At 36.4% G+C, this 72,089-nt stretch overlaps 1 protein-coding gene and 2 long non-coding RNA genes across 5 annotated transcripts; 2 read left to right on the top strand and 1 right to left on the bottom strand.

The window, feature by feature from the left end:
• Nucleotides 1-40,259: 40,259 nt before the first annotated feature.
• Nucleotides 40,260-51,939, bottom strand: NR2F2 (nuclear receptor subfamily 2 group F member 2). Of its 3 annotated transcripts, none has more exons than XM_053464917.1 (3): nt 51,864-51,939; nt 45,173-45,700; nt 40,260-42,968 (listed from the first exon to the last, which is right to left on the bottom strand). In XM_053464917.1, exons 1-3 carry the CDS (start codon nt 51,904-51,906, stop codon nt 42,694-42,696), a joined length of 846 nt encoding a protein of 281 aa, XP_053320892.1. In that variant the 5' UTR covers nt 51,907-51,939; the 3' UTR covers nt 40,260-42,693. The 3 variants fall into 3 exon arrangements, with proteins under 3 accessions (XP_053320892.1, XP_053320889.1, XP_053320891.1); XM_053464914.1 differs by lacking the exon at nt 51,864-51,939 and adding an exon at nt 47,075-47,532 and having other exon boundaries at nt 45,173-45,721; XM_053464916.1 differs by lacking the exon at nt 51,864-51,939 and adding an exon at nt 47,075-47,532.
• Nucleotides 50,909-64,716, top strand: LOC128492386 (uncharacterized). Its single transcript, XR_008354086.1, has 3 exons — nt 50,909-51,413; nt 63,757-63,932; nt 64,598-64,716. It is a non-coding gene; the product is annotated as an uncharacterized LOC128492386 (long non-coding RNA).
• A 2,763-nt stretch (nt 64,717-67,479) lies between these two features.
• Nucleotides 67,480-69,048, top strand: LOC128491991 (uncharacterized). The gene is made up of 3 exons (XR_008354054.1): nt 67,480-67,640; nt 68,082-68,146; nt 68,922-69,048. It is a non-coding gene; the product is annotated as an uncharacterized LOC128491991 (long non-coding RNA).
• Nucleotides 69,049-72,089: the final 3,041 nt, after the last annotated feature.

Genomic DNA, 72,089 nt, shown 5'->3' with positions numbered 1-72,089 from the left:
TTTATTACATATGTATCACTGTTACATTTAGATCACATTACATTTTGAATTTGTAACTGTGAGAACTGTGTGTTGAGAATAACTCTTTTTCACAGAATGTTTGGTACCGTGTAGAACATGTAGCCTCTTTACTAGGAAAATAGCAGGAGGAAAAAATGCATTACCCTCTATCACTTCTATTACTGAGAAGGACTCATATAGACTCCCGTCATGACTTCATCAGGATACCTTTGCTTTCTCATTTCTTATTCTGCTCATTTTAACTTTATATTCAAGATACTCTTTGGCATAATACCAATGAAGATGACAACTCAAAAATTTTAGCTTTTCAATTACCAACCCTCTCTTTTGTAATTTTATCTTTCCATTTCTCAGTGTGGAATATTCGTCATGTCTCTCAGACCAATGTCAGCAGGCCATATGGCAAAATACACCTACTGTAGATAAATATGTAACATACTGCTTTTTAGAACTTTCTGCCCAGGCCTTTTAATAAAAACACACATTATATATTTACCGCTCTTTATGGCATTTTAAAGACATTTTTGTCTTAAACTATAATCCACTACCACTGCGTTATACCATAACAATGCTATGTCATCACACTGAGGACAACTACAGCATTACTCACCATAACAATTGTTTTGATCCAGTATCAACTAGGCCTCTACTTTGTCACAGCAGGGTCATAGCTACCTATAGGCCTAGAATGCAGATCAGTTGGGGGCTCCTCCTCTGCTGCGGACTGGACTACCTATTGCTGGATGAACAGGGCTGGTTAGAGAGATCATAGATCCCCTTCTAACTGGCGGTGCGCCCAACCTCACTGCTGAGAGCCGGGAGATGACATCATAGCCGGTCCCTCAGCATTAATCACAAGCAGCGTAGCGAGGGAATCAGTGAAATCTGAGGCCACTAAGACTTAACATTTCACTGTTCCCTCGCAATGCTGCCGGCAATTAATGTTTCCCTTTGCACCTTTCTGAGTGTGATAACTGTGTATGCTAAATATTAAGCCATCTGAACTTGATCACCTGGGTGCAACCCTTAAATACCTGCTGGCCTGTCAATCTAGACACATTGTGGTGCATTTAGCTCTGTTCTGCCTCTGTGTTTGGTTCCTTTGTCCTGTTGGCATTAAACCTGTTGTGCTCCAGCTTGTTTCTGACTCTGATCTTTGGCTCTTGATTTGGCTTACCGCTTGTGATCTTCTGGTACCAGCCTGAGGGATTCCTGCCTCGTGCCCTGCCAGATGTCTTCAGCCATATTCCTGCCTCATGCCCTGCCAGAGGGCTTTAGCTGTGTTCTTGCCTTGTGCCCTGTCAGGGGACATCAGCCCAGATCATACCCTAGCCGCTCCAAGATTCGTACCCGGCCTGTATCAGGGTTTCTATCTGAAGTCTGTATGAAGTCTGTACCCTGCCTGTACCAAGGCTTCCATCTCAAGTCTGTATGAAGTCTATTAGACTTCTGCCTTTGTCTGTGCATTATATCCTACGTGTAAACCATTTGCCTGAATTTACCTAATCTGCTAGCACACTCCAATATAGACTTGGAATATAGACTATATATCCAGCCTCATGTTTATCTGGAGTTTAGTTGGAAGTGAGTGAAAAAAACCCATGGGAAGGACAAAAAGAGGTAATAGGGAACCAGTGGAGGGTTTGCAAAGGAGAGAGTCAAACCAGAGGAGTGTTGCAATAGTTGCAGTGGGAGATGGTAAGGGAATCAATCAAGGTTATTGTGGCTACTTGAGAAATGGGTGGATACAAGGGTTGTTTTTAGGTGGAAGTGGCAGGATACTTATGCTATTTAACACTACCATGTGCAGTCTTGTATCAATATTACTGCACTGTATAAAAACTTGCCATCCAAATTAAAATGTATCAAGGGGTGGATATAGAAGATAGATACATAGATTTGATTTTTAGCAAACTAAAGTGTGATAGACACATTTCTGCAATCAAGTTTATTTGGGCAATGGAATCTTTCTTCTTAAGAGCTGGCAACAATTCAGATACCATGTGATGATTCATGATCTGCCCTTTGTAGATCAGTTGGGTGGTGTGCTTCATCTCCAAACTCATCCGCTCTGTTTATTTATCTACATCTAGAACTCTTGCACAATATGCAGTTCAAGTGTACAGGAAAAATATTGTAATTTGCTCGTTGTAGCCAAAAAGTAGTATATTTCTTTAATGCCATATATGTTATAATAACATTTTTAATGTCCAGTCTTCCAAAATATAATTTATAAAGCCATGCTTTTGTTTTCTTGTTGATTGTGAAATTCTGTTTACATAGTAGATGCTTTAGACATTGCAAGCCACGGTATGTAAGAAAGTAGAAGTGCTTGCATTTACATCAGAATGTAGAATAATCCAAGAACTCATCACATCACATAAATATTGAAGCTTGATGTTCAACGCTTCTCCCGATGCTTATAATCACTTAGAATTGCTGTGCAGATTACTTAACGTTATTTATATTCATCTAAGACCTTGCCTCCAATAGATTATGATTTATATCATTTACAATGGATTGCTCATTCAGTAAAACAACTTAATTTTCAAACATACTTTTTTGGTTTAGAAAGGGCCAGCTGTTAATTGGTTTAAAATGTCAGGTGTAGCAAAAATAGGCCACTAAAGGAGTGGTGCGGATTTAAACTTCCTGGTATAAGTGAAACCCCAGAAAAAATATGCATACGATCCATATCTAAAAAGGCAACAGATTGCCAGACTCCGCAAAGACTTTGAGCCAGAAACCACTAACTGAACAAATAATTGTGTCTCCACCAAACTGATGCACTCTTCATGTTTCATTTACTTTTTGATTGTAATTGAATGGTTGAAAAGCAAACATGTAGACAATCCTCATCTCTCTTTAGATCTGTTTCTTCTCTTTCTTCTTCTTCTTCTTTTTTGTACCATAGCCGATCATTAGATTAGTTTTGTTCTCTGTGCAGGAGGTCAGAGAGTATAAATATAAATTGCATTTTGCATTACTTCTAGATGAGTGAATCTGTCAAACCAATAATATAAGCTTTCAGTCCCACATTCTACCACTTCTCTCCCATTTTTTTGGCCAGGAGGTCATGCACAAATTAAATATGACAGGCCAGACGGCATGTCCCACAGACCAATATTGTTAGGCTGCCTTGTTGTGTCGCTAATAGTTACGTCACACGCACATTAGTCTCCCAACTTGCTCTCTACCTGATGAAAATGTTATACACATTTTGAAGTGTCCGGAGGGATATCAGATGCTTTTCATAATGTTCTTGGTATTGTTCCATGACAGCAGATATGAATAAGCACATTGCAAATCCATATCCCATGGACACAAATCCATACAGGAAAATGTCCAACACAACCCAAATGTCAACTCCATGTGACATTGGCTAGAACACCTGATACCTCTATTCCTCAGCAATCAATACCAGTTGAAAACTCCATTGGGAAGAGATTCATCGTTCTCTTGAATTTTATATGAATCAAAACATTCACTCCCCTTACAGTGTTTGCCAACCTGGCTCCATGTAATCAGGGGACATCTGTCTCAGGCCTTGTGTTCTGCCCAGTCTGGTAATTCAATGGATAATAGAGAGGGACAGCAGAATCCGGAAGTTGCCAGATTGGAGGTACAGACAATATAGTTATAAAATATACTAATTAATTATGATTTTATTGGAGTGTCATGAAGTACATCAAAACGCCAAAGGAATAGAGGCAACACGAATATTAAATCTTAGAAGGCAATATGTTTGAACTCTAAAACTCTTTGATATCAAATATGCAATTTCCAACACAAATAAATGTGGTTTCCGACATATAAACATTTATAAAATTAAAATAATAATGCAATGTTTGGTCAGTGTATGTTCCTATTTTTAAGTAATGCTTAGGCCAGAATAAATTAATATAAAAGTAACGTGATCCTGAAAAAACAATATAATATTTACACTGAGAGACAATATAGAATACTGTATATATATATATATATATATATATATATACTATCAAGGCCTTTTCTCAAATATTCCTATTTTAGTTATTGGTTTGCAATAATAAGTTATACATTCCTATGTAACTAAGCAGTTACATTTAAAAGAGCACCGAATGATGTCTCAACTATTTAGAACCCTGAAAACCTGAGAAGGGTAGGGGAGATGGCGGCAGGGGAAAATTTACAGACTTTATCTAAGTTAAAATCGGACAAGTGACAAACAAGCCTAAACCTCAGAATTGGTACGTAGCAAAGCAAAAGTGAAACATATAAGGATGTGCATAAATTCCCTTCTCGATACATATTTAGCTATGCAATTAAAAAAATTACAATCCTTGGTTTCTGATATTGGTGTTATGGATACAGATATCCACTATCGTATGTAATTAATTAATTTTTTTAGGTAGATTTGTTAACCCTCAATATTTCAATTGACATTTATTTATGGGATTTAATTAATGAAACACTGTGCTATCCATCTATTTCTACACACACAGAATTATATTCCATTAAATATGTAACAGCCATATAGCAAGTGAACAGAGTTACATAATTGAATAATAATTTTATATTTAAACTATTAACCTGAAAAGGTAACTATTGTCAAGATGCTAAAATGATTTCTATTCCATTACTGAGTGAATTAACAATATAGAATGGGCAGTTAAACAAAATTATATTTGCATATATTTTTCATATATACTCTGTGATTAGAATTTGTAGCCCAATATTAAAAGCAAAACTAAATGTTATGGGCCACATTTATTGCTTGGTTAGGAATATATCTTAGACGTGTAAATGGACCAAAAACAATTTGGACAAATGTTTTGAGGTGTTTAGGACCCATTCATTTTTAGGCAATGAACTTTATTCCCTGCCCATTCGGTTCGGGCGAGAAATTTCTGGGACGTTTTCAATTTGCGAATAAAATCGGTTGCCCGGTGCCCACATTCACTTGTACTCTTTCACACTCTCAGTCACTCTCTCAAACCCTCATTCCGGATGCGCTGCCATATTGCCATGAGTTCAAGGTAGGGCAAAATTAAAGCAATTTCAGTGATCTCCTCTTCCCCAATTGGAGGATCAGGGAGAGGCCATCGCTAGATGTGCCACCATATTGCCCTCATTTCAAGTTAGGGCAAAATTATGGCGGTTTCTGTGATGTTCTCTCCCCCGAATGGAGTATCGGGGAGAGGACATCAACACAAGCACAGCCATTTTGGAGTAAGTTACCACCGGTTATGTCCAGGGAAATGCGGACAAAGATAGATGATAGTAGATTGAAGATAGAAGAGAGAATAGAAGAGAGAAGATAAAATATTGAAGAGGAAGATGATGCAGAAGAAGATGAGGAAGTGGTCAGCAGAAGCGGAAGTGGTCAGCAGAGTAGGTAGGGAAACATTAGGAGAGCGTGACAGAGTTAATGAGACCGTGAGTGTGACAGAATGAGAATATGTCAGAGCGTGTGAGTGAATGTGGGCCCACAAATTTTGGACAAAAAGTCAGAGTTTAGTAATTCAGGTGACCCTTTGGGCTCTCACGCATACTCCTCAGGGGCAATAAGGCTTTAAAGTACTGATTTTAAACTGAACATTGAATGGCCAGCCTATCTATCCACTAACTATAACTCTAATACCTAATGCAGACCCTGCTAAGCCAGACTCTGGGAAACAAAGCACACTTCCGTCCAGGCAGGTAAAGCCTCATAGATCATCTCTTTATGGCTTCTCTTTGCCCTGGCAGCACATGTGAACTTTCTCTCCCTTTAACAGTCCCTTCAATGCCATCACCTGTACCTCATGCAAGAACTGGAGCTTTAATCCCAGGGATTCATACGCTTAATTTGCACCTCATCCGTACACAAAATCTATACAAAACATCTCTCTGGGGCTAATAACTAATGCAATGTGGTGACAAGTCATCGTAACAATTTGCCCTAGAATCAGAGTATCATACTAATTTTGCATGTTTACTAAATAATGGTTGAAATAGACTTCCATTGTATCTAAAGCCAATTTGGCTTACCTGTCTAACACCAAAAGTACCACAAAATATGTATAAAATACACGCGCAATGCCTTAGCTCCATGTAATATTTAACGATTTTAGTTAAATTAAAATACTATTATGTTCCCGTTCTTAAAAAGATTGCATAATACATTCACATATAGGAACAGAGAATACGTGTTTATCAGTATTATTTGTCATATTCTACGTTTTGACATTTCTACAAATATATAAATACGTAAAAATTATGTCGAGCTATAACTGCCAATTCTCAAGAGTAAGTATCAGTTCTCCCTGTCAAATTTAATTAAATTGTGCAAAGAAATAAGACTGTTGTTATGTAACGTTTACATTTCAGAGATTTGCATAGAAGATGGGAAAAATAATTGAATGCCACACATCCAGAAACCACCCACATACTGAACGTGAAAGAGTGGCAATGAAAAAGTGACATATGCTAACAGCTCTCTGGTTTATGGCTACGTTCCTTTAATGAGCCTTTAAATGTAGATATTGAAAGACTGACAGAGGGTATGGATTCCGCAACTGAATTATTAGCTGAGGATAACACAAAGACACTAAGATTTTTTTTTTCACCAAGGCAGTTTTTATGTGCCGCAGCTGCTTCCTTATACAGTAGCATATTAGCAAGGATTTTACATACTTTAAGGGAAGCTTTCATCATTATATCTTTAAGCATAAACGCTTAATCCCATTGTACTGCACCGTGGAATATGAAGACGCTATATAAAACAATTATTAATAATAATCTATGGTGAGATCCTTCGTGTGGCCTCCTGGCATCATGAGGTAGTTATTAAGGTAAGGCTGGTAGGTGCCCTGCTTCACCTACTTCCGGTGGGCCAGCCTGGCCCCTCCACATTGCTTCTCACACACCCCAAAACAGATGTCCTAATTTGGTTGTATCATCTCTTGTCCCCCCCCCTCTTTCACTTACAAAGGTAACTAGAAGCAATTGGCTTCCCCTAATAAGGGACATAAGTTTTGGGGAATAATATTTGAATTCTGTGAACAATAATTTAAAAATGACTGCTACTAATTCATACAGACACAATGGCTTATAATATATATTCTGCAAACACAGTTTTGTCACAGTTTGGCCTGATCATCGTCATTAAGCTAATGAACTGTTGAATAGCAGCCTGGCAAATGGCAGCTATAAAAAAACTCTACCTAGTGTTTCTCTGGCATGATGAGGGCTTTTTCTGTCTAAATTTGGGACCCAAAAATGTAACAGAACTGCACAGCATATGGCAGCAAAAAGTAAGATAGGGTGCAATGCGAAACAAGTGTCTTAAAAGTACTATATAGTAGACCTGTGCATACCAATAGCCCCAAAAGAATCTGGTAGAGGACATCACCGCTAGTGCCCTCATATTGCCCTGAGTTCAAATGAGGGCAAAATGATGCCACTACCACCACCATTTTGGCAGAAGTTCCTGCCAGGTCATGTCCACGGAGATGCGGATGAAGAAGGGAGAAGATAAGAGATTGAAGAAGACGCAGAAGTGGTCAGCAGAGAAGGTATGGAAACATTTAGAGAGTGTGTGAGAGTGAATGAGAGTGTGAAAGAGTGAGTGAGAGAGAGCGAGTGGGCACTGGGCAACAAATTTCATGCCAAACAGAATGGTCAGGGAACAAAAATTTTGGTCCGAAAACAAACGGGCCAAAACCAAACCAAAAAATTTGTCTGAATCATTTTTGGCCCAATTTCACGTCTACTAAATATCATAAAATTTTATTTCAAGCATGCACACTGAAAAAAAAAGAAGTTTGGAACCTAATAGTAAAAATAGTAAAATGGTAAAAATAGTGGTGATATACAACGCTCTAAAGAACATTCTACAATATTTTTTTGGACGCTAATCCCAGAGCTAAGGGATAAGGACAAAACAGCACATACTTAACGAGACACAACCTAAAGAATTGTACTTCTGCTGGCATATAATTCATATTTGTGTGCATTACTTTGTTCCCCAGGATCAGACAGCTATGTTTCAGTTGTTGTCATGTCGAAACTTTTCCCACAAAGGCTGACCCAACAGAGAAATGTATAGGCACCAAGCTGTGACATCAAATCATCAGGTAAAGAAATGGCTTGTTTATGAACTTCTAGAATGCCAAGCATTCTGGGTCTGTTGGAAGATATAAGGCAGAAATGTGAATAGAAAACAATCGTTTTTAAAGGAAAACTATACAATATCAACAGCATGGTAACAATCACTAGGATTTTTTATAGACTTGTGTCAAACATTCCAATGTGTTAACAGTATACCATAAACAGTCGGCAGAATAAGAGGGGGGGGGGATACTGTAAATGTTATATCGAATACACAAACTTTAGCATGTTCTTTTACCTAGTGAGTTGTTATACCTTAGAGTGTGTTCAATTTATTAAATGTGACACAATAAGAATGTGAGATGGAATTAAGGCAGTTATCGGATGGTTTATTTGTATTGTAGGATAGTCTGCTTTTTTGTCACTAATAAGGAAAAAAGGAAGATACTTTTTACAACGTAACATGTTGGAAAGCTGAAAAGCAAGGAAGACAATTAGAAGAACCAAGGGTCTATGGATTTATGACGCTCTTTAGTTGACCAATGTTTGTAGTGTTATGCTATGAATGTTACATAGTTATGTGGAATCGCAAAGGTCTCTTAGTCAGAGGTTTGACAAGCTAAGCGGTTATACATGAAACGAGAAGACATAAAACGAGAAGTCAGTTTGAGTAGATTGGCATAAAGTGTCCACCCTGCCAGAGTCAAACTGGAGATCTTTAGGTGCACTGCTATACTGGATTAGTGAGTAAATGAATAAATGAAAGTATAAGTATTTAGAAGCAGAGATGGCACAGGCAGGCTTTTTAGTGGGTAGATATGGCACAAGCGGGGTGTTTGGTATACAGAGATGGCACAGGCTGCTTAGGAGGCAGAGATAGCACAAGCAGACTGTTTGGCAGATGTGGCACAGGCAGGACAGACTGTTTAGGGGTAGAAATGACAAAGGCAGGCTGTTAAGGACAGAGATGGCACAGGTAGGCTGTTTCGGGGCAGATGTGGCACTGTGGGACATGTTGCTTGTTGCTGTGGTTTCTTGTAACACCCCTCGTGTGTCATGTGGGCACATGAGCTCGACCACACAATAAAATATATGGCCCGGTGTACAAATATGCTCAGGGCTGCTTTCCATTCCCAATCTGGCCCTGATTAAAAAGTGCACAACGTGGACATGGAGCCCCGGGAGATGAGATCAGACATAGCCTTTGACCAAGATACTTCACTAGTTACAGGCCAGTACTATTAGCTAACAAGTCATATTTTTAAGTATACATTTGAGATCCAACAGAAGAGAAGGGCAATCCCTAAATCAGGATAGAGATCTAGTTACCTTAAAATGTATTTTTAACATTTCTGTATATAAAATATCATGGAATACTTGTAAGGTATGGTAACTATTTGCATGAAACATGTCTACAACGCCCCTTTAATACAAATTGAAGGATCTCCATTTGCACAAACATCTCGATTTTTCCTTGGTCTTTTACATGTGTGATAACAAGAACAATACATTCAGTACACATGTATCAATACTAGACAAAATATGTAATAATTTTCCAGGAGAAACAACTGTAATAAAAAATACTGTTCTGTATCGCAATTTGCCAGAGAGTGGTTTCCTATCACTAAATGTTTATGGCTTATTTAACAGTGTTAGAATATTGCATTGATTTCACTTTCGTCATGTTCGCTATTTACCATGATAATTGGCCATTTGCCCAATGTACTAAAATGTTGGAATGTTAAATTCAAAATGTACAGTGAAATGTAAGGTATATTGAGAATGGATTCAGCTAATAGAAAATTAATATATGTGTTCTTATCTAGGACTGGTAATGTTCCCAGAGGTAAATTAGCACATTGTGGATTATTTATAAAGAATATATACAATATGTGTGCAATAAGTTTGGGAAGAGCTCTTAACCCATACCTGGGAACTCTTAGGGTTAGACCCTGAGTCTCAGGGTGAAGGGGCAAAATATCAGGGCCAAACTGTCTGGAGCTGGCTCATTCATATTCTGCATTGATCTGTTGATACCTAAAACGCCTAATTGGTACTGTTGCTGCCAGTATGGCATGGTTGATATCCCTGTTTGATTTTGCATTACTCAATTAAGTGTATCGTTAAATAATGACAAATCCAGGCTTCCATAAAGACAAGTATTTGGTAGAGCCATTTGGTTAACACATTTGATGAGTCACTACATAGATCCTAAATGTCAGATCATTGAAAAAAATGCAGGTATGATATCACCATGGCAATCAAGTGTTCCAGCTTATTCCCCAGGTAAAACTATATGCCATAAAATATTATAACCTAGACCTGGGTACCATATGTTCATGGAGCATGAGTGGGAACGATCTTTGTCTCCTGCTTCTAAGACACAGTAATGTGCTCATGAAGCTGACCTGGAAATGGTACCTGCTTTATCCATATATACAGATCCAATGAAAAGTAGCCTAAAGTATTATTTCTTAATACTAATACTAATAAGAATTTTAGCTTACATGAACATTAAATATGGATTCTGTTTCTAGGACAAATTTAAAATCTAGAACTGTTTTGTTTGAGGTTCAAGGCATCATATGGAAGCCTCCTCTACCTTGTCTATATATCCATGGGAAGTCTATGTGTTAGATCAGCAGATCTGATACCCCATTTTTTGACGTCTAGATTGTATGATACATATGTACCTATTGAAGACTTTCAACAACTAAAAGCCTGCGCCATCTTCTTCTGCCTTGATAGCACATTTTGTGTGATCTAAAAACAAATGTGTCAAATCATCTTGTAAGAATGTTTATAATCAAGTAATAATTATTATTATTAATATTATTGCCTGATTTTTTTGTAGTGTTTCAAAAGGTGGTATAGTTAAAGTTGAAGGGGTGTCTTTCCATTTCCCATTTCTATTTCACCCTCATAATTCATGATTCTAACAGCAGATCGTACAATTGCCTTGCATGTTTAGAGGGTACAATTCCATATCCCATTTTGACCATGCCTGTGGATAACTGACATCTCTATAAAAATGAAAAAAATCCACAATTTAGTCAGAGACGATCAGTCCATATTGTTCAATTAAACAAACGTCATCTATTGTGGTCTCCATTATAATGTCACATAACCAAATTCTTGGTTTTAACATATTATTTACTACCTCAGTTCCTGAATAGACCGGTATATATCAGCTTTCTTCACAATGGAATAACCAACTGGGAATGTAAAGCAAATAATATTACTTGCCTGCCAAAGGTATCCGGGAAACAATTTTAGAGGAAAAGAAACCAATAATTCAAAACCCATAAAATACTCACTGCAGTGTAAAAAAAAGAAAACAACTTGAAAGAAAAACTACTCTCCCAAAATTGGTGAAAATGAGCTGTCAGAAAATAACATTTCGCAGGATATTGAACAAATAAATTCATCGAAATTCATCTATTTTCTGTCAAACAATGGACAGCCCATTCAGAATTCAGCCTGGTTCCGGCACATACTGAGTTAAACTGTTTTTTCTTCTTAATATATTTTTGCTATTAGTAAATTCATTCTTTTCACCTTCAAAATTGCATTCCCCTTTCTCCTGTTTTATTGCTGACAATCCTTCAAAAGTCCTTTTGCATTTTTGGGAAATATTAACAAATGATTGATGAACAGATTCCTGGTTTAGATATAGTTTGAATTTTTTTAAACACATAGGAGAGTTAATTATGTTTTCCGTCAAATCACACTAATACATGCAAATTAAAGGATGAAAATCGTTAAATATGATACAAAATATAAAAGTGTGCTCAGTGCTTAAAGTGCATTAGATCCCAGTTAATGGGACCTAATTGACCTGGTTAAAATGGTTAAGTCTTCTTTTGGTATTGTTTGACCAATAATATGGAAGAAGAAAAACATAATATCATAGTGTACACTGTGTGAAAATATGTATACTCTTAATTTGTTAATTATTGCACTCACAAGCACAGCATAAAGTAGCAGGCACATTAAAGATTATCAAACAGGGAAAAGAAAAAATGTTGGTGCGCTAAGCTAGTCACAGGCTCAAATAATACAAATGTGTAATACGAGGCCTACCAAACAGGTGTAAGCATGCTGCAAAAAACAGTGTATTGGCTGTACAATGTATACAAAAACAAAAACTGTCTGCGCTTCTTACCCTAATAAAGTTGGCAACAAATATATAAACATAATATAAATGAGAGGTTTTGGTTATATGAATTGGCCAAAGCATAATTAAGCTCACCCGCCACGTCAAGGCACACTCACATTAAAGATTATCCCCAGAGGATAGAGTGACAACCGCTCCAAACCTCCAAAATGAGAGAAGACAACTTCTTAAGCGTGTAGAAACAATACATACACTTATTGAGATCTAGTATCTAACACATAGATTTGTAGAGTCCTGCTTCATGACCTGCATGGAGAAAATCCGACAAGTCTCCACAGTAAGCAATTTTGCTCCAATCACCAATACACATTTGTAACATGCTTCACATCCAAATTACTCCAAATTGAATTAATTTACATCCTGTCATTTCACTTAGGATCAGTAAAAATGTATAGTTTTGGAACCTGTTCTTCGCTTGATGCTGTGGGAAGCCATGCAAAACATTTACAACATTTACAAAAGGGCCAACACTAGTAAACTTCTACTGGCCCTGTATTATGCATGATGTAATAGTTAAGGAGATTTTGAAGAAATCTCCCTGTTTGAACTATACAGAGCCAGCCAAGCTCTTCTTTCAGCAGAAACTTACTGGAGCTGGCTCTTAATATTGTATAGTAAAGTAAAATAGATAAAACTCAGCTCTTCTGCAAACTCTCCTGTCAACTCTCCCTTTATTGAATAGACCCAAATGAGCAGGCTCTGCATTTAGTGTGCAATGGTGCTGGATTGCATGTTTTTTTTCTAACACCATAATTAAAAAAAAACAAAAAACAATACAAGCAATTCTTGTCTTCATATGCTATTGCCTATCAATTCTGTTATTAGGGACTTACGAGTGAGTTTTATATATTGGTTGTTTACACAGCTGAACTTCAATAGTTAAATTAAAACATTAAAAGTGTTTTCATATTTGAACAAAGAAAGTCTGCCCTCGCGAAGGACGTGTATTATTCATGAGCTATTGTGTTCTTCTCTCATATCTTTTGTGTATGAACCCATAGGACATCATTTCTTTGAGTGGAGGATGATATCAAAATCAACCCCAATCCAACAGGAACTCGCAAGTTGTGGGCTATATCTTGTTCCCGGATGTTGGTTATACTATTAAAATAACATTTTCCATGAATTTCATTGATATTTAAGATATAACTACAAACTTGATGATGTTCTTTACATTTTTTGAGAATAGAAATGTAGGAGAACTCCAATAAGACCATTCTTTGAAATGCTGAGGTCACCAAATGTCTACAATTCCTTAAATACTTATGCATAAATCAAATATTGTTTAGTGCATTTGATATAAATGGGGCAATGACAATGCTATAAAGAATCCTATTGATTTTATGTGTGAAACATCTCTAAGGAGGTGCCAATTGAATACTTTTGGCATTCAAATACAATTAGTGTGTCACATAATAAGTGTTCTTTTTTAACCAGAGTAGACAGTTGATAACGCATTTTATAAATGAAGACTGAGAAATTGGTGAAGAAAGCGCTATTTGCGGCAGTAAATAGGAACTGTAAGCAGAGTTAATCATATGAAGACCAGTTCAGTGTTAAGGTTAACAGCTGTCACTTTTAATTTTGGGAGTAAATTCTTGAAACCCAGACTATGGTGTTTCCTGGCTTTTACTTTTATAGTTTTACAGATGAGGGTGAAATCGATCACAAGCAGAACTATTTGTAATATAATCTCCCATAGACTGTCTAATAATCTCCCTATACATATTTATTAACATGTCCAAGATTACATGGAATAAAGATATGGAAGCATGCGGAGCCTTATTCTACACCTGCTGATCGACCAGTATAGTGTCATGAGATTGTTATGGGCGATTAAACTGTGGCTTCCCACATTAGGGCTGGATAACAGAAATGTATTGCTTCAAAAATAAGGCTGACTGAGCATGATGGGAATGGAAGCCCCAAAGCTGCTGGAGAGCCATATGTTGTATTTCCTTCTTTTAGGCCCAGCTTTGCCAGCCTTGTACCTGAAGCTGAGCCTCTGCTGTTTCCATCATAAATGACTAGTGTTACCTTCTCTACCCATTGGAGGCCGTACTAATGACTAGACTTGCGCACGGAAGGAAAAATCAGTTCGGATGAAATGTTTGGAGGCCTTTTTTGATTCTGTAATTACATTTGCAAGGATTTTCAAAGGTGGAGGCCCCTAAAGCTTTCCGGACTTACCTTTCGCTTACACCAGCACCATCTCAATGTTTAGGAGATCCAGACTTCATTTTGCACTGCAGAACCACCAGCAACAGTAGCACTACACTAAGAATGCACACATCCAGCAGTGTGCTATGGTACTGAGTTTCTTCAAAAGTTTCTTCATAAGTTTGACCCTTCAGAGTAAGAAAGGTGATAAGACAACATCATCAGTGGTAGTAGTATGGCACTGGGTAGACACTGGTAGATACACACACCCAGCCCCACGGTACAGCCCTGCACCGAGTGCAAAGCAGCAGCACTAGATTCACTGGAGTGTCGGCCATTTCGGCAAAGGCCCTAAAGTGGGTACCAGCCAAGCTCTCCAATGTCAGGCTAGTGCCTCTGAAATTATCAAACCCTACCTTGAAGAACTGCCACTAGCTCCTATTGCTAACCCTCTAAATTATTAGGTTTATCAAACTGTTATTTGGCATGGCCACCCGCCCAGCAGCACTGAACTGGAAATTGGACATGTGGGTGATACTACTAGCTCTGCTGCTGGGAATTTGCATTTCCAACTCCTCTCTCCTTTACTTAACATAACCCTTTTGTGTGACCTCTCATGCACATTACGGACAAGCATGTCCCTCCAATTTTAAAAGGGCCAACGTGCTCTTAACTCTTGGGTCACAGAGGGTGGCCAGCATATACTCTGTGGTGTCCATGGTGGCTTGCATGTGACCTGTGAGCTCCTGGTGATCATTTCATCCTCCATGTGTAATCTGTTGTCAGGAAAGACCTAATTTTGTTTGATGAAGTCATAGTTTTTTGTATAAAATACGTAGATAGGATGACCTGGCCCAAAGTGGCAGTACCCTTGCTTAAATTCTCAGTCACATTCATGAATGGCTTTAGGACCACCACCACCTACCCCATTATTGCCCTCATTCACCTCTGCCCAATGGGCTTCACAACTCCATGTTCTGCTCAGAGGAAATTGAGTAGCCTTCTGCTGCTCTCAGATCCAGCATGTCCAGAGTAGAGTTCCAGTTGGTGACTATGTCCTGACATAGGCAGTGGTGGGCTAGGCCTGTCTTCTCCTGCTCCACCCACAACTGCTGGCCTGCATTCACACTGCTTTGAAAGAGTCTGGCAATCTTACAGCACTTTTCAATCAATTTTAAAAAGCCTATGCTACCCATCAGTTGGAATAGCTGACCTCACCACCACGTGTAGTATATTTGCCGCACAATGTAAACCACAATCTCCTCATCTCTAGCTGCTTTTATCATGTTTGCTGCCCTGTCAGTCACTACCACTAGCATTTTTCTAAGTGCTGCCAAAAATTGCACTGATGTGTGTTGCTCATCTATAACCTCAGCATGGAGTAGAAAAGATCAATAACACTACTGCTTTTCTTTGCCAGTTCTGACCCTCCTTTCACCCTGTGTGCCTGCACCAGCTACAGCGGTACTGTCCTTGAAATGTTTGAGCAGTCACCAGTGTGCCATCAGTTATAGAAAGGCATGCTGTGCACTAGTGGTGTCGGAGGTAAAGTGAATGGTTTAACCAGCTGGTTAAAGGCAGGACACTATAGTCCTGCTGAAGGTGGTGGGAAAGAAGAGGCCATGGTAAGGAGGGCCTCTAGTAGCTGCCTGATGGGCTCCCCCTACTCATGGTGAAGAAAGCACCTCCAACCGCGATAAGCTGACCAAGCAGTCATGTAATTTGTTTTACTGCTGCCTTCATATATACCCCTTGAATGGAAAGCTCCAAAGTGTAGGCTTAGAGAAGGCTTAGACCTCACCACCTCGTTTGCTCTGGCTGCTGCTGGTGGCAGCTGTTGTAAATTTGCTGTTGCCACTAATCCTGCCAGTACCCCCTTGAAGCAAAGCCGCACTTTGGTGTGTACATAAGTATTGGTTCATACTAGAATTGGTAAAATGTCCTAACACCTTCCCCTTTCTCATTTCCTTACAACATAACTTTCACCTTGCAGTGCACCAATCCCCCACACTCTCAAAATGATCCCACACTTTACTTCAGCATTCAACCAACTGGAAAACAGCAATGTGATTGTGATTTAGCTTAAATTTTTATGCATTGTATACATGAATTATACTGTACTTTTAACTGAACTTGCTAAATCCCTGAAAGGTAGGTGAGAAAGAAAAAAAATCCAATTGCATTTTCAGCAAAGGTACATACCTTGATGACCCATGTTCTTGCATTATTAGCTTCCAAGCCTATTCTCTGCAGACCATACACATATTTTGTTTTAGGACAGTGAAATCAATATGTTGGTTTAGATTTAGTCTCTAGTGTACATTAAAAAAACTTGTATTAAATAAGCATGAAAATATACCAAGAAAATAAGAGAACACAATAATGATAAAATAAATCAAGATATGTTCCCATGAGAACTGTAGATGCATATAATACTCAAGCCAATGGAAGTTTGTAAAATGAGTTGCATCTATATATAGGTTTTATACTTTCAGTATGGCTGATCATTATTTTCACAATAACTTGCCCATAAGGAAAGCTGCACAGAGCATCAATATCTCACTCATTAACTGAATTATCTGCCACAGGGGAGTTGAACCTACCATATACCTTCAACTAAGGTCTGCATTACACACTACCCAAAAATTAGTAGTTAGTAGAAACTTTAGAGAAAGTAATTTATATGAACTAGATAAGCTTAGTCTTTATACACTGGGGACCAAAACGAGGTGTGATTTATCCAGGTATTTTTATCTGTCATTTGCACTGATGTAATGTATTTCCTTTTCATTGCTTAACCCTTTTGCTTACAGTCCTAGCTACATTCATCTAGTGCCCACTGGAAGACATATCATCATAGACCCATCTGTTATACCCTATTTGTTGCAATCTGTTAAATAATGTAAATGTAAAATAAGGGAGGCCAACAGAAACCTCAGACAATCATGGTCTTTAGACAGTAAGGACCTTACTGTTGGGACCTCCTGAATTATTGTGCCCTTTTTTTAAAAAAAATGTATAATGTCACTAACTAGGTGTGTATGGTTTTTGTACATTGTACAGAACTGTGTAACCTCTAAATAATCATCATCGGCATCATCATCCTCATAATAACTACAATAAAATATAGTTTTATATATATAAATTATTATTATTACTCTTCCCAAATTTAGTAGGTGTGATGTAAACCATAGTAATGTTGAAAAGAACATTTTTTAATTTATAAATTTAGTTAGTTATATATTTGTATTTATGTATTTATTTATTTATTTATTTTAAATTACCAATTTTCATAAGTTGCTCCAATTTAATGCCATGATTTAGTCTTGGTTTTGAGTGTTTTGCCATTCTGTTCTATTTGTAATTCAAAGTCACTAATTGTCAATGTCATTAAAATGCATACAGACAGAGAAGAGGGTCCTGCTTTTGTGATCTTACAATGTATTTGCCCATTATTAATATAATTGATCATTTTACTTCTTGTTTCTTTATTTTAGCTGAGTTAAAGTGACAAAGGGTCACAAGTGACAAATTTGTTTTAGTGAAAACATAGGAGAAACTCTGTTTCTGAAAGTAAAAAAACTACAAGCATTAATCATGAAACCAAAATACAGTAAGTTACCAGGTATTATATGTACAATCAAATAAAATGAGTACCAATAAAGTTAATAAGGCCATATTTTCACACACTTTAATTTCATGGAATGTTTTTTGCTGTTTCCCTATCTACATAAAAATATTATATTCTAGGGCAGATGAGACAGACTATTTTATATTAAAGTGACACTATCCTGTGTTCTTATAGAAAATTGTGGTGTTTTTATGTGTTAAAATAAGTGCCAAGTACATGTGTGAAAAGTATATGATATATTGATATTTTCCATAACACTTGGTGCTCATAGAAAGAGGATTAAGGGTATTGGATGACCCAGGCATTATATAGTATAGGGCAATATTAGAATTTGAGAAGATTGCATTGAGCTGAGTGCCAGGGAATTCCATTAATATAATAGGCACCAAAGCTTAACATGTCACTAAGGTTGATTTTATTGATTAAGCTTCTTGATCTTTAGCCTGAATGGGATGCTCTAAAATCAATGAAAATCTTAGGAAACCCTTTTCCCATGTCCTTAGCCCAAGATTGTATCATGGCAAAGTGAAATATTTATTAAAAAAAATGGTAAAAACAGCAATAATTCATAGATATGAAAATTAATAGCTGGATATATTTTATGGATGTGGACAAATTACACTTCTAATACTTCGTTTCCCACCTGTCCAGCCCTAAAGATAACGTATGAAATGTAATTCCTTCTTAATAATTTAGGTTTGAAGAAGTAAAGGCAGATTATGAGTGTCACTACTTGAAGACCAAATAGGTTCTATCTGGTGGTGACTGGTGAGGTCTTCAAGATCCCAAAAGGCAATCCTTTTTTTTCTTTGCAGAGCATGGGCTGACTGGAAATAGCTTCATTTTGTCAGAAAAGCAAACCCTGGTTTCTATCTAGGCTGGGAGATATGACTTGTAATCAATAGTTCATAGAAATGACCTGGTCTTTTCTTAGATCATATTCAGAGAAAAGCAGCAGGCAATGCATCTTAAATTAATACCTCTGAAAATGATAAATGAATGAATTCCCCGGTCATTTTATTGAGTTGAATTTTAAGAAGCTCTGTCTAACTGCTTAAGCAGCCTTTGATATTTGCATAGAAATCAAAGACACACTCTCTTACCCAGAGATTGAGGGGCCATTTATCAAAATACCCCTGGAGTAATATATATATACAAAAATCACCTGGTTTATTATTGGAAAAATGAATTAAGCTTAAGTCAATGAGATTTTGTTGGTTAACAGTAGCTCAATTTCTTTCTCATTTATATAGCCATTTATCTCCCTGTATTAGAGTTTTAGCCTCTATCAGTTTTATTGGGGTATTGAAGATTGAACCCTTTCTTGGTCGAAAGAACCTGTTATGCCACCTGTTCCGTGGGGAGGTGTATTTTTTTCCAAAGCTAAAACAAACTTTACCAATTGTAAGTCTTGTTTTCACTTTTTATTGAAAGTTAAGATATTTGGCTTGTTGTGGCGATGTAGTAGTTACTTACAAACTTACAAGGATGCATTTATGAATATAAGGTTGAAAACGTTTAAAATAATAAAGTAATATATTAAAATAATATATATAAGATATTTTTAGGGAAATAATGTGACTAATCATCCAACCTTGTGTATTTGTCGATATAAACTGAATTGACATCTTGCTAAATGATTAAGACTTTTAGTGACTATGAAAAAACGAACTATCTACTGATGGGAATCCACCATGTTTCGGGATGCGATTCTATATATTGCAAATTGTATTATTTTGTTACAAAGGAATTGTTTAATTTCATGGAAACAAGTTTAATTATAAGGACTTTGGCGTTATTATTCAAGAAGTTAGGGAAAGAAGGAAAGAAAGAAAGAAAGAAAGAAAGAAAGAAAGAAAGAAAGAAAGAAAGAAAGAAAGAAAGAAAGAAAGAAAGAAAAAGAAAGAAAGAAAGAAAGAAAGAAAGAAATTCCATCCAACGTATTTCGTTTAAATTGTAGTTATATTTGGCCCCCTTACCCGAACATCATAATAATCATTTTAACATCATTATAGTTAATCCATATATCATATTTTACTATATTTTGCAGTTCATCGATTTAAACAATTCAATGCATCTATGGAAATACAGATTCCCATCACCTGGGAATGAACACATCTTGTATTAATTACTATTTTAATTAAATAATGGTGTTTTTTTATGTTTTAGGTTATTTTTGAATAATTGTATGCTCATACCATACTCCGCGGAGTTTCATGCTTAATTAAGGTAAGTTCAAGTTAATCGGACTCCCTAAACCTTTGACATTGAGCTAATTAAGGAAAAATATCTTCTTGGTGATTAGTGCCCATTTCACCTTTTTTTCGTATCCGAGAGATCATTGCTTTCAAAAAAACGCATAAAAATACAAATCAATCTTAATATACTGGAAATGGCCGCTAAACGAATATGAACTCATTAAAGTTATTAGTCTAGTAAGATTCCAATGTAGGTCTGCTAATCTATATGTGTAGTTTTTTTTGTACAAGGTTCTTGGTCTGCTTCATTCTTTTTGCCGCGTTTAAATGTTCACGCAATTTTTGATTTATAAAATCAACCCCTTGCTGGAAAATCATTATTTTATGTAAGGACACCCGATAAACTCCCAATGTCAAGTATATATTCCCTATTTCGTTAAAAAGTGTGGGATAATTGCAGTCCACTCCAAAAAGTTTTTTTCTTTGTTATCTGCATTAAATCGATTTCGTAAATCTAAGGGATCACAGTCCCTCAGCGGGAAGAATTAAAAGAAAAAAAAACTCTGTATCATAGAAGTGTGAGGAAACCTTCCTTAGAAGATTTGGATGGGAATGTTTAATTATAAAACACATCATTCGTATTGTTTTCTCTTATTTTCTGTTTCTTTCTCTTTTTTATTCTAGCAGAAAAGTCTCCTCCTCCTCTTTGATTGGAAAGTCGCTACAAGACAAGATGCAATTTCCTTTTCTCTTTTTTTTTCTCCAGGACAACTCTTGTCATCTCAGTGATCAGAACTATGTCACTAAAAAAATAAATAAATACATTAAAAAATCCTACAACCCATGACCAACTTTGCATCAAATTTTTCCAGACCTCTATTTCTGATTGTGATCCTACTGATGTAAGCTTCAAATGCTGAACAGAAAAGCCAATACGCCTTCAATCGTGTGAATTTTTCAAAAGATCTGCAAACGCAATCTGAGGCTTTCTGACCCTTGACAGGAGCAGATCCGTCTATTCCTCTCTCTTGCAGCATTTCATTTGTTGAATTTTTTTTTTTGTTCAGCACTAGATGATGTGTCTGTTACTGTGTATCTGGTCATATAGAAGGAGATAATCCAGGCTGTATTACATTGCAAATATGTACTTTTAATTTCAAACCACTTTTTGTTTGCATTTGCCCAGAAAGCAGATCCACGTAGAAATGATCCGATCTCAGTTCCAAATTCACATATTTCTATTCCTACTTCTTAAAATGTTCGATTTTGGGTAAATTTGTAAGAATAAAACAAAATAAAATGAAAGAGAAAAAAAAATACCTTAAAGGTCTGAGATCTCCAAGCAGATGTGGAATTGTGTTGTATTATTTCCTCTAATTCAGCAAATTCCTCACCCCCAGTCTGTGCCTTCTTTGTGGTTTATACAATGGAAAGTGCTCTATTTGAATTTTCACTGTATACACTGGTTCACAAATAACCCATTTGTTTGTGTTTGATCTCCTTTAAGTAATACTGCATTTCTTTGCATTATTTTGCTCTTTCATTTTGCCAGCAGGTGAATCTGCCACCAGCAGTTTTTTTTCTCCCTAAATGTGTATGTGGAGTGTCCTCTGGTTGATTAATGAGGTTTATTACCTTTAAAACAGTTTAATAAAGGAACTAGATTGGAAGGGAAAAAAAGCCAGATCACAAGATATATAGACGTTATCTACTTAAAGCAAATTATGGTACTGAAGGGAAAAAAATGATCTTGAAATTCTGTTCGATTTTTGTAATAAGGTCACATGCACACAGCCTGCATTCTACTCACATGTTACAAGTGTTACTGTCGAAGGATATAACATATGCTTTCCATTATTATGCTCAATATTCAACCTTAAAATCACACCTTGACCTTATATCCATGCTGCTATAAATAAGCCATTCCTTTATGAAAAACATAATTCACATTTAAAGGTGATTAATGCGTTTGCAAATATGTGTGTGTGTGCCTGTACGTGTATGTGTGTGTCTGTTTGGACAACCACCCTCATAAGGCTCAGTCAGCTTTTCAAAATTCGGTTATAGTCCACAGCCACTGTATGTATGTGTGTGTGTGTGTGTGTGTATATATATATATATATGTGTGTGTGTGTGTGTGTGTGTGTGTGTGTGTGTGTTTATGTGTGTGTTGTGTCTCTGCTTTGACCCCTTCCAGTGTGGATTATTGTTACTATCCTTGCATATACTGATTTCTCACTCTCTCTTTTTGCGAAGAGATCGTTAAAAAAGTTATTGGTAAAATGTAACTGAATATAACATTTCATTGTGTGGCGTATATGTGTTTATATTATTGTTTTTGTACTAAAACGAATTAAAATGTTACTTTCTTTTCTGTATGTTTCTGTTTTGGATGGGACCTCCCCTTTTGAAACAGACCTTAGGGACTGTCATTAGATCAGATGGCAAGTCTTTATGGAAAGTGTTTTGCATAATTACATACCAAAGCCAGTATAGTCACCTCCACATTTCATGGATCACATACTGACTACAATTGGCACATTATAGTCCAGAGAACCGCATCCCTTAAAAAAAAAACACTAGCCCGACTAATCTCAATAACATATAAATAATCTAAAAGTAAAAAAAAATAATAATAATACGACGAAATTCATTAATTTATTAGAGTTCAGAGACACAGTGAACATATTCAGATAGGGTGGCCGAGTAGATCAATGTGTACAAATAGTTACTGCAAAGAGATAGGTTGGGGATATCACCCCTGTGCTAATAAAACTATTATTTTTCTACCTTTTTCATTCAGTGACCAAGATATTCTGCTACCTTTTGTTTCTCTAAGTCCAAATTGCTATGTGATGCATTGCATGTTATGTCTGTTCCCATTGTACGGCGCTGCGGAATATGATGCCGCTATATGAATCAATAAATTATAATAATGATACAGATAGTAATAATCTGTGGACAACTCGTTGATAATAAAAAAAAAATCCTGTCCCTTTTCATTTTTCCTGTTCGGCCAGTATTAGGAATCCATTTAACCCTTTCGATGCCACGTGAATTGATAAGGATTAAGGCATGGTACTGTGATCAAGGTAGCCAGTTTAGGTTATGGTTACATGCACCAGGTGGGTTTTGCAATTTAATCCATCCATGGTCATCTTAAAATAAAAAAAAAGTTATTTTGTATTAATTTTGTTGTTTTTACTTCGACTGGTTAGTTCTTGAGACCAATCACAGATCACTTTTACTGTGCTATATGTTCTACAGCACCAGTGGTCCTAACATCATCTGGAGAGCTGTGCTAGGGTTAATGAAACAGGTATCATTCTGATTTCTGTCAAATTAAACTTGAACAAAGTTATCTTAAGTTAACGATCTGTATGTTTACCGCCTTCTAATGAGTTTATCTCTCCGCTTGCTGTGCCTGTTATGTGAAATGACCCTGTGGAGCATCATTCAGTGTTACACATCCATACATGCTTTTGTACTCTGGGGTAACTGATAGTTTGGCTAATAGTGTAACTCTGTATCCGAGTACCATATAGTTAGAATTGGGCTGTGAGGAGTGCTTTCGTTTAACCCTACATGGTTTTGATATTTGGAAGTGAACCAGAGCCTATACACCCTACACCCTATACATCAGAAGTGTAATGGAAAATTAATTTAGCTTTTGTCGCCCAGTTTATGAACATCAGAGACAAATGCTGCTTTAGCTGATTTTGACTCTAATTCACATGATCTCTGGTGAGGTCATTAAAAAAGTTCCGTATACATGCACTTTAACTATTGTAACTCTGGATTGAAATACCGTATATATTATGTGTAATTATGAATCAACATTGTACACATATATCGTTACACATATGTCGTTAAAATTACTGTAAAGCCCCAAAACATAAAGACAGAGCTCACCATAATAAGTCTTTAGTCACTTGCCTTTTTATGTGAAAACCTAACATTCTTTTTTGGGGAAAAAAAAGAAATGTATTATTTCCTCTTCTTCTGACATCCATATAAACACCCACTTTCGGCATTTCAGTAGTTAATGTTCCTGTTAACTTCTTCCTGTGGGTATGTAAAGGGTTACACGCATCATGCCTACATATTACAATATATATAATACATGTGACATATAATATATTTGTTTCCTGGAAGTCATTTGAAACTATGATCATTACTGGATTTTTGCTTGCGTGATGAATTAACTCGCGGGTAGTATTGACAGAGGCTATATGCAACACTATTGTCAATGATATTATTATTACTATTATTATTATTATTATTTATTGATTAACATGAAGCCATCATAGTTGTCAGCGCTGTTTCAATATAAGCCCAAGCTTTGAAATAAAAATCTATTATAATTTAATACAAAAAAAATCAAAATCCAATTATTATAGAAAAATCAATTCATCATAAATTAAGTTTATACGAGAAAGGTGGGTTTCCTTATAAATGAGTTGGTGTTTGGGCTGAAATTATCAGGAATAACTTTTTTAAAGCACATTTGACCATTTCTGTGTCAGTAGAATCAAAGCCACTGTTAAAAGACTTAATGCCTGGACATCTGAAAACAATATATTGCATGTCAATTGGGTTAATTGGCATGGGTTAATTTCGGGTACATTAATAGATAAAATGTAATATTTTGGAAAGATTGGGATCTTGTATGTGTCCTGCATTGACCTCTGTGTGATCATCACTGCAGAAACATTAATATAATTAATATAGTGAGAATATATCATTATTTTTTGCACATACACTGTCGCATACATCCAAGTACAATGTTCCCTTTTTATCAATTTATCCGAAAGATCCTGTTTTTTTTTATTCTCATTTGTTCTGTTTCTTATTAATTTCAGGTTTAGGATCAGATCTCATCCTTTCTCTGGCATACACAATAATGTCTGTACGTTCTGCCTGTATTCACATTCGGAGTAATGAGTACCATCAGAAACTAGACTTTTGTGTTATTATTACTATTTTTTATTATTATTATTATTATTGATTTGTATAGCGCCATTATATTCCACAGCGCTATACACTATATACTGTATATATACTATATATTAAGAGGCAAGTGTTTTTGTGCACTTTTTTTATGTTACTGTCCCGAAAATTTTGCATATACTGAATGTAATCGAATCTAAGTAAACCCCAATGTGTGCACTGGTGCTGTTTAATGCCCCAAAGCTGGGACACTGCGGGGTGAAAGAAACATGCCGGATGGGAGATTTTGTTGAAGACTTAGAGGCTGAGGTAGGTTTTGATCTCCAAGGAGAGAATGTAGAGCCTCTGACAGCCCTGCACGGAGATTGAGACGTCCTGTTAGACAGGCTGGGTAATGAAGCCTGACAGCTCCTTCACACCAGCGGATTGTGGAAGAACACAACGACAAGAAACTCACACTTACCCACACATAATAAGGACAAAGCAATCATACAGCACATCCAGGGGCAGGACAGCTCCTTCCCTCATCACACAAATATGACTGCTAATAAAAGGCACAATGCTATGGGAAACAGCACACAGACAGAGAGCACACATTGCATAGCAGTCAATGGGTTAATGCATCCACGCTAACACATTTACAAGTCGAAGAGTGGGCTCACGTGCCTCATTTTTTATTGATGTGGATAAAATAATTATTTCACTTCCACTGGCTTGAGATGTTAAAACTAATTATGGACAAGTATCAAGAGGCTGGCACAGGTTTATACAAAGAGTTTAGATTTCACTTCCAACAAGGAATCCCCTGCAGTAATTGTCTTTGTGTGTGTGTGATTGTGTTTTTGTGTGTGCGTGTAAATGTGTGTGTATGATTCTACTTGTATATATTTTTCATACCACGAATTATGTAGGTTTTTGCATTTGTACACACACAGTTCTAAAATGTTTATATATATATATATGTGTGTGTGTGTGTGTGTGTGTGCATATTTTTATACACACATAAAGATATATACATATATATAATAAAACCATAGACCTATTAGTAAAAATTTAAATGCATATTTTTTTTCTTAGTAAATAAGCATTTATTTCCACTAGTGATTAATAAAACCCAACTTCCTCAAACAGGTTTTATTAGGTAACTGATTCCGACGAGTACTTTCCTCTGTATCCCACTGCATTGTTCTGCTATTTTCGTCGGATTCTTATCTCCAGAATATAATTTTAACTATAATGGATGAGGAAGAAATGAGACACCAGAAAAGGACTGATACCGTGCACGAAATGACAATGGAAATCGGTGCTAACATAAAGAGACTTCTACTTCTGGAACGCACAATAATATTTTCAGCAATTTCTAGATAAGACATCCTATTATATTCGTTTAATATTAGATTTTGTTCTCTGTGTGCCTATCTCTGGCTGACATTGCCAGCATAGATGAGTGTATTTTTATTTTTTAATTTAATGTACTGAACACTGAGCACCATTGAAAAGTACATAAAATGGTAGCGGCTCTGTTTGTCAACAATTCAAGTCCCTGCCTAAGGAAATCACCTACGACCAAATAAATCACTCAAATTTCACATGGGATTTATACATTACATTAAAGATAAAACAGACTGCGAGACAAAATAACACATTAAAATTATATATATATAGATACATATATATATATATGTATGTGTATATATATATATACATATATATATAATCGAGCCTTAAATTAAAAATAAAAATATAATATTAAGGGCAGCTTACTATCAAATGTATGTTGCACTTTACAAAGTTGGTTATTTTTCAGAGGAGAATTAAAATATTCAACTTTTATAAGGAGCGACAAATTGATGCATAAGACTGAGAAACTTCTGCATTTTACAGGCATCCATCATAATTTAAATCAACCTGCAGGTTAATGTCTGGCTGGCTTGTTAAACTGTTCCCATATCTGCCCTGTCTCTTTTCATAGCCTTTATCCATATACATAATAAATAAATAAATTGATATAAACTTTCAGATCATACCCTTCTTGCGGTATCCGACCTAGAATATGAATTACAGGTCAGACAGTGATAGCACACCCTTACATTTCATTCTTGATTTCGTCGGTTTTACGGAAATCAATTTATTAGTCTGTACTGAAATTGAGATAGCAATATCAGATCTCAAGGTGGACAACAAAAGACAACAAAAAAAGCATGAATTAATGGCTATTCAGTATTGATCATAACATAAATATCGAATTAATCATTGCATTTCATTGAACATTTCAACAAATACAATATCCACTCATGTTCATCAAAAAAGTAATTTTTAAAAAAATAATTCAAATAATTTGTTACAGATATTTACAGATTCCCTATTTGTTAAAACTTTTCTATTACATTAAAATATGCTTTCCCCTCATACGCAACATTTTGGGTGTGAAAAAGTAAAATACGACCATTTATGTTTTAGAACAATATATCAATTAAAGCCCCGTTTAATTAAAATGGTATATTGTGCATCCTAGTTGATATTATCGGTTTTACAATAATCGCTCAGTGTTACAATGGATGGAAACTCATAGTTGTAAATGGAAAAAGACAGACTGTGTCAGGTATTTAGCTTTAAATATTACTTCTAATGCAGCTGACAAGATTAGTTGCGTGTTAAGCTGACTATACTATGTTATTATTTCTTCTCTTTTGCTCATTATAGCTTCTCTATAAAACGCCTGTTTTAATTACTATCTTTTAGAGACCTCTGCGCTTTCACAGATATTGTACTAATGGATTCCCATTTATACCTTGCAGCGCCACCTAGCAGCTGCTCCAGGAATTGCAATACAAAAAAGACCAATTCATGAACACTAGTGAAATTTAAATAAGGTTATTTTTCAAAAATCAAACAACTAATAGATACGGACACCCAGGAGTACTTCTTAACCAAAGCACTTTAGAAAAACATTCTCATTTTAACAGGTAATGCCACCTACAAGCATGAGACTGTATCCCACGAGGTTGTAATAACTCAGTATGCAGTGATTAAATAGAGTTATTGGGTGTCAATATTTCTGTGCAATATAGACTCTGAAATTACATTCCTTTAGCTAATAACCAAATTAAATTACAGGCCAGGATCGATGCAAATAGAAAGGGCAAGGAAGAAAAAGACAACTCCAAATGAAGAATTGAAGGAAGGAAGTGTACTTTGTCATGGAAATGCCAAGATATAAATTTCATATATTTTGTATTATATAATAATTCACTTTCTGTGTACAATGAATCAGACATATAGTTTCTCCTATAACTCAGATAATTAGCCAAAATCCCTTATGCCCTTATTTTTCTTAAAATAGTTTAAAAGTTTGGAAGCTTTAAAATGCAATGATCTTTACAAAACTATGAATTGTTGTGTATTTTATATGTGCCAAAGAGGACTATGTTACAACACTCTAAAAATACTATTTTTCCTGAATTCTCTTAGTTTGTACTATTTCGAAGGGTCCTAACATGAATCCACTTGTATCTAACAAAAAAAGTTATGAACAAAAATGAAACCTCGAATTTTATTAACTATTATTATTATTAGTAGTAGTAGTAGTAATATTTTGTAATAGCATCAAACACGGAAATAAGAAACTCCCCTGCATAAAATTAGACAGATAAGGTTTGGCAAAAGCAAATCATATTTTCATAGCTAAAATGCAAGACCTTTAACGACGTACATTCACTAATATAGTCTTTGATTTTTTTTGATTTAAGAAAGCTGTTGGACTGTGGGAGGGGGGGGTATATCGCTGGTTCCCTGATCTAACTCTTTACAGTGAAATGCAAAGCAAATAGTCAGGGTTTGTAATACAAACTATGTCTTAATGTTTCATTCTTGCAAAACATGTAGCCAGAGGGGATTGCTAATGATTTGTAGGTTTGAAGGCAAAGAAAGAGACAGATATACACACAATGTACTCTGTTTCCGTCTGTGACACTCTTTTTTACCACACATTTAAATCCATATAAAAAATAAAGAAGAGTATTTATTTGATTAATTATGATGATGATTATTATTATTATTAACATGAACATTATGCTGCAAACTGAGATAAAGAATCCATAAATTCGGAATCCCCAATTTAATTATTCAGTTTATACATATAGGTAGTGTTCTTGGTCATCTTATTTAGCCTCCCCTTGTCAGAGTTTTCGGGAAGTGTTATTTTTATCCAATCAATTGTATATTGAGGATTGACACCTATATCACATAGGGGTAATATTGTCATATTGGACAAAGCCAAGACCAGACTTGCAAAGATGAGTGCTGGGTCGCAGTGTTCCACATATTTATTTAGTTATTTATAAAGTATTTTACCAGGAATGATACAATGCGATTTCTCTCGTTATCAAGTATGTCCTGGGTTCACGAACATTGCATTGTTACACTAGGTTAGAATATAAAAATATCTGTGGAACATTTTTTAACGTGGCTGCAATTATGATCTGGTATACTTTATTATTTCCTTTTAATTTGATAGTAAATTTATCTTAATGCCATCAACTAGTCACGACCATCACCTTATTTCACCCCAGTAGAAAATCACAGAAATTCCTCCCATGGTCTCTATATTTATCTATAATTACTATTAACCCTTTAGTATAGCTGTTGTTAACCCCTTTAGTGCCAGGGGCAGCCTTATGAACTACATTACATACTCCCTCTGGCGGTCAAATGGTTAAATATCCTCACCGAAGGGCTCATTGACCTGACCCTTCTGAGAATGTTACTGCAAGTCTTTTCTGGCAGTAACATCATTACCCAAGACACTGAGCATATAGCCCTACTTAGCATTAATTGAGAATATGTAGTGTGTTTCCCGTACTTATTATGAACATGATTTTAATTTAAATTATATTTAAATGTTAAAGATAATAATAAAAAACTACGACTGGAGAAATGTGTTAAGAGCTGGGATGGTAGAAGAGCGATGTAAAGAAACAGAATGTATTTATATAAATCGACATTAGAGGGAGACTAGGTATAGTCGCATATGAGCTTAGTAGAATAGGATAGTTTTTTCTTAACCCGTTTTATTATTCAGAACAATAGTGTATGCACAAAATAATGCATCCTATCTGCTGGAATTATTTATGGCATTATCTATCGATCTGCTATGTTTTGGAGGCGGTGTTTTATTGTTATTCAGTAATAATAATCGCTTTATTATTTAGGGTTTGTAGCATTAAATAGCGAAACTCTTTGTAAATCAAGGGACCTACTTTTGCTACTGTGTTCAGTTTGTATTTTATTTCGGACCTTGGCTGGGGAGGGGCTAGTTGTTGTCCAAGAGATGTATAATGTTTATTCACTGGTTTATTATGTAGATATATTACAACAATTGGACATATACAATATATGTGTACAAATAAGTGTATATGTATAAGCAACTTATTCACTTATAGATTCTCAAAATATCTTTAAGTGTGTATCATTCCAAGCGGAGTTTCAGGGCCGGGTCACACTTTCACTTCTATAATTAAATGACACCGTTTGTTTTGCTAAAATACACCGCACATTTTTAACATTTCAAGTGCGATCTTTATAAACCCGTCATACTTTTTACATTTGTTTTTTGTTTCCGTAGCATAAATTTGTATGTATGGGAGAGGAGATTAACTATCACCTGTCAAATAAAATTGACACATTGGCGAATATCAGGAACACGACACTGTTTTACTGCACACGTCAGCCACAGACAAAGGGTTAACGCTTTGTAAGAGGGGTGACCAGTATATGGCTCTCATATCTGGTTGCGAAGGGGTTATTTTTTTTTTTCAACTCCAGTTAGTTCTGATAAGCCAAAGTAATGTCACCCTTAATGATATAGCCCGTTGTTTGGTGGCCCTCGGTGTGGCAGATGTAAAAATGACACATATGACAATAGCATAATGGGGGACATTTCTCCAGCACTTGTGTTACTGATACAACAGATTTCATCAGAGCCTTGTGCTTGAGATGTATTAGTTGAAAATGAAGGCCGAAAGCAACTAACAGGGGAAGAACCCTATATTATACCACCTCAATACAATATGAACCATTTTGCACGATAGATTTTTATAGATTTCATGAGAAAAAAAAAGACCACAAAGGGTTTTGACATCTGAGCCTTAGAAGAATGCGCGAAGGGTTAATGAACAGAAATGTGTAGCTTCAACGTAACACACATATATGCGCACGCTTTAGCACTGATCTATAAACTAATCAATGACTCATTCTCCATTGATTTTTATATCTCGAAATGTATAAATACATCTTTTTTTTTACATTAAACCACACACTCCTTAGTGCAGAATGGCCCAGATGCACCTCTTTGCCTAGGCACTCACATTTTCATTACATTCATTTACTGCCACTGATAAGATGCAATGTTTCCTATATTGATTAACTTCAATGATTCTGGATCGATTATATATCAGTGAAAGTTGATAGAGACTCAGAAAATATATAGGCTAAACTGATCAAACATACACCTGTACAGAACACAGCTGGATATTGATTATTCTCTCTCTCTCTATATTTGTATGGATCATATATGAACGCGAATATATATATCTATATATATATACGCGTTCATATACGATCCATATATATATATATATGCTGCAGTAGATGATATTAATTTATATTCAAAGGTATTGCTCTCCTATAAATCGGGAACATACAGGTTCAGGTATGCATTTTAATGTTAAATTAATGCTTATATCGCATAAGGAATTAATGCACACACGCAGAGGGAGGAAAAACAAAACGCGAAAGCCCCATTTCATAGCGCAAAGTATGCAAGGTAAGATAGGTATCATCTAATGATAGGCTATTGGTAGTATTATAAGCTTGTTAAAAGGAATATCTATCAACATAAAGCTTAAATTATCATTATTCAGATTTATCAAGGCCACAAGGATACAGATCGGTATGTTTTATGGAGCTGGCATATGGGTTAATGGCTGCTTTGGCAAGGAATTCCAAGATTGCCCAGCTGATATCTGCATGTACCCGATTTCTTTAAAAGCAATAGCTCCTGGATATATACATATATTTTCACCCCTTCTCTGAAGAACAATGTGAGCTTTCTAACTCTTTTGGCATTCAATTTTTTAAATTATATCTGTTTACGCAACACACTTTGCATTTACCCCTGGCAGGATTTTAACTCGTTCAGCGATCAGTGGGCTAGAAGAAAAGCTGCAGTAAAAAAAGGGTTAATTAAATCAGCGCTGACAAGGGGCATCTTTTAACAGAATGTGGCAGTTAGCAAAGTCCATCTTGGTTAATAGCAGTTGCTATTGGTGTAGTGGGTAATAATTAGTTGGTAATATTCATTTGGAAGCAAAAATGGTTATTACAATGTTAAGATTTTTAAGTCCCATAGGAATATAAGAACAGCGGTAAGCGCCCAAAAAGATTAACCCTTTCAGAACCCTGGGTTTCAACAGCCAATTTGTCACTCAAATAGCTTTAGAGTGGGAAAATGTAATAAAAAAAAATTAAACATTGACATTAGCTGGTTCATTATTTATAAAATGTTCATTTCCATATGTATTTTCTGCGTTTCTTATATTTGTTTCAGTAAATCATCATAAAATGCATGCATATAATAGTTTGGCGAACATTAATTATTTCAATAACTCAATCCGATGAACATCATTTTAGATTAAATTTAGTGTTGTAAAGCTAACGCTCCACTTAGCAGATAACAAAATTTTCAAAAGAATTCCTAATTATAAATATATCTATATATATTTATAATTTAATCCCAAAACACTAATACGCCTTATTTTTAATGCCATAAACACACACAAAACATACGCCCAAATATACAGAAAATATACGAAACGTATTGATACAAAATATCCAACTCCCCAAATTTAAAGACAAAACACAAATTAAAAGACCTTACTGTGTCACTAAGTGGAGACTTCCAAATTCAAGTGAGGGTTATTTTTTTATTCCAAGAATACAACATTGTCCAAAAACTTTTACAGGAAAATATAAAGTTTGGTGATACTTAAGTGTCTATTAAAAAGAAATACAAGTAAAAAAAAAAAAAAAAAAAGGAAAAAAAAGAAAAAAAAAAAGCATACATTGGTAAAAGTCAGCCTGCTTCTACAAAAGGTATCCAGAGATTGAGATTTATAGGTTTGCAAATGAAAAGGTTCATTCGGTATAAGAGGTTAACTCAGAGTTCCTCAAACCGTGACTAGCATTGGCAATACTCTCTGGCTGACCAGTACAAAGGCGGCTCAAAGACATCTTGAAAACACACATATACATACACACAAACTCACTCTCACACGTTAGCCCAGACTGCAAATCTCCTTTCATTTACCCTCTTTCTAGCTTTACAAAACCTTAAGTCTCTTTGAAGGTAACTAGATTTTTTTGCCCTTTGTGGATTTTTTTTTTACCATTTTACCATAGACCCAAAATAATAAAACACCAAAAGACCAGATTAAATTAAAAAAAAAAGTAAAACTGCCAGAGGATAATTTCAAGTCCACACAAACGAAGAAACATTGAAATGGAGAAATACAACGGAAATAATTTGGGGGGACAGTTGTAACGCTGCATTAAGGTGCACTGAAAAGAAACTTGTGCTCAGACGTTGAAAGAACTGTGTTTTGTGAATCACAGATGAAAGAGACTAAAGTGGAGCGGAGAAAGGGAGAGAGAACTGGACGTGAGTGAGGGGAATAGCCAGTGAGAGACATACAGGCAAAGAGAGAGAGAGACGGGTAACTGGGCAGAAGACCGGTAAGGGAAACACAGAGAGAAAAGGAAATGAAAGAAAAGGGAAAGAAAATGAAGGGAAAGGGAAAAGAAAACAAAAAGGAAGGGGAAACTAGAGAAAGGAAGAAGAAAACAATGGAAAGGAAAGACAAAAAAGACAGGAAAGGAAAGGGAAACTAAATGAATGGAACTGAAAGTGAAAATAATGGAAAGGAAAATGAAAAAGTAACGAGGCAGAGAGAGAAACACTGATAAAGAGAAAGAGACAGAGGGAAAGAGAAAGGAGCCAAAGAGAGATTGGACACAGACAAGCCTCTGCTGTGAACATGCTAATAAGGGAGTATTAACCCATCCTTTTGCAGCATTTCAGTGAGATCAATGCCTGACCCAGAGGCTACTGAGATAGCTTACTTCTGCTGCACAGATATAAGATAATCGGTTGAAACAAACCAGTTCTGTGGTAATACATTAAATGAGCACTGGTGCATCAAGAATGCCAAAGACAAGAAATGTTGCGCTTAACATTTTCCCTGACAAAGTGAACAAGAAGGACTGTGATTTCAATGTGTTGTGCAAATCACTGGCACCAAAGGAGTTAATAAACAGATTATGTCGCCTTAAATGTCCCCTTGTAATCAATTGTTAGGCTATATTTATAACCTGTATTATATTATGTAATGGATTTTACCTAAATATGACATTTATGAATTGAAATCAAGATAGCGTAATGTATGGATAGATAGATTGGGATTCTTTGATATGTATACATTATATGGGATCATAACCTTATTAAAGCCTCAAATTTACATTTAGATTTATAATAATAATAATAATAATATTATTAATAATAATAATAATACATATTTTACATAGATGACGTTATGTTTATACTATTTCAACCATTCTAAGCATCAGGCCTCAATGTCAGGCTGTATTCCATTGTGAGAAAAGGCTACACTGTTGGCTGTTAAAAACGCCCCTAAAAACTTGTGGATTTTTATTAATGTAGCCAATATAGATAATACTTATATCACATATAGATACTTATTTAAAAATGAGGAATGCCCTGAAATAATCTTGTCTCTGTCATTAAATGCACATATGTGTATGTGTGTGTATATTTATATAATGTTAAAGAAAACATGAAAATATTATGTTATGGTTAAGGCTGAATTGCTAAACACTCAGGCATCGAATTATACATAGCCATGCCTGTTTATAGAAGTGATATAAGAAGAAAGTATGGCATATTAAAGATTGATATATAGTATGTGCATGAATGAACACCACATACCAACATCAAAAGAAAGAGGGCCGGCATATTACACCCCCTCCCTTCAAATACCCAGGGCTAGCAGTGCTTTTCAATAATATGTATACCATTGCTATTGGTATTTATTGTACTATAATATCAAAGATGTAAAGGGTGTAGTATAATTTAATTATAAAATTCCAACATATTCCTGTAAATTTCACTATGCAAAAAACAACCACTTAGGACACAGACAAGCTTTTCTTTACTCTGTAAGGTTTAGGCACCTTGACCAGCCCCAGGCTGGGCATCTCCCAAATCCCACCCTTTGACACCGCTGCATTGGAGTTGGGCTAAAGGTCTGTGGAGGTCTCTGAATGTGTCAGTACTTAGCATTGCTGGTAGATGGCACAATTTTCTAACATTTAGAAAGAAGAACATATGCAGTGAGCAACCAGCACATTTAAAAGGGACAAAAATAACTGACAGGCAGAGTCAGGAGACATCTCAATGAAATCTAAGAAAAATAATACCAATAAATAATGAAAATAACAAATAGTGAGTGTTCATATACAGCAGACACTACTTTACTTCTATATCAAAAGGAATATGTGTACGACCAGTAATTAATTTATATATATACACACTATAGTATATGTTTGTGTTGAGTATATAGTGTGATATATTATGAATGTTTCACTTGGAGTCAATGATATTCCATGCATAATCATCAATATACCAAAGTCCAGTTCATTATAATATATTTTGTAACTGTTTATTTTATGCGATCATAATTTGATAGATTTTAACACATAGTTAGCCTCTTTTGTTTGTGTAGTGATGTCAAATGATCATGGAGGGTGTGGGTTATGCAGTTATCGACATGAACTGCTTTTTTCAATTAAATGTGTTGTAAATGGGTAAGTAAAAACTTTATGGGAAATGCACTCTGTTAGAAAAAGCCAAATAAATATATTTATTTTACCACAGGTACACATGGCAGCAACCCTATCTCTGGACAGAAACCCCCTTACTGTACATGCTCTAAAAGCCTACAGCACATCTGTTATTGTTAATGAAAATTAAACCAATTTTCTTTTCAATTAAACAAAATTAAATAATATAAATATTTTCTAGTGGCAAAAAATATAAGAATGTTTCTATCCAGTTAATACACAGTCCACAGACATTCTAACCCCATGAAATATATGCAATAATGCATAGAGACAGGGAGAGGGTGTAATTGTAAGTCTATAAAATCAGAGATTTTATGGAGATGGATTTAGGGAAAAAAAGGTTAAAACAGCTTGTGTGAAATAACAGTCTGATCAGAATACCCCCAGTAGACCAGTAAAAAATGCACTTTTCTCCATGTTTTATTAGGCATCCAAGAAGAAACCTGGTACCCTGTATATGGCACAAAGAAGAATTTGGTTTCAGTGTAAATAATTGTATTTGGGTGGGTATTTTCTTGTCTTATTTGTAGAGTAAATGTCTGGCTGTGCGAGAGGAGAATCCCTGTTGGTAAATCCATCATTACCGTTCGGATACAGAGAGGAAGCAGCGCTACTAAATTTATCTTACATGTGTAGCGCTTTAATAGACATTTATTAAATGCTTTTAGAGAGAGACATGCGGCGCCTGATTACATCCTAGTTATAAGCAGAACATAAAGACACGAGTTACAACCAATTTACTGGAAGGGAAGAGAAGAAAAAAAAAGGAAAGAGAAAGGAGATGGGTGAAGGGAAAAACGCAGGATAAGCAGAGAGAGGAGTTTGGAACAAATGTATTTGCCTACAGCTGGGGAAGAAAAAATCCAAAAGACCCTCTCAAGTCACACTGTCTAACTCTACTAAGAGGCACCATAACGTCTTCAATTCTTTAATTCCTTTATGTAAGACAATGGTTTGTGGTGCTGCTTAAACTTGTTATCGGTTGATATAATATAATGTAGGTTTGTGATACAAGGATGAGGTTCAAGGCCTCTGTGGAAGAGTTAATCTAATCTAATCTCTCTCTCTCTCTCTATCTCTCTCTCTATCGATCCATCTATCTCCATTTCTTATATACATTTGGTTTATGTGCTTTTGCATTTCTGTATGAAATATATTTTTTGCCAGAATAATCCATATTATATCCATAATAACCCCCCACACACACACACACACATACACACATACACATTGATTATTCATATTTGTATGCCTGGTGTGTTGTTTGGGGGGTATGGATTGCTATGTGGCCTATATAGCTATTTAAATTAGACTCCCCTTAATATATAAGTTATCAATACATTAAATTATGTAAGCAAACTTCTGGCTTGGATTTAAATAATATTTTTAAAAGGAACTCTTTGAGTAGAGGAGAAAAAAGTTTCTAGAGGAAAATAAATACTAGTGACATTGTGCTGGGGGAAAGCTCATTAGTTCGTTGTCCATCCATAATAAAGAAACAGAAGTGCAAATTATACAGTCCTGCAGGAACACACGCTCTGTCAAGTAAAATCAGCACAGAGCAGACTTGATTCGAATTGCTCCTTAGTTGCTCTGCATTCCCCCTCCCCACCTTCTCTGTGAAAGATGTTTGGTGGAAAATATTGTTCTAAAGGGGGTAACCATTAAGCTTTACATTAGAAAGAATATCAAGGCTCATTTCCCATTGGTAATCCCAATAAAATTAATATTGCAAGGATAGAGCAGATTCCTCTTGAAATAACAATATTCTCCAGGAGGTGAAGGAAGGGAGGGGGAGCTCCCTGTTTTGGTAATTAACTAAGGAAAAACTAAGAAAGCAGATGTGTTTGCTTTGCTAATCATTGGCATGTTTATTTTCTGAGAACCTCTCTCACTTGGAATTTCCTTTGATTTTTTTTTCTTTACCTCTCTAACAGAGATCTATCTCAATAAATTATCTTTAAAAAAAAGTTTGCAAGACTTCCAGTTTACTCTGTGTCACATGGTGTAACGTGCTGTAGTATATCATTTTGTCAACAGAGATCAGTTTGCAGATAGCCAAGTATATACCTTTTTATGGCACCAGTCTAATAATGCCCAAGTCACATTTTACAGTTCGAGTTAAAAGACTACAAGAGCTATTATCATTGCATTATCAGAGGCAAGATAAGATTTATGACTTTCTTAACAGGTGTGGGTAAGTGTTAAAAAAGAGGAGTCTGTTTTACATAATGAAACCAGGAACCTTATCCAGAAGGCAGGGAGTCTAGTGAATACCTTGCTTAGCCTACTTGGCTGTGATCAGCAGCTATAGAAAGATCTGAATCACTTAGCCCTATAGTTTACTCTTTCTGCTGTGAAATTTCCCCTCAACACCTTCAGCAGACCTTACACTCTTTAACCCTTTCGTTGATGAGCACATGGCTTCATTACACATTTCCCATAGTATTTACACCCAGTTTCAAAAAAACATATGAAAGGAAAAGAAAAAGCTAATGTAGGTTTGAAGGTAACACAGAGGTCTCTATTTACACCCCTTGCTAACTAGTTTAACCCTTAAGGGAAAGGTGGCAGAGGCGAGCACTGTGCATTTCCACACTGAACTTCTGTATTAAATTATGAAATAATTAAATATAGACACCGTGAGAGATCCTATGAAATGTAATTTATTTTTCATTGATTTCATTGATTTCCAAACAGAAAATGTAAAAAAAAAGTGATTTTCTCAGTTAAATATGACAACATATCGTAACAATATCTTTGAGCTCCAATAGGAATGATATATTGCCTTAATAATAAAAATGGTTATATGCTGCCAATTTTATACATTTAAAGTATCTTATTTTAAAAGATAATACCCAATGTTTTTTATCACAATATTGGGTCGCTAGTGTCCCTTTCTTTACACTAGCGACCCGATAAAGTCTATTATTCTAAGAGTAACGTTTGTGCATTTGGTGAAAGCCAAATCTAATGTCATCTTAATTGCAATTTTAATAACAACAGATTTCACAAACCAGTGCCAGTTGTGCTACTTTAAGTGCGTTTAGTTGCATTCTGTATACTTTTTTTTAAGCAGAATGAGCACTGCATGGGCTATTGAACATTAAAATACATGGACTAAATAAAATTGTTAGATGCTGCACAATGCTGGGGGAAGAGCAGTTACAGAATGCAGTTTCTTTCAGACTGCTTCTGCAGCTTCTCACAGATGGAAGGTCCCTCTGCCTGTCTTCCCTCAATGTGTTTTGTATTAGAAAAGCTCTGCCTTTTGAGGAGGCGAACATTGCACTGAGAGGCCATGTTGGCTCAGCTAATAGGGCAACAAGTCACAAGCAAGCTTAAAGGCATACTTTCACACGCTTGGTTTCCCACTAAAACACCCCCTAAAATTCCACTTAACTTAAGACACAAGCCCTGAGACCATAAAAACATTAAGAAGGCTAGTGTGTGAGATGATCTTCAAATTGCAAGATCATTTGGATCCTCATTGGGGATAAATGCACAATATCTTACTGTAATACACGCTGCTTATTGTTGAATCCTGCATACAGCGTTTTCCCTTCTCTCCTGCACATTTACGAATCTATTTGAAGTTGATGAGCAAAGATCCCAAACCCCGAGGTTTATTGTTAAAATACGCTTAGCACCACAGCACCAAGGTAGACAGTATATATATTTAAACGTGTTGCTGTCCTTAATAGCAGGTTTAACCCATACAGTGTAATTCCGGACAAGCCTGCAAAACACTGCATAGCAATCACAACTCAGTTGAGTTAGTAAATAGTGGGTTAAAAGATCTCAAGGGACTTGCTCCTAAATCACATCCCCCTCTTTTGTCCTTTCCAAATGCTTGCAAGATCTTTTGTTCTAACTCAGCAGGAAAAGGGAAACTTACTTTAAATGTTATAAAAGTTAAATCTATCTGGGCTCCTTAAACAAATCCTCCTTTAAGCAGGGTACATGCATACACAGGTTTTGTTTAATGATCACACACATTTAGTGCAAAGGCTTGCAGCAAATCTCCAACAAGATAGTGTTACACTCAGCCACACATAATGACACAGGGACTGGCTTTTGATTTTTAAAATCATAAATTATAATTTAATACCAATGACAATTTACAACACATGTTTACAACAAGCTAACACAAAACAAAGAGATCCTGTGTTTTTTTTTGTAATACAAACTCCACACACTCACAATTGACTTGCAATAGTTGAACCAGAATGTAGAGGTCAGTAATACACTGCTTTTGTACTGTTCCACACACATCAATTCTCTATCCTGGTATTTATGTGTGTGCTATTGGAAGGCAATTTATATATGTATGTATATGGATACAATATATGTATATATATATATATATATATATATATATATATATATATATATATATATATATATATATATATATATATATATATATATATAAATGCATCATATCCCTTTCATACATCATTTTCTGATCAAGACGTGCATTTAGACTAAATTAAAATTACCGTTTAATCGACTTAAAATGTAGTCCATTTTCGTAAAAACCACAATAAAGTGTGACTGGGGGATAAGTCTTAAACCAATTACAAGCTTCCATACACCCAACATCTGGCAGATGCCTGACTTTATGACAATAAAAATATCTTAACCATCTAAAGCAGTTCTCTTAGGTTTCAATTAAAATAAAGGCCTACTGTCTGTCATCAAGGAAAATGTTACAATTTTGCAAATAATATATCCAAAACGATATGGATACATTTAAAAATAAATATTAAAGAAGAACCAAAAGAAATATTCTGATGGCTTCAATTCATTGTTTCCCTATTTCATGTTTAAATAAAAACAGTGTTTTTGTATTTTTTCTTATTTATACACATCTCTACTACAATGATTAATGGGCTCTTACGTTAAAAAAAAATCAGAAACTCTATAAAATGTACTATTTTCTACATTACCGACTTTTCGCTGAATTACCCGAAATGTTCTGTGTACTTTCCCTGATATCTTTATTTTATGGTCATTAAATAATTTGGGACACGTATAACAGCAATATATTTTGCCAAATACCTATACAGTGCACTTTCGCTTGGAAATCCATTTTTAATTAAATAGGGGATTATGTTACTAAGAATGGTTAGCAATTTTCAAACATAGACTAATCATTGATTTTAAGCGTTTCCAACCGAATTTTGCATTAAAATAAACTGCTGCACGTTTGGACAAATATAATGAAAAAGTAGATGGTAAAATTAACCCATTTAGACCCAGAAAGATGAACAGCTTTCTGGCACTAAAAAGGTTATATTATTATTATTATTTAAATGTAGTATGATTATTTCATGGGTTGAAAGACACTTGTCAGAGCCAAACAGTTTTTCAGATATCAAATAATAGTTTAATTTCTGAATACTTTCAATTTCTTGGAATATAACACACAAAGACTTGACCAAACAATTCAGTTATTGTAACTTTTACAGTATACAGAAAAAAAAGTTGCACTTAAAAAAAACCTTCAGTTTTAACACAAAACTGTAAACTCTAAATACCGAATCAATCACATTATCTATAAGTGCCAACAGTGTTATTTGTCATGCTGATTTTGAATTGTATTTTTTTAAAAATGGGAAATATCAACAATTATATTACAAAGGAATTGCAAATATACAAACAGGTAATAGGAGTTTCAGAACACTTTGAGAATACTGCATGGAACAAAATAGTCAAAAATGTACTTATCTAAACTGTAGTGTCTATGACACAGGCATCCTCTCCACTTCAACCCACAGTTTATTTAATTTGTGAAATTACAAGAAAAAAAAATAGGGCTTTTGAGTAGTGTAGAACTTGTGTGGTTCAAATGGATAAATAATTACAGGTCTCAAGTTCAATAATTAATTTAGGGTCATCACTTATAAGTGCGCTTCCAACTCAATGTTTTAAGTTCCATTTTTTCCTATGATTCTTTTGGACTCTGTTTTAATTCTTACAGAACATATATTTTTTTAAGAATACACAGTTTTTTAAGCCAAGAATATATAAAAAATATTATAGAACCACAGAATAAACTGGTTTGGAACCAGAAAAATACAAAAAAAAAAATTAAAAGAGCTATAGATACATAGACACAGGACAATTAATAATTTGGAAAAAAAAAAACTTACTTTCTTCTTTCTGCTAATTTTCTCCACATCTGCTTAAATGCACTTTTTAGCGATAGTTTAAAAGGTTACAAAAAAGACTAATCTCCTGTTTTATTTTGTTTGTTTTTTTGTACAAAAAAATTATAAGTAGCAAGTTGTTCTGAACGACACATGTTTAAATGCATTCTTTAAGAGTTCGTTGATAGTCTTTAAATTCACAGTCCGATAAATTCTTCCCTCTCTTCTTTAAGTAAACGTGTAACAGCCTGTTTATCCCCTCTTAGCAGAAGGAATTTTGGCAACCAGACCCCCAAAAGTCTTGATTATTTTTTTCTCCACTCCTTCCTTCTTTCCCTTTCATTAATTAAGATTTTATTGTATGGACATATAGGGCCAATTGAAACTGCTTCCAGAGAGTAACATATCCCTGATTAGGGTTTCTATCGGTGTTTTACCTACCAAACGGACGAAAAACAATTGTTCTATAACGGAAGAGGACACAGTGCGGAGAGAGGGCAGACGTAGTAACAATTTCCCAAATCTTGTGGGTTGATTGGGGTATTGGCTTCTAACATATTCTTCCAAAGCACATTGTGACTTTTCCTGCAAACTCTCCACATGGGCAACATCAGATAGACCACAGGCATCTGCAAGAAAGTGTGTTAGAAATATCATTATCTGATCAGAATTTGTGGGTGCTTTCTTATAAGAAATCAACAACTCTAGTGTGAGGTCTGCCACAAGCTCTCCCCTGGATCATTACAGATCTCCCACCCCAAAAAACTCAAGAACACACATGATGACTCGGAGAACATTCTTTTCTTAGTGTGACTTCCGAGTTAGCCAAAGCTTAGGGTGGAAATTATTCAACAGAAGCCTGTGAACAATACCATAGTATTTACTAAGAAATAAGAGCACTGGAGATCAGGCTACAAAAAATGGCGTCCAAGACTCCTTGGAGGACTACGCGGTTCTCTTTAAGGAACTGTCTTAAGTGGCTCTTTAAAGATCATCTAGTCAGTGTCGGCTGTTCAGAATCAGCCAAGCAAACTCTGATCTTACTCTCTTCTTCCCTGTGAGCTGATTTTTAAAGAGGCTCCTATACAACAGTAACCACAGCTGTAGAATTTACTACCCCCCCTCCCAAAAAAAGTCCCCATACTTGGGGGTTAAATCAGTAACGCATGTGCCAAGATTGCAGGATTGTCACCCAAACAGCCATTGACATATTAGAAGCTTAGTAACACATGCATATTGTAAGAAATGTCATAAAAACGGCATGCAAATTATTTGAATAATGTGCAGGGAAATCACAATCTATTTTTGTGTACGGCTTTTATGTGTGTGTGTGTGTCTTCAAGGAGTCTATTAACCCATACCGTGTGCAAGGAGTAGTGTGTAGTCGTGCAGTGTTTTTATTGCAGGCCCACTGGCGAGTGGAGGGTTAAGGTAAAAGCAATCCAATCAAACCTCCTGTGTTTTTCAAATAACAGCATTACATGAAGTGATAGTGTGATAGAATGTTCAGTGCACGAAGATTCCATTTATTTGTCATGTCAGAACAGTGTCTTTGCAGCACCTAACTTAAGACTGCACGTATAAGCATTATCTTTAAGCACATTATCAAAAAGCAAGCAATTTAAAGAGTGTTAAATTAAATCATAAGGCAGGCGGCTCTGTTTAAATCAATTTAAAAAATAAAATAAAAACAATGAAAAAAATAAAATTAATAAAATATTAATGTCCCTGTGTTTATTATTTTCGATATAAGATCTAGTGGTAAAATGTAATTTATTTTTAATTCAATTATAGCAAGCATGGTCAAACTTTAAGTGTGAACAATATATATATATATATATATATATATATATATATATATATATATATATATATATATATATATTTATACAGTAGTCACAAATACACAAAGAGGAGCGTGAATGTTGTGGGTTCAGCAAGGATCTCACACAATGGGTGGCAGCAAAGACTCCAAGTCGCCCAGATATGCTACATGCATTACAGGGAATAATTTGTTTTACATAGTTTGGCCCGAAGAGTTAATTATTGTCAGATATATTACTCACACAGATTAACCTGCAATACATCCTAATTAGATTTCATAATACATCTATTATTGGTTTATAACTGCCACGGTACACACAAGTGCAAGATCACAGAATATTTCCCTTTCTTTCTTAATCTATTTTTCCCTACAGGAGTAGATAATTGTTTTTGTTTTTTTTTTTCTTTTCTCCTTTCCTTTTTCTTGTCTACTCTCCATGCAATGAAGTAAGTTAATGCTGATCGTCTCTCAACATTTCTACACTTAAAAGTTGTATTCTGTCTAAAGTTACACCGGTTCAGCAGTGAAATCCAAAACTGCCTGTCTTAACTCGTCCGATTCACAAATACATTTGGAATCCTAATGATTTCGGGCCCAGAGTTAGATAAACAAAGTGTCTGCATTCAAGCTGAAAAAATACAGTAAAAAGAAAGAAAGAAAGAAAAATGTCTGCTTTTGTATACTTTAGGGGGGTGGTGTGTGTAAGGAAAAATATCTTAATGTTGCTTTTTTACACTTTTTAATACATTAATGTTACATTGCTACTTTACATCTTTTTAAATTGCCTTTCAAAAATAAGAAGGTTAGAGTTTCCAGGGCAGATCTTAAATATTTATAATGCTACTTAAATGTACTTTTACACTCAGTGGTGGCCTTCATCAAGATTTTTATTATTTTTTTTTTATTATTGTCTCAAGCCAAATTAAATATAAAAGAATCATTAGCATGAGACCAGGGAAATGCACTATTTTTTAATTGATGGAAATTAAAGCAAAGCATGAGTCTTACCTGAAGTGAAGAGTACTATAGCTTTTAAGCAGCTGTATTCTGCTGAGTCAACGTGTAGTGCCTTCAGTTTCTCCACTTGCTCTTGGAAGATTCGTATGTGGTCCATAAAGGCCACCACTCTGTCCGCAGACATGGGAGAAGCGTGGAGGCCAGCAGCAGCTAGCAGAGGGGCAACATGAAGTGGCATTGAGCACTGGGCAGCATTGAGGACAAATAACTCACTCCAGGTCAGCCTGAGAAGTGCCACCTGGTCTGTGATCTGGAGGTCTGGGAAGAAGGGGATATTCCGTGCCCATTCCACAGCACTGAAGAGCATCCTGGCTGCCAGTTCACAAATGTTCTCTATGCCCATGATATTGTTGGGTTGCATACATTGACTGCCGAATCTAGAGGTTGGGTAAGGTTCAGCCCTCAGAAGCAGGGATATATATCCGGATAGGTAGGAATGGCAATTGAGAGGGTCCCCATTTGTCAAGGCAAACTGACCATGTGTAGGCTGTGTGGGTGGCATTCTACCCCTCTGTACGGCTGCAGTAAAAAAAGAAGAAACTACAGCAATTAATATCTGAATTGTTCATATATTACATACATTATTTAATCTTCTAGGTTATATTCACTTTTAAAAGTCAGACAATAAGAAATTGTTTTTTTTTTGCTATGGCTGACCTCGGGAGAAACTGATATTTTTTATGATCATTTCATTTTTTTTAAAAAAAAATAAGAGCATGTGATCTAAAGTACCCATCGTACAATTGTTTAACTATCACTGTGATCCTGGCTTAATAAAAAAATATGCTGATTCCCAAACACATTCAATTATTCCTCCGTATGTGCTTCTTTGTTTTTGTAAAATTGTTGCTTGATTTTAATTACATTTTTATCTACGTAAATTCTATCCCTACAAAGATTGATATTCACAAGCATTTAGGATTATACTGTGAAAATTAAAAACAGAAAGACAAAGAAGATATATTGCTTGCTAGGGAAGCAGTAACTGCCTGTAGTTCCCAAGGCCTTTGTTGTTTATTTGCTTACACTCGAATGTAGCAAACAATACAAAACACTTAAAAAAAAATATATATAAGAAAGAATAGAAGAAGGAGAGATTTAAAGAAATGGGAATGTGGCTCTTTTCTGTATTTTAGGCGATCTATGTGCGGGAGAGTTTTTAACAAGGGGTAGATAGCCCCATCCGCAACACAAAGGAAGCCAGGCTGCTATATAACCTCTACCCTACATAACACAGGGGCTGGGGTTGCTCTGTAACTGCTCACTGTCCTTGTCTAATTTTATATCACAAAGGTTTTGACTTTCACAAGAGGACAAGCACCCTCACCCCACTCTTTACACAAGCATTGAAATTTACAATCACCAAACAATTAACGATCTAAGATCAATTTAGTTTTTTTTTTCTTTTTTTTTTTTTAAGAAAAAATAAATACATAAAAAATAAACCCCAAGAAGTTAAATTGTTTTTCTTTTTTAATGGAGTGTGAGTGTTTGGAGAACCAAACAGTTCCCCGATCTTAATCAGTTTTAACTCCTGTGCTGGATGACATTCTAGGTCAGAGAGGCCAGGGAGATTATTCCAGGGAGAGAGAGAGAGGGGAGAAAAAAAATCCTGAATTCAGCATTAACCCTATCAATGCCCCCAAAATCATATTATAATTTCACGTAGGTATTATTATTATTATCATTATTTTCATAGGGAAATACATTGTCTAAACTGAAAGAAACGTAAAAAACATAATATTCTGGTTTGCAGACAAGGTTGCATGCATTCAAACTCATTGCCCTGTTCATGCACTTGAAAGTTATAGAATGATCTGGTGATGATGGAACAAGAACAACAACAAAAAAAGAACAATAGGCATGAATGGAAAACAAATGAAATCCCAATACCTTCCCGTCTCATGCCAACTTTGAGGCATTTTTTGAGCCGACAGTACTGGCACTGGTTGCGGTGGTGCTGGTCTATGGGGCAGTTCCTGTTGGCACGACAAGTGTAACTCAGATTCCTCCTTACGCTTCTCTTAAAGAAGCTTTTGCAGCCTTCACATGTGAACTGGCCATAGTGTTTTCCACTAGACTTGTCCCCACACACAACACACTCAATGTGTTGCTGTTGTTGTGTCTTGTCCCCTTGGTTCTGGCTGGACTGACTCGATGGGTTGGATTGGGCAGGGGTAGAGGAAGGTACCCCTTGCCCTGGAGTCTGTGGGGTGTGTGGTGCCCCCGCTGGTCCTTGCCCTGGTGGTGCTTGTGAAGGTTGAGTTCCTGGTACATCGTCCTGAGGGTCTCGCCACGCACCCACTACCATTGCCATATCTATAGGGAACCGTTTTCAAACAGATGCGTTCCCTTTTTCCTTATGGTGGTATATGGGACCAGAACAAGCAGTTTTAATATCAGGAAGAAAAAAAAAAGAAGGGGAGGGGGGCTCAAGGAATTTCAAGAAGAAAAAAAAACGCAAACACAATCAGACAAGCAGCTGGGTTGAAGAGCTGTTCTTGTGCAGAAGACTTTGAGATGTCTCTCTGGTGCTGGGATGCAGGTTTAGTGCTGGGGGCCAGGTCCTGGGAAGATCACAGTCAGCCATTCAGGAAAGCCATGGACACAGAGACAGAGGAAGGGTTAAGGATTTACAGGGTAGACCTGCTCTTCTTTCTCAGCGCCGGCAACCGGTAGGGGAAGACTCTCCAGCAGAACTTGCTCAGATTCCCCGTCTTCCTCTGAGCATGAAAACGCTCCTCTCTTCAGCAGCAGCAGCAGCAAATAATAATAAAAATAATAATAAAAGGGGAGATCACAGCCTGCTGGACATCCTTCATGCAGAATAAGACCCCTCAAATAAAAGGCAGGAGCTAGGAATCAAAGTGATCAAATATGCTAAAGAGGGGGGTAGGAAGTGATTGCGATTTGTAGGAAAGGGCTGGCAGAGTGGTGTCTCTCCGATCAGCTCACTGAGCTCTCTATATAGTGAACTTTGACACCACTGCTGCAACTTAGCACACGTTACCATGGAGACGCCGCTCCTTATAAGGCAAGAGATTGTGTTTAACTGGTCAGGGCTCCCAGCCCTCCCCTTGCACCCTATTGGTCAGGCCAGCCTAATGGTACAGAGTGCCTAGAACTCTTCACTGCCCGGTCCTAAAGCCAGTCCTCTCTAACACTCTCTGCTCACCAAGGCTCTTTCAAAGCAGACACAATAAGGTTATGATGAGTGGAAAAATGTATTAAAAAAAAAACACTTAAACTGTACAGGGGAGAAGAACAGCAGCGCCGTGTGATGCTTGTGACACTTTGAAATATTTAGCAATTATTAAAAATAATTAACACGTCCCTTATAATATACATTGTTTCTCTGCACATATTCCAAATTAAGGGTTTACAGAAATGCCATTTCATCTCTCTCTCTCATATATATATATATATATATATATATATATATATATATATGTACAAAGTTGCAAGGGACACTATAGTGTATATTCAGGGTTTGAGACACTAAGGTGTACTTTAAAATCTGCCTGTTATACGTTGATCGCCTTCTGGGTTTTGCTTTATATTGTATACTTAGATTTGCAGGTATCATACAAAGTACCACACGCACATATAGGCTCCCGCAACCGTATCTACATTATGAATGAGTCTATGTGTGGACTGCTAACGTGCAAGTACATATATATATATATATATATATATATATATATATGTATATGAAGATATATTTATATACAGACACATCCATATTTATATATACAGATAGACATTCATTGACACACTGAGGGCTGTGGATCTATAGGAGGATGCTGGGCATAGCAGAGGTGACAGAAAGGCTATAAGAAGGACCAGACATGGCTTTTGCAGGAGAGGTGATAGAGACTCCCATGGACACCATCACAGTGTTGAAGAATGAGGGTCGGTAACTGTTTGATCACTTGACCATCAGAAACTCAATAGCTGGGGCTATTATTTACTGGAGGGAAAGCATTCCGTGTCAGTAAAGGTTGCAGATGCTTGTTGGTTTAAGGCTAATTGCACAGACAAGGCGAAGTGACATTATCATCCTGGTATATCTATAATTTTCCAGCTATTAAACGGATTTCCTTCTATAACACTCTCTGGACCTGCCGAATGGATAGAATGTTTCCAAATGTAAGCTATATGTATGTCCTTTTTAATAGCATATGCAGTGTGTGCAGAACTAGGTCATGGGGATGCAATGTATAGAATGAATGTATAGGGATATCTACAAATGGGAAAGATCTTAAAAAAGCTTGCAGAATAACAGTTTGTTACAATGAACCAAAATTATCTCCAAGGATATATATACATTACGGGATGTATTGGTGTAGATCTACAGTAAATGATTTATATAGGCGGACTATTTGTTAATACATATATATTATTTCGAATATGCCCTGTTCATATAAGCGACGTGCATATTACCTTGGAAAAGATTTTGTATGCGATTGAAATCTATCAATATACTAGCACACACACCCATATGACAACATGCATGGAGGTACATGAATATATGGTATATGTATATATAGTCTCTTCTATATGAACAGCAATATCTTGTTTATAATACAAGTGCATAGAGGTCCAAAATTCATAAGCATGCGGCTTCTCCTTCAGAAGTTTGGTGTGTAGATGTAATTTAGAGTTTAAATTAAATAATGTATCATGCTTACTATGAACACATATTAAAATAACTCAAATATATATATAGAAAGTCCTCTATATATCCTGGGAAATGAATAAACATATTGTTTTTCTGACTGGGTTCTTATTCTGTTGCATTCTATGTTATGTGTTATATAGGATGCTGTGTGCTCTGTATCACACACACAGACCATACTTCATACATTTCTACTCCACTTTAGGGTAATAAAATTACATTTAGCTAATCTGAGTTCAATTAAGATGTATTATTGGCCTCACTGAACACATTTAAAGGTCATTGTTTGGTGGAAATATATTTTTTTATACGTAGTTGTAGTTGACACTATATAAAATGAATAGGATATTATTCAAAATAATCATGTGAAATAGGCCATATGGCCAATGTTAGCTTTCAGATCACATATATAATTGCTTTGTCCTTTTTTTATTCCAGAGTACTAAACATTATTTCAGTATACCAAATATTCCTTTACACCTCCTGGGTTCATGTAACATATATATATAAATATATATATAAGGCTAGCATAACACTAGTAATTCGGTTTCTCAGAATAAGATATGGTCTGAGGTCACAATTTTTTAATAAAGAAAGGTTTGTGAAAGAGGAATTGTTAAGTGAAGCCTCATCTTGGAAGCAACTAGTACACAATATAAATAACACAAACACTGGGGTATTAGTATGCATATCTTCTAACATACCACTGTGCTTATGCGTTTTTGTGTCTGTGTCAGTGGTTGTGTCTTTTCTAAGGTTATGAGTGCATATGTATGTTTGTATGTCTTCCGGTGAAGCTAAACATATTTGTGTGCGATGCTGTGTCTGGGGTTTATCTATGTAACTGTGACTTATTTGACCCATCTGCATAGTTATGTTTGTATGCATATATGTATAGTTGTGTGCCTATGCGTGTGTATGTGTCACAGTGTTTGTCTGCCCCTATGTGTATGCATGCTTGAATGTCTATGCCCCCCACCCCACTGAAGCCCTGTGAATAGGGAAAGTGGCTCCCATTGTGTCCCTCTGAACTTCCAAGTCAATGCAATTTTTAACCACTGGCTTGTGGTACTTTGAAAATCACCAGGGGCTGTCAGAGTTGGGTCCTCTGAAAAATTTACAGTGCTAAATCAGAGCATATGCTGTGAGGGAAAGGAAAAAAAATGCTTCAAGACTGGAGCAAGTACAGTATCTGTCTGCCCCCTAGTGTAAGGCTTTCATCTGCCTAAAACTGAACCTGCCATGAAAATATGAGATCTTAAAGGGAAAGCACTTTTGGCTCACGTATGCATGCAAGAAAGAAACTTATGTACATATTAATCAGATTAACTCCAAAGGATTTCAGATTAATTGGTTTGGACACCATCTGAGTGCACAGTAAACTTTGTGCTTTGTGTATCCTGAGAGCCAGTGCTGGGTGGATATACAGGGGCTGTGTTTCCATCAGATCAGTGCAGCGCTGGATGAAGACCATTCCTTTTCAGCAACAGCACTGAGAAAATCTATCCTTGTCTTCATCAGAAGTCAAGGCAACCCTAACAGGACAAGGCATTGGTAAGTACACGGCTATTTACAGCATTTCTGCAGCATGGTGCGATTCCCTGTTTAATAATAAAGCGCAGTTTCAGACAGAAGCTGGGGGGGCACTTTGAACATTTGATCACAAATGACTACCCAAACTTGGCTAAATCCGAGCATTTTCTCATTAATTCAGACTCTGGTTGGTGGTATCGCTGTATATTAAGGGTTTATTGCTGCTCGGGAACAAACAGAGACAGGGCTGTAAATGTTAATACCCCAATTTGCAGCGAATTGCCCAATTCCACATATAATTGCTAATGTTTAAAAATAACTTTATACAAGGAAAACATTCCGATCTCAATACAGATCGTCAAAGAACACAAGTAGGCGAATCCGGCAAGGAGATGGTTAAAGAGGCGCAATATCTGATCGCATTTAATAATAAACATTAAAATGTATTATTAAAAAACAAATTCCACATACCAAACACGTATTTTCCTTGCTCTGCGTCCCAGATGGCTTGCATCTTCTTTCTAAAACTGCAAATCCACTTTCCAGCGAAGCAGGTGAAATAACCCCTTTTTTTAGTCGGTATGGGAGGATTTTCTTGCACAGAGGACAGAATGTCTCCCTTTCTGTGTTTATTTTAAGCGATTGAACAAACTGATCGAAAGTAAGCAAAAAAAAAATAAGCCCACAGGGTTGAAGTGAGAAAGGTAAATGGGGGATCCTTGGATTTAAAGGGAGAGTACTGGTTGGCTTTAAGCCCTTTTTGTAAAACTTGACACTATAACTTTAAATATAGTGGGTTTATTCAGTGAGCTACAGCACTGCTTGTCAGGAATGTAAGTGAGCCTCGCCTTAAAGGATACCCCATACCCAAGGTAAAAGCAGCCTACAGTGATCTCCTCTCATCTCATTCCTTAGAAGGAAGACAGACTGCTTGCTGCTACACCTTCAAGTTTTGGGGCAGGGAAGAATGGGATTCAAAACTCTCACCCAGTTGGAAAAAAAAATCCTCCAAACCTTTAACTATTTTTTTGTCTTAAAACAGATGTATGAATCATTTGAAATACATATAATCCCTCATAAGATCTGTATTTTATTACTAGCTTGATTTAGTAGACTAACACTCTTAGCTTTGTATTAACAGTAACAACTGATCATATACGAACACACAATCATTTCCCTTCCTAAACCAGTTGCAACTCTATTTATAATGGCAATAAAACACCCCTTTTTCTCAATCATCCTCATTTACTGATCCCTCAAGTTTAACAGGGTTCTTAATAAAATAATGTGTAATTTCTTCAAAATTCAATAACCTTGTATTTTCACCTTCATTTCAGACTATACATTTCATAGGCAAAATATAGTGTACCAGCTCTATACATTTAAAAAATATTTTTTCAATATAATGGGGAAACTACAAAAAAAATATATATATGGTATGGTTAGATGTATGTCAAAATTGAGGATTAGACTAATACGCCTTCACTGTCACTTGCCTTTGCTTTTAATAGGAATTACCTTAAACACAGCACTGAATACTAATTACATATTTAGTGGCTAATGGATATTACAAATGGTTTTTGCCAACCTCAAACAAGACTACAAGTATAGAGACACTGTAATTATAGACTTTAGAGAAAATGACTGCGAACCAGAATCACAAGCATTGGTTGTTTTCACTACCCATTAATACCACAAAAATGCTGTATTACAAAGTTTCCATTGTTTAGCAGACTAATCTGTCTATGTAGGGTATAGCATAGGAGCATGGTACAAAATAAGTAAATCTATTCTTTTTAAAACTGGGTGGTAATAACTCAGCTATGATATGTTTCTTTAAATCTGTAGACAGTGGAATCAAATTTGATAAGAATAAACATACAGATTATATAGGATTCTTAAGCATGATGTAAGTGCATGGGCAATAGCCAATCAGCCTATGGCAAAACTCCATGGAATTTCTAAGCTTTAATATCAGATAATTATATGATATTTGAAGTTCACATAGGATTTTTTTTAAATGGTGCCCTGTGTATCCTCCCACAAGGACATGAGCTTTCATTTATACCAGAGGGGAGTTCACTAAGCTGAGGTTTTTTAAACTTTGGCCCACATTGTATTGATAGCTGTTACTCTGAACCCAAAGGGTCAAGGGTGAGCCCAACTTTACCCCAGAAGAGCCTTAAGATTGTTAAACTGAAACCAGCTTGCTAAGAATGAACCAGAATTACCAGAGGACCAAACTGATGCAAAGTGTGGGCTTTTAAAGTGATAAAGCAGTTTTCTGATCTAGATTAGCAATAGTGGCGTTTGCTTGAGAGACTGGATTCTCTTCCCCTTGGCATTCCCAAGGCACTGCTTTTGTCTTATAAGGAATGAGGGTCTCTGAATGGTGTGAAAAGGGACCGAGAGGGTCGCTTCAAATCGATTTTACTTGTTCTCTGTGTCTTTTCGGATCAATGCTTCTCAATAGTCCTATATGTGCTCTTTCAACCAAAAAACTTGTGCAACATTTTCTGTCTGTATTCTTGCTAAATACAATAAATTCTATTTTTTTTTTTTACCAATCACAGAACACTCATCATAAAGACAGCCGAGAAAGGCAATTAAAGCCCAGGCTTCAAGAGAGGCAGATTCCTCACATTAAATACAACCAGAGATGATGGTGGTAATTAGCCAGTGTCTTTAAAATTTACACTGGACTTGAAAAAAAAAAACAAAAAAACCCACACTTTTCAAAATGCAAACAGGTGCCAATTGTAGATAATTTGGGGAACTATATAATATCCCTCCATTGAATATTTATGCATATTCTATACTTTGTAAAATAAAACGTTTAAATTGCTGTACATACTATAATGAGTCTTTAAAAAAATGTCACTTGTCCTTGCTTTAATCTGTAAATACAATATTATATATATATATATATATATATATATATATATATATATATATATATATATATACATTATAACAGCTATTTCAATTTACATGCATGTCAGAGGTACACATGGAAAGAACTTATAATAAAAATAGTTTAGCCTCACTATGGGCAGCATATACCCTGGGAGTCTTGAAGGTAAAGCAGATCTTAAGCAGGGATCAGTAAGCTCTGTCCTGGACCATACAAGCCTCCAGCAGGGATAGGTATTGATCAGTGGAGAAGCTGAAGATGTCACCACACTAAATATTTACTGATCACACACAAATAGCTGGGACTTGAACGATCTTCCCCTGTGTAGCAGTCAGAGGGAGAAGGGTAAATCATTTTATTAGTGTATATAAAGCAGAGAGCACACTCTGGGATAGAGTGTTTTAAAATGTGTCTTTAGCTGGATGAAAAGAGTTAGGGAAATCGATACTCAGTGATTAGGAGACCCAGCAGTGACCATACTCGAAAGGAAAGGCAGAATTCGTGGGCAGGCAAAAAAGCTAAGGAACAAAATGAAAAGCGCTTATATCTGAGTCTAACAGTGATAAAGAGTGACCGTTGAATTGTGTGTTAGCACAAAGGGTTAAAATAAAGAATGCTTAGAAATATAGACCAATAACTTGAAACGTTAAGGAGACATAAAACATACAGGGATAGAACATCAAACACCATCCGATCTGCTGAATGATTGAAACGCTTTAAATCTGTACATGCCAAATAGGCTTGTGTCTTGAATTCCCTCGGACGCTTGAAGGGTTAATTGGTGTAGCACAACCAAATGAATGGGTTGTGGGCGAATTGTCTCCAGTGGACAGACTAAAACTCTCTATGAAATCACATTTAATTGCTTTTGCGATTCGTTTTGTTGCCCCTCCCTCGTGATCAGCCATTTTTTAACCCCATATGGGCTTTGTGTTGCGATGTACACCCTTTACACTATGGAAATAAAGGGGTTTGTGATGAAAGTGGTCAGAATGTGTTGGAAGAATAAACAGGTTCGATATTCAAAGGGAAGCTTCTGAGAGCGACAAGCTCTAGACATTTAACCTTAAAAACCCCTGGTGGTTGTGCAGTTCTTCACGACTCAAAGGGTTAAACGCGTCAGTAAATTTATACCCGGTTCAGTATTAAGGTTGAAAAACCTCACTCATTCCAAACACTTAGGCAAGACAGTATCTAGACTAAGGATACATTTTGTATTTCGTATATTTTTGAATGTAAATTGATATTATGGTACACTTGCACTGAGGAGTTATTGTCCACTCGCGTTAGTAAAAGTGAGTATTGTGGGACTGAACAGGTTAAATTCTCAACTCAGAAGAAAGAGAATAGACATAGTTTTACACTGCTTCACATAACCTGGGTAACTCTCGCAAAGGATCACCAGAGCACTGCAAGGGAAGCTGTAGATAAACTTTGAGGTTACGTTACCGAGAGGGTAGTAGATAAACGGGATAACCTCCCAGTAGAAGTGGTAGGGTTTAGTACAGTGAGAGAATGTAAGAGAAAGTTTAAGTCTTTACATCAGGAAAAATTGGCAGACTAGATGGGCCGTCAAATTCTATGTTTCTATGTTACATACATCTGTAAATTATTTCCATAGGCATTCCTTCCAATGACTTTCCAATCATCTTAATATAACATCTGCATCCTTATTATCTGAGTTAATTGAGATATGTTACTGATGGACCGTACAGAGACTACATTCAGTATCTATCTATCTATCTATCTATCTATCTATCTATCTATCTATCTATCTACTATTATTATTAAAAGTAAGCGTCACATATGTTTTATTTTATATTTAATTAGTCAGTTTAGACTTTTTTTCTATCCTTTCTGAAACAGTAACCAGAACGCAGATAGAGCTAATTAGGGAATTTCCTATAAAAAGGAAAAATAGTAAATTACTAATTCGTCCTATCCATTCTTGTCAGAATTTTAGATTTAACCTCTAAACTCCCAATTCAATGGTCGATGGTAAATTCTTAGCATTAGTCACTGATGCATCAGAATACTAGTTAACTTACACCAGAAACAAAACAATGCATCTGGTACCCTGATGGCCTTTGACTTTTTAACCCATTCAGGCCTAACCGAAGTTTACATAAAAGGGCTAATTTAAAAGAACCTGCTCATACCTGCATTAATGCCCATTTAGCTTAAATACCTAGATGTATATCGTTATATTCCAATGCCACAGCAGGCAACAAATTAATTTTATTAATCCAATTTATAAAATACCCATAAAAATCCAAGGATTTATTTTTCCTTAATACACATATATTTATTTGTTGACTAAAGATCTATTTTAAACAATATCAACGTATTTTATCGGGATATACATTTCCATTAAGATCAGATCTCCGTTTTTAACCGTACAGTTTCAATCATGATTTATTTTTACAAACAGTAAATTTGCCACATCTTATTTTTCAAAGTTCTAATATCGCAGTTTATTATTTGGGTTTATTTATAAGTGTATATTCATAAGATCGTTTAAATCTCTCACCCCATTGCTTTTGTACAAATATCCCTGTCTATTGCGAAAAGGGTTAAATGCTGTCTCCTTTCGGGGCAGGGCTTTTCCCTGTAGATGCTGCAGATTATCTGATAGATGTGCACAGGTGCAATACACCCACATTGGGGCAACACAGACCCCGTAATTCATGGCAAAAAAAATCACTATTCCGGTAGATTTACTGTAGGTTCGTTTTATACCTTTGCTAATATTAGCAGCAATTTAAACTTCACCTCCAACATTCGGCAACACTTAAATTAACATGATATTAGAGAATTTATTGTGGTGTCAAAATCTGATTTATCATCTATCTATCTATCTATCTATCTATCTATCTATCTATCTATCTATCTATCTATCTATCTATCACTATTCATCTATCATCTCTCTATATCAAACTGCATCTATCTATCTATCTATCTATCTATCTATCTATCTATCTATCTATCTATCTATCTATCTATCTATCTATTTATCTATCTATCTACCTACCTATCTATCTATAAGAATGGTGCACTCCTTTACACATTTGATGTTCAAAAAACTCCCCACTGATGCAGACAGTAAGGTTACCAGAATTACCTCCTTTTTAACTAAACCTATATAAAGCAAAACAGAAAAAGAAGAAAAATACCAAAACATTTTTTTAAAAAGTCAGCATAACTATTTCTACAACCCCATTTTTCAGACATATTCAACCATATTTGTCTCTCCCTGTCTAAGGATAACTGTTTATTTATGTGGATATACTTATGTATGTTTACTCAACGACAAATATGGGGATCTATATTTTACATACCAGGTACCAAATAAACAAAGAAAGACACACATTCACAATTCTAAATACATGATTATCTCTGTTACTCCATATCATTCCATTCTCATTTTGTGCATATTTCATACATACATTCATACACATAGAATCTCATACACATGCAATCGCTCTAACATAAAACATATTTTAAACAGAGACAATTAATATACCAATAATAATTCGAATTAGAGAGAGAAGTATAGTGGGATAAATATATGTAAATATAGAAGAGATAATTTATACAAATGGTAAAATAGATGTATATATAGATAGATGATATAGATGATGTAGATACATATATATATATATATATATATATATATATATATATTTATATATATATATATATATATATATATATAGAGAGAGAGAGAGAGAGAGAGAGAGAGAGAGAGAGAGAGAGAAAGAGAGAGAGAGAGAAGAAATATAGATACGATAGATAGATCATAGGTGATGGATAGACTGATAGCTCATATAGATATAGACAGATGATAGATAGATAGATAGATAGATAGATAGATAGATAGATAGATAGATAGAATGATAGAGGTTAATGCAATGTTCTGAATCACTTTCAGTTTCCCAGCCAGTGAAATTAGAGTTTGTATTTCTTAAAGAAATGTGATCATTTGCCCTGTTAGTAAGTGAGGCTGTGTGGCTAAGCCCGTAGCCTCTGATTGTCTGTTTGCCCCAGGGCCAGTAAAAGAATGCCCCAGCCCGGCCACTGCTTTCAGAGTTTGTCTTCCCGATGATGGATTACCATGTCAATTTAAACGGCACAGGATTAATTGGTTTCAATGATTTCTCTTTAGGATGAATGCCAGTCTTTTTCTATCTCTCTTTACTACTCTGAAAAAAATCTCTTCCATCCCAGCACTTCGGTCAGACGATAATAGCTGCAGACACGCTACGTGTGATGTTGCGGAGCGCTTTATCTTATTCTCAGCACAGGCAGTTAAAAGTAAATGATATTGGATCCAGCACCTTTTCCATAAATACTCGGCCAGTAGGTAATTCAGCGCAGAGTACTCCTGACATATAAGGACTTCATTTGTCTTGGTTGTTAAATTGCATATTTAAGTATTCTGCCTTAAAACAGGGACATTTATATCTCATGTACGAGTGGCATAATGGATTTGAAGTAACTTCCATCAAAATTAAAACTACATAGAGTGGGATCGATATGTGCCCAGGGTGTGTGCGGTGACTTCTGCCCACTCACTGCCGATTGCGGAAGGTATACCCTGCGGCCGATGAGTGCCATTCGCAGACACTCTTACACAGAGCTAATGCACACGTGGATCATGGCAGGGAACGTGGGCACACCGGGCATGGTCACCTTTTTAACGCTTAGGAGCAGGTTATCTACAGAAAAAACACACACATACACGCAACCCCCCCCCCAACATATAGATACAGTCCCACACAAACTAACCACCCCACATATAGATACAGTCACACACACAAACTAACAACCCCTCATATAGATACAGTCACACACACAAACTAACAACCCCTCATATAGATACAGTCACACACACAAACTAACAACCCCTCATATATATACAGTCACACACACAAACTAACCACCCCACATATAGATACAGTCACACACACAAACTAACCACCCCACATATAGATACAGTCACACACACAAACTAACCACCCCACATATAGATACAGTCACACACACAAACTAACAACCCCTCATATATATACAGTCACACACACAAACTAACCACCCCACATATAGATACAGTCACACAAACACAAACTAACAACCCCTCATATATATACAGTCACACACACAAACTAACCACCCCACATATAGATACAGTCAAACACACATACACCACCCCACATATAGATACAGTCACACACACAAACTAACCACCCCACATACAGATACAGTCACACACACAAACTAACAACCCCTCATATAGATACAGTCACACACACAAACTAACAACCCCTCATATAGATACAGTCACACACACAAACTAACAACCCCTCATATATATACAGTCACACACACAAACTAACCACCCCACATATAGATACAGTCAAACACACATACACCACCCCACATATAGATACAGTCACACAAACACAAACTAACCACCCCACATATAGATACAGTCACACACACAAACTAACCACCCCACATATAGATACAGTCACACACACAAACTAACAACCCCTCATATAGATACAGTCACACACACAAACTAACAACCCCTCATATATATACAGTCACACACACAAACTAACCACCCCACATATAGATACAGTCACACACACAAACTAACAACCCCTCATATATATACAGTCACACACACAAACTAACCACCCCACATATAGATACAGTCACACACACAAACTAACCACCCCACATATAGATACAGTCACACACACAAACTAACAACCCCTCATATATATACAGTCACACACACAAACTAACCACCCCACATATAGATACAGTCACACAAACACAAACTAACAACCCCTCATATATATACAGTCACACACACAAACTAACCACCCCACATATAGATACAGTCAAACACACATACACCACCCCACATATAGATACAGTCACACACACAAACTAACCACCCCACATACAGATACAGTCACACACACAAACTAACAACCCCTCATATAGATACAGTCACACAAACACAAACTAACAACCCCTCATATATATACAGTCACACACACAAACTAACCACCCCACATATAGATACAGTCAAACACACATACACCACCCCACATATAGATACAGTCACACAAACACAAACTAACCACCCCACATATAGATACAGTCACACACATAAACTAACCACCCCACATATAGATACAGTCACACACACAAACTAACCACCCCACATATAGATACAGTCACACAAACACAAACTAACCACCCCACATATAGATACAGTCACACACATAAACTAACCACCCCTCATATAGATACAGTCACACACACAAACTAACCACCCCACATATAGATACAGTCACACACACAAACTAACCACCCCACATATAGATACATTCACACACACAAACTAACCACCCCACATATAGATACAGTCCCACACAAACTAACCACCCCACATATAGATACAGTCAAACACACATAAACTAACCACCCCACATTGGTATACAGTGACACACATACAAACCAACCCACATTTGGATACAGTCACACACACATACACCACCCCACATATAAAGACAGTCACACACAAAAACTATCCACCCCACATACAGATAAAGCCACACACAAACAAACTAACAACCTCACATATAGATACACTCACACCTAAACACAAACCACTCCAAGTATAAATACAGTCACATGCACAAACCACCCCACATATTCCTTCCTACAAAGAGTTGCAGTAATACACACTGATATACACAGCTCCCTTCACAAATATACAGACACACACATATGTATCATTACCTAATGAGATACCGTCACACAGACACACACATATATATATATATATATATATATATATATATATATATATATATATATATATATATATATATATATATATATATATACACACACACACAAAACTCCCTACATGGAGATAGTCACACATATACACCTAATTATGTAGAGACACACACACATAAAAAATCTCCTACTAAGAAGTACTCATGAGAGCCTGGAGTGCCAATGTCCAGTGGGTTGGTGGCCTTGTTTTCTGATGCAAGGAGGCACCTACTGAAAAGTGTCTGAAGAAGATTAATAGGAGGTGTCAACAGTCAGGAAGGCTCTAAATACCTAGCACCATTAGTGGAATTACTGATGAATGTTCAGTTATCCTACTATTCCAATCATTAGACACTCTGTCAAAACCCAATACTTATCAGCAGTCTAGAATTAGCCATTATCCTAGAAAACAGTATTACGATTGTGTTTAGCAAGAGGTGTTATTTGAGAAACTTGAGGTTTTGCTCATTTTTTTTGATCCATACCTATGTGCAGGAGTTTTGTGCAGCTCAGCAGTAGAAGTAGTATGGTTATCTTTTATGTCTTTTGTTAATCGTAAGTTGTTGCATGAAGGGATTCTCTGTATCTCAATAATATTCCAGCTCCACTATATGGGTAATGTAATAAGTCAATTCAATAAGCCATCTATTAAAGATATCTATTAGCAATCAGTTCTCTGTTATTTAAACACAAGGTGACAGGCTAATGGTTGGACAGATAGCTTTAGGAGGATCTTAGATACAAGTTGCAGGATGCACCACCAGAAGACTTGAAAGCAGATGTATCGCGTTTTCCTAAATCTTACATTTTACAGTTCAGTGCAAAAAAATCATTGATTGGTCCAAACTGTCTTTGTAATGATGGGGCGAGGAGAGGGGAACTAGTTTCAGAGCAGCACATTAATAAGATTTGCTAGTTTTGCCACTGTTTTCCACAAATTTCAGCTTACTGGAGGTAAAATTATCCCTTTATTTAAAACTAAATAACTCAAATACAATCACATTCATTGCAAATCATGAATCACAAACATATATGACTTAAGGCACGGGCTGTCACTTTTGCACAAAAATGTGATAATTTGATCTTGCTGGCATAGATGCAATGGGTTTCGAGAAGTAGTAATCCTCAAACTCCAGAGCACAGGGTTTTCACAGAAGGAGAATGCTGAGGCCTGCATGACCAATTGGCAGATTAAGCAATATTACATGGAGAGTATAGCAATATGGATATGATATCCAGATTGTTACACTGTAGTGTACACATTAACCACGTGTGCCTGCAAACCTTGCAGAGGCTTAACACAAAAAGCAGGGTTTCTCCATCGACCAGCATTCGTGACCACCTTTCCATGTATAATATTTTGTATCTTAGTGGCTTATCTCAGAACATACTGTTGTGCATGTGTGAATTCAGTATGCCTTTATGTGCTGTTACATTTTTGAGCAAACAGGCACAAGAAAACACAGAAACAGGCCAGAAATCCATCAGATTCTTGGGCACAAGAAATATACACAAAATGCCTTTCTTACAATACTAGCCAAAATATTAAACAAAACAACAGTTAATAGCAAAACAATCAACATTTTATCAGTTTTTGATAAAATTGTTCCATATTTCAAAATAAAAACAATGGAAGGTAATATATTATACAGCACCATAGAGTATGTTGGCACTATATATATATATATATATATATATATATATATATATATATATATATATATATATATAAAGATGAAGGAAAAAAATGTGGAGCAATCACCATAGCAACCTATAGGAGTCAGCATAGTCCACAATAGTTTCCTTCTATTCCACACTTCTTTTATTAGTGGGGCGTCGCAATATAATGTCATATCCCGACGCCTAGTAGAAAGGGCAGTTGCGCGGAGGTTGTCCTGCCCAGGGGTTACGCCCTATGACTTCCTGTTCTTGAGATCTGCATGATTATTCCCCCCACAAGTTTTTTCCCATTATTGTTATGTTGCTGATTGGTGTAGACACTGTTTGTAAGGGTGGATGAGGAGAAGGGAGTGAAGGTAGAACAGGAAGATATGCTGCTATGTCAGATTCTGTTACAGATCTCAGCCTCCTTGACCTAAAAGAGTCATTTACTGTTAGACAAATAATCTACGAAACAGTTATCACATTGCACAACCAAAAGTTAATTTTGATAAACGATTTTATTTCTGCTACAAATTGCAATGCGGGAGATTCATTTAAGGATTTCATGGGATTAGGTTGATGACCCATATGTGAGTCTAGTTCTTGGAACTGCAGTCCACCCAAAAGGCCAGCTGAATTCCTTTCAATGACCCATAACAGATCAACCGTACATTATCATTTTCTATATAATCTACATAATGTCATGCTATTTACACAAATGGATGCATATGTAATAAACACTAACTGAAATGTGCATGAGAAGTGTAATTTCAAGTGTACATTTTTATATGTTTAGTATTTATGAATTTGTCAATTCTATAAAGTTAATGTGTCTATATTTTCATTGATCAACCCAGTACAAATTTAGACAAAATATACTGAGATTAAATGGATTAAATTAATTCTTTTTACTTACTTATATAGGCACAGACAGACTCTGCAATGTCGTCCATGGAGAGTTGTACAAAAAATCTTGAAACAGATGTTGCGGAGACCCATAGGATGTGGCAGACACGTTAATTTCTGAATCAACAGTCTGAAGACAAATACATTAACATGCAGTAAAGAGGTAAACCTTGGATGACTTCTGGTAAGGAGAGGTAAGTCAATTCCATTTATCCTGTGAAGATTTCAGCAGTCCACACAACAGATCTGGCATCTGCTTTAACTAATTTTAGCTCAAATTTGAACCATCCCTTTACAGGTAGAAAGGTTTATCAACATAATTATTTTTCCCTTTTCACTGTTGTAAAGTTAACAAGACATTGCTGGAATACGAAGAAATATGAACAAACGATCCAAAGTTTTAATATGCCATGTAAATAACCATGAAACTCTATAGACGGCAAACATAGAAGTCAACATTTCTAATGGTCAAACATGGCTATGGATAGGGTTTTGCCAAGGCAATTTATGCAACTTCAGATCTAGCCAGCTACTTAAATAACTAAGCAAGGCATTTAGAGCAAAAATAACGCATGGTGTTTACATATTTTTTTAAAAAAACTTAATTCTTGCTGTGTCTGCATGCATTATTGTGACTGTTAGAGCTGTAGAAAGCTGTGATACATTCATAACCACCAAATATATAAAAGAGTGACTTTGTGGGTGGAAAGAAGGACAGATTCATTTGACGTTTCAAAGAGTGACTGCCCCTTTTAGAAACATTGGGATGTATGGGCCAGTATTTATTGATTAAACATAAGAATGTCTTCCTAAATCCAAATCGTTGTTTTAAAGGGAAACTGTCATTTGTCACTTATAGGAGATCCACTCATGGCATCCAAGCTACAGCTAACCAGAGTATGGTCTGTGTTCTGGAGGCACTTACCAGATGGCCGTCCGCCGCATGGTCACGTCAGATCAGGAGTAGAACAGCAAACAGGTACAGGCTTTGCTCCAGAGTTTAAATGCCCAAATCTGCAGTATATAGGCACCCTATTGTGGTCCTCAGCTGTCTCAAAGATTTTTGGTGTTCTGACTCCTGTTTAACTACCCGATTAGTGTACCAAACTCTGCATTGGCTGACTACCTGTCCTGTCTTCCTGGCCTGGCGTTTTTTGACCACTTGTCCTGTGTACTCACCTTGCTGTCCTGGGCAGAGCCGTAGCTAGCTCCTTTTGCGCCTGAGGCAAGAAGTGAAAATTGTGCCCCTCCAGCTATTTATTTACAGAGCTTATTTTCTTTACACTGCCCTTACACACTGCCTTTACACACACCTGCCCATAAACACACATATACACATACACTGCCCTTACACATGACTGCCCTTACACACACCTGCCCATTAACATGCATCTACACATACACTGGCCTTACACAACCCTGCCTTTACACACATATACACACATATCAGTTTACAAACATACAAATACCTACACTGCCCATACACACACCAGCTTACACACACATATATACACATACAATGCCCTTACACACTGCCTTTACACACACCAGTCCATTAACATGCATATGCACATACACTGCCCTTACACAAGCCTGTCCATACACACATGTATACACACACACACACTGCCCTCACACTCCCCTGCCTTTACACACACATATACACACATGGCAGCTTACAAACACACAAATGCCTACACTACTCTTATACATACACTGCCCATACACACAAACACTGCCCTTAAACACACACTGCCCTTACACACACACATATATACACAGCCCTTACATCCCTTTCTCACCATGTCTTACTTTTCTCATCTTCCATCATCTTCAATCATCTTCCATCATCCATCATCTTCTATCCTGTTGTGGGAGCGTGAGGTCTGTCACTCCAGGCCTCTGCTTTAGTGCTCCCTCATCACTATGCGCCGGCTATTGACAGACCTCACGCTCCCTAATGTTGGGCCACTTAGAGGGGAATTGTGATCTCCCCAACCATCCCTGCTCATCGCATACACCCCCTCCCCAGTCCAGCACTGTTGGTGCCTAGGTGCGCAACGCCCACGGGGGACCTGATGAGCAGGGCTGGTTGGGGAGAGCATTATTGAGCGGCTGCCTCGGCAGTCCCCTGAAGACCGGCCCAAGGGAAGAGGCCTCTCTGCTCGCCCCCTCCCCTATAGATAGGCTACTGTTTTTTTAGGGGTTTCATGGTGAATTACATTGCTGGCAGCAATGTGATTCACCACGGGGCCCTGTTGAACTGGTTAGAGAGATCCGTGATCTCCCCAACCAGTCCTGGAGGCTGCAGCTGCTGATCGGGCAGCTGTGCAGCCCCTCGCAGCTGCGCCTGAGGCGAGTACCTCTCTCGCCTCACCCTTCCTACGGCCCTGGTCCTAGGACTACCTGCATTGCTTTGCTACTCTATCACTCAGTCTCTACGCTATTAGCCTCTGCCCAAACTTTCACACTTTTGGGATCATTTAAGTCTTTGGCCATTCTATCTCAGGGCTCAACTCTTGGGTAGTTTATCAGGGTGAATACCTCCTGTGATGTGTTCTCCTAGGGTTTAAGCATATTGTGTCACTTTCCATGCAGCTTTTGGTATAATTAACTACAAAGATGCCTCATGGAAGTAGTGGCATGTATCTGAATGATGCAGAGCCAGCATTATTTAATCAGTTTTCTGCCCTGGAAAGTTCTCCCTTCTTTTCACCCAAACTTAAAAAGGCTACTTGATGAAATTGATAACAATCAGCAACAAAACAACAGAGGAGAGTAACATAGTGATGATGTTTTAAAAAAAACAGGAGAAAAGTATAGTTAAAATGATACCATTTATTGGCTAACTGAGAGTTTAATAGCGAGCTTTAAAACAAAATTAAAGAACCTCTCCCCATGGTATATAGATTAGTTGGGGTTTTTATTATTAAAAATGCATTGTTTAATCTACATTTTTGATATATGTAACTGTAAAATGTAGGATTTTGGAAACATAACAGATATTCTTTAAGTCCCCCTAGCTACACCTCAGCGCAAGAAGGCACTCGTATAAGAATGAATAAAATGATTGTGAAGTAATGATGGATTGTTTGTCTACAGACTCATTGACACAGTGTATACTTCTAATACATCATTCCTTATCACAATAGATAATGCACTGACCCATTTGATAATTAGGGAGGGGCGGCAAGGAATTCTGGGAAACACATGGCCAAACCCATTCCTTTTTTTTTCATAATGAAAGATGCCATTGGAATTGTTATTGTCAGACCCGAAGAAGTAGATTTATCCAAAAAAAGTAACAGTGCAATTTTGTTTAACAAGTAGGGATCTTTCAGTCTAAGGTCATTTGTCTCAGAGTTATCTCAGTGTGACGGATTAAACTGTAAGGCTGGTTTCAAGTGAAAAATAATTGCTCTTTCGGCAGTGCAAACATGAAGGGTTAAGATCTGAGTGTGGACAGATGCTTTAAGTCAAACCTACAGCTCAGTGCCAGACAAGATTAATGTTACCTTCAGTTTGTGTAAAGTGACCTTGCAAGCAGATATTTTCCCCCTCAATTGCGTACATTACCCTTTTAAATACTGTATTTACTATGTGACTATATTAACCTTCTGTACATCAAGGGGAAAGCCAGGGATTGGCTCAACATTTTGTGGGTTGAAGGGTTTCACTGATTCTAGAGGCAATGCTGCCAAATACACAGATAAAATAGTACTGTGCACATGGGATAATCTGAGATCCACAAGGTATATTTCCTGGCTGCAGGTTTTCACTTGTGCAATGCAAACTGAAAGGTTAAGTTTGTTGAAGGCAAGGCAAACCTTCTGAAGCTGTATGGATTTCATTCCAAGGCAGGAACAATGGGTACAGCTCAACCCATTTGTTGTGGATGTCTGGTAGAATTAATATTTATTATTAATTATTATTATTATTGTCTTTGATTTATATAGCATCAATGTACACAGTGCTTAAAGTACATACATTCAAAGAGTATGGCAAAACTAGAATGGCAAAACTAGAACTGATGGACTAAGACAAAACAATACATTTGGTAAAAAGGGTCCTGCTGACAACTCATTACCCTTATTTTAGTAAATCTAAAAGGTTGTCTAGGCCTTTGCTTGTTTAGGCCTTTAGACCAATCAGACTTGCGAGGGACAGTAGTATGGAGTGAGCTTGGGGTGGGAAAATTGTGTGGTCATTGTGTTTCATACATCTTGCCACCTGTGGGGTTCTTGGTGCATGAAGCCACATAGTGTTATGTTTTATTTTGTATATGATCAGAAAGTACTTTCATATTTTCTAACTCTGTATTGTTTTTCCTTTTTATATATAAGCACCACTGAAGCTCGCTTTCAAACCACAACATGAACAATCTGCCGCACCAGACTTTTTTTGGCAGGTGAGTCATTAAAACTTTAGTAAATGTAATGTTACGTAACAGTGGAGCCAAGTGGGGGGTTCCCTTAAGATCCTTTCCAGCCTGTCTCCATTCTTGCAAAAACAAAGAGAAGCCATTAAAGGCAGCACCCATCCAGTGTGGCAGGCAGCTGAACACTATTGTTTGCCGTCACTATTGTAAGTGTATTCAATAAAGTTGTCCTATCTGAGAAATGTTTCGTCACCCACTGTTACCATGTCTACTCTTGGCATTCGGAATCTCAGCAGGGTTCTGGTGCAGCAGGATGCAGATTTTCATACTGGTCAGACATTCTGACATACAGACATTCATCCAGTCCAAGTACCAATAAACAAAACTGGAAAAATAACCGTAATTAATTAAATTAAGAAAACATATTATTGACAGGTTTCTGAATTAAAAATGTAATATCGCTTATAGCAGATGACTGCTAATATTAATAGAATTAATGAGAATGAATTCACTGATCTCTAAAATTTGATTTATTTAAAAAAATAATACAGATAAAAAAGTAAAAATAATAACAGGCAGCAGATTTATGAATTTTGTGTACATCCTGGCTGAACAAGAGAATAAGTGGCTTGTTTTATTGGCACATGACCATGGCTTATTGTCCCCATAAAATGTTCACATGGTTGTTTGATTAACATTCCCCAAACTGTTCCCACAAAGTTGGAACACAAATTGTCCAAAATGTCTAGCCCAACCCCTGATTACAATAATTAAGAGGTGTGTCACAATACTTTTGTCCATATAGTGGTGCACAAAGCAAGGTCCATAAAGACATGGTTGGATGAGTTTGGAAGAACGTGACTGTCCCCCAGAGAGCCCTGACCTCAACCCCCACAAACACCTTTGGGATGAACTGGAATGGGGATTGCGAGCCAGGCCTCCTTGTCCAACATCAGTCACAAATGCTCAAAATGTAAGCAAAATTCCCCCAAAAAACCACTCCTATGGAAAACCTTCTTGTTACAGCTGCAAAGCAAGGGCCAACTTTATAAATCTGTCCACAGGAGTTTATCTCTGTTATTCTCCACAGCCTGCTGTGGAATCCCCAATGTGAACTCGAGAGGGTTTAGCTCGTACACTGTACAGATGTTTCTTCACACAATGCCAGCTATTTGCTTGTGTCGTTCAGTGTACGCTGTTCCTGCAAGCATCTTACAACCCGCCACTATGTGCTGGACCGTCTCGTAGGCCTCTACACCTTGGATCCTGTCTGTCAGGTCCAGCCCTGTGCAGCCATTGGTAAGATTTTCTATTGCCAAACACCTTGGCTGTTTATCGATGGTACATCCCATGCAGGGTCTTGGCTTGCCTTGGGATGTCCTCTACTTGATCTTCCTTCCATGTCTGTTGCTGGTTCAGGGAATCTCTCAGCAGCTCATCTTTGAGTGCTACCTTACTGATGTACTCCCTTTTTAATTAATGTAGACAGAGAAAAAGTAACATTTATTCACGCAATGTTACATCCATTACATAATCTTAACTTTTCAAATAAGGACAGGGTTTTCCAAATGTAGAGTTATAGTCTGTGCGCAAAATGAATAAATCCCAAGTATTATTTATCTAGCTATATTATCAATATTATTTCTGCTGCTCTGAAAAAACTGATGCACCTGCGTTCTATTACAGGACCCAGCGTTTCATGACACAAGGAGGTCTGGAGGGGAATGCCTACATTCAAAATCGCAGTATGTCAGTTGTATTACCACGCTCACAAAACCCTCAAGGGTTAACAGAGGGATCCCTGGCCGCGTGAGGCAGCTATAGATGGGTAGCTACTCCGGCTCTCAAAATAAATGTGCTCCTCCGGGGAAAAGTCTCCCAAACAAACCACAAGAGTCTCCCAAACAAACTACAAGGTAAAGCGGGTTAGTGACAACATCTTCGATCCTGCCCACTTCTGGGGCCAGCCCAGACCCTTAGTAGACTGCCAACACTAGTCTCCCGATTTTGGAACCTGAAATGTTGGGGGTATTGCATTTTTTTTAAAAACATTTGCAATGTCCCCTCTGACACTAAAATCTCAAAGTTCTCAGTGTTAGCCAGCTATATACCAGTTCTATAAGCTTTCTGGGCTGTTGCCTACACGTTAAAGGAAAGGTGAAGCTAGCCTGAGTTAGATGGGTGGAACCTGGACAATAGCAAGTGGTACCTGGATGAGGAGCAGGTGTGATGAAAATGGAGACTGAAGAAATGTATCCAGATGCCTGGGCAAGTTCCTCCTTAGCGTTTAAAGTGTTGAGTATATATAGCATAAACCCATGTAATTACACAGTATCCACAGATTGCGAATTGTAACAGGTTTTAATTATTCCTCCTATAAATGTATTTGTTTCCGGTTCTTTAAGCCTCAGAAGGAAAAGTCAGGATTTTAAGGTAAGAAAGTAATTCGTTTTGTCCTACATTTATGCTTTGAAAGTTTAAAAAAGCCCTTTTTTTTAAATGAGATACCCCAAACAGAATTACACAGTTATGTTTGTAGAGCATCTTTTTTTAGTGAAAATGTTTTGTTCATAGATGACGTATTTGACCCTAGTAAATATAAACCAGTTATCACCCTTCCTCTTAAAAGAGGGGGGCTGCAATAAATCCTCAGTGTATGAGGTCTTACATATAAGAACTCTGTATATTAACTGACAATAATTCATTAACTTTTATGCTATAAATTATACTTAACATTTCATCTGCAAGTTATTGCATTCTGTTATCTTTGAAGATTAAGTGAAATCTTCCATAAAAATCACATAGCATCGCATCTTTACAGGGAAAAAAGAAAACGAATGCTAAACTGGAAAACATATGCCAAATAACATCACACAGGCCCAGGAAAACAGGAATTTATTATTTACAATGAGCATTTAACTAGAGGACACAGCGTTTAATGGCTAACAGCTGTCTAAGACGTTGCCAAATAATGCACATATGATGCATATAAGACAGCTTGAAATTATAGGACTTAGTTCTGCTTTTGGAAGTGTAAGTACTGAATTGTGACAATTGTAAACCCGAAAAATGCACAACACGAACAAGGTATAATTAAAATATCATTGTTTGTGTTGGATGCACTAAAAACCGTCTACGCTTCTGAAAAGGCCAGCAACCTTTTGTTTAACAGGGCGTATCATGTTCCACTGACGGATAAGGGGTTAAACTTTTTACACTGCAAATCGAAACAAAACTGGACAGAAAACGAATACATTTATGGGTAATATTTGCGTATAAACATTCAAGGCAGTATTAGAAGTGTGAGCAATGTGTATTTGATTAAACATTGTTTAAAGTGTAAACAGATTAAAATGGCGGAGGCTGTGAGGTCCCAAAAGACTCTATTTAGGAGCAAAGAGATATTCCCCCCTATATTGTATGGATAGATACATTGTAGCAATGGATTCAGACACTTCCTGTTTAAATATGACACTGAACTTTCCAATGACCTTGATGGGAGAGTTAGATTTAAGGTATGTATAATTTTTATTGTTTATTATGATTTCCCACTTTGTAAGAGGAAGAAACTTTGCCGCCTCACTCCTTAGATCACTATGATTTGCCTTCATTGCTAACCATCTAGTGATCAGGCTCCTGCTTCCCGATCACTAGATGGTTAGCAATAAAGGCAATTTATAGTGAGCTAAGGAGTGAGGCAGCAAAGTTTCTTCCTCTGACAAAGTATATACAGCTATGTAGACCTTCTTGCGTTTTTTGATGATCCCATTAATGGGGAGCCCCCAGTAAGGGGATCATCAGAAACCTCAAGAAGGCTTATATAGCTGTCTCACACTGAGGGATCCCTCTCTGTGGTGTCAGGATTAACATTTTAATATCAAAAATGATTATTCTTATTCAAATCAACATAATTTCCAAGTCAATTAATTAAAAAAACAAAAACTATATCTTTAAAATGTAAAGGTAACTGTTT

The sequence above is a fragment of the Spea bombifrons genome, chromosome 4 (assembly GCF_027358695.1).
Source record: "Spea bombifrons isolate aSpeBom1 chromosome 4, aSpeBom1.2.pri, whole genome shotgun sequence".
NCBI lineage: Eukaryota > Metazoa > Chordata > Amphibia > Anura > Pelobatidae > Spea > Spea bombifrons.
The sequence above is the reverse complement of the archived record's forward strand: the minus strand, read 5'-3'. Positions and strand labels throughout refer to the sequence as shown.

Excerpts from the sequence above, each read along its gene's own strand:
- NR2F2 (XM_053464914.1), bottom strand. The coding sequence starts at position 47,498 with ATGGCAATGGTAGTGGGTGCGTGGCGAGACCCTCAGGACGATGTACCA. Across the intron at positions 45,722-47,074 it reads AGTTGGCATGAGACGGGAAG|TTTCTTCTTTTTTTACTGCA; the intron begins GTATTGGGATTT and ends TAATTGCTGTAG. Across the intron at positions 42,969-45,172 it reads TATAGTACTCTTCACTTCAG|ATGCCTGTGGTCTATCTGAT; the intron begins GTAAGACTCATG and ends ACTTTCTTGCAG.